The 72,089-nt window shown below is 32.9% G+C and overlaps 4 protein-coding genes across 4 annotated transcripts; 3 read left to right on the plus strand and 1 right to left on the minus strand.

The window, feature by feature from the left end:
• Positions 1-9,104: 9,104 nt before the first annotated feature.
• On the plus strand, positions 9,105-11,233 carry LOC108223845 (BES1/BZR1 homolog protein 2). Its single transcript, XM_017398284.2, has 2 exons — positions 9,105-9,496; positions 10,070-11,233. Exons 1-2 carry the CDS (start codon positions 9,272-9,274, stop codon positions 10,787-10,789), a joined length of 945 nt encoding a protein of 314 aa, XP_017253773.1. The 5' UTR covers positions 9,105-9,271; the 3' UTR covers positions 10,790-11,233.
• A 10,689-nt stretch (positions 11,234-21,922) lies between these two features.
• LOC135152739 (protein FAR1-RELATED SEQUENCE 5-like) lies at positions 21,923-25,204 on the plus strand. The gene is made up of 2 exons (XM_064093827.1): positions 21,923-24,155; positions 24,471-25,204. The coding sequence occupies exons 1-2, from the start codon at positions 21,923-21,925 to the stop codon at positions 25,202-25,204; spliced, it is 2,967 nt and encodes a 988-aa protein (XP_063949897.1).
• A 7,965-nt stretch (positions 25,205-33,169) lies between these two features.
• Positions 33,170-44,257, minus strand: LOC108223345 (aminopeptidase P1). The gene is made up of 16 exons (XM_017397544.2): positions 43,990-44,257; positions 43,639-43,702; positions 41,553-41,692; positions 40,064-40,348; positions 39,759-39,881; positions 39,417-39,656; positions 38,936-39,022; positions 37,954-38,021; positions 37,505-37,571; positions 36,642-36,776; positions 36,438-36,518; positions 35,855-35,909; positions 35,537-35,641; positions 35,388-35,459; positions 34,004-34,128; positions 33,170-33,806 (listed from the first exon to the last, which is right to left on the minus strand). Exons 1-16 carry the CDS (start codon positions 44,080-44,082, stop codon positions 33,645-33,647), a joined length of 1,902 nt encoding a protein of 633 aa, XP_017253033.1. The 5' UTR covers positions 44,083-44,257; the 3' UTR covers positions 33,170-33,644.
• Positions 44,258-65,842: 21,585 nt separating this feature from the next.
• LOC108221954 (homeobox-leucine zipper protein ATHB-40) lies at positions 65,843-67,574 on the plus strand. Its single transcript, XM_017395825.2, has 3 exons — positions 65,843-65,974; positions 66,073-66,383; positions 67,131-67,574. Exons 1-3 carry the CDS (start codon positions 65,890-65,892, stop codon positions 67,362-67,364), a joined length of 630 nt encoding a protein of 209 aa, XP_017251314.1. The 5' UTR covers positions 65,843-65,889; the 3' UTR covers positions 67,365-67,574.
• Positions 67,575-72,089: the final 4,515 nt, after the last annotated feature.

Consider the following 72,089-nt stretch of genomic DNA (forward strand, 5'->3'; position numbering starts at 1 on the left):
TGGATTTTTTTTGCCGCTAAAGTTAGGTTCGGATTTCATTATTAGCATTATATTAATTATTTGTAGTATTATTAAAATATAGCGGTAATCTGTAATATTTTGATGATTTGATATATGTCTATCTTTATATATAGTACTTTTATGTATCAAGATCGTTTATCTTGGGCGATAAGAGTTTGATACGCATTTTACGGTTTCTAAAAGATGTAGTCTCATAAATTATTATTTTTTCTTCCGAAGAAAAATTTAGTGTTTGAATTTGTATACGCAAAAAGAAAATCTCATAAATCATCGAAGATTAATTTTTCTTCTCTATTTATTTATCTTTATCTTGAAAATTATAATAAGATAAAGTTGTTAAAATCCATGCAGATAAATTTAATAGAGATCTTAGGTTGAATTAGTCAGTTGAAACTTTCATAGTGAAAGATGATGCATCGTATCACTCAATTAGACTTTATTTTATCGGGGAGAGGATGAATTATTTGAAGTCATTGATTCCATATTGATGATATAATGAATTTTTAGAATTCTAATTATGTTTTTTCCTGATTTTAATATTTTATTGTCTCATTTTATGTTATTATTGCTATATATAAAGATATAAACATACGTCAAATTATCAAAATATTGTGTATACTATCACTATGTATTAATGATTCTACAAAAAATTATCACAATGCTAATAATCATATCCGAACCTAAGTTATTCACTAAAAACAAATCCAAACCTAAAATTAGTGACTAAAAGGAAAACAAAATATAATTTATGTAGGCTATAGCTCCTTATAAGATATAATTGGGCTTGCTACTTTACTCCGGTTCCCAAGATCATCGGCCCACTACATGCAACTGGGCTTACCAATATCGGTGAAACACGAGATAACAGGGCGTATGGTGGAGAGTCTGGAGACTGGAGAGTCTTCCCGGCATTTATCCTGCCAGCCCGATCCGATCCCCGTCTCGTTCGGAGTCGAGGATTCGGTCAATTTTTCGGGATCGGTGCTGGGAACGGAAAAATTTCTACAAAAAATTCGGAGATCATGACGAGATAGATGATTCGTGTCACCCCGACCACGATTATATATAAATAAAAATAATAATATATTTATATATATATTATACTTAATAAATTATTAAAAAATACCTTTTATAATATTATTAACATTAAAAAATAATCTTTATTTCATTGGTTGATAATAATTATATTGTTATATAATATATTTTATAATTTTTAACTAGTCTTTAATTTATATTATAAATATATTTTAATATGATTTGATGTTGAAAATATGAGATAATATCAATTTATTAGTATATCAGGAGTTAATAGTTTATTTTTTTATTAAAAACTATATTATATACTATAATTATTAGAAAATAGAATTTCCTGAATTTCGCGAGATTCAGGACTGGACAGGATCGGGATGGATATTGAATTGGGATCGGTGGTGAGATAACACTCCCCGACCCCGAAATGCCCGCGCCCGTCGGGCCATCCCTATCTTGCACGGAGTGTTGGGACACTTTTGTGTGTCTTGCATTAAAATACAACAATTTTCTACGTGCGGTGTGTTGCCTGGGTCCATTATTAAACAATCAGATAAGCTGTCAAATTGTTCATTCAACACTCAACAATTATAAACAAGATTATTTTACACACAAAACTCGTGTGTAGTGTCGACCATAACCCGACCCACCCGCCACCGCACACGTGCATGCGCTTACATAAATTGCACCATATTTTGAGCACCATTATTTATTTATGTTATTAAGCACATTTTTATTTGTAAATTATTTTATAAAATTAACAATTCACATTTAATAACAATTTAAAAATAATTAAACGCCGCGGAGGAAGGGGTCCCACCAAGTTTTAAGACACGACAAGATGCCAAGTGAAGCACGTAACAGCAACTTGTATTCCATGTAAGCAAGTTCTTTATTGAAAGAAAGGATAGGTGGGTCCCGTGAAAGACAAACGGGCACGCGTATTCGCACGTGTAAAGACATGGTGTTGTCTTCTTCGGTCTAGATCACATAAGTCACACACGTGCCAGCCTGGCTTTCTTCAAGTCTCTCTCGTTAGCTGTATTTTCATTTTTTGCTCACTTAATCATTTTCTTTTTCATTATTATCAATAATTGAATCTGAAATTTTCTTACTTCGCGGCCGGTTGGCTTGTAACGATCCTGGTTGTAATAGACAGACCGAGATATGGACAGGGATAAAAATGTTCTAACGGATGAATATAAAATATAATAACAACAAAGCTAAAGATGAAAACAGCTATATATGGGTGTTATAAAATGTTACTGGGGCAGCTATAGTTATTTGTTGGTGGCAGTGAATGATATTAGTAACAGTGAAAAAGAATGTTAGAACAAGTATATGAGTTTTGAAAAAAATGAACAAGATATTGGGGGCGTTTGGATTATGGTTGAGAATGAGAATCGGGAATGGGAATGGTATAGTAACTCAAAGGGTGGTAAGGGTATGATTTAACCATCTAATGTTGTGTTTAGTTAGGGAGAATGGAATGGAATGGAATGAAATAAGTAAAAATACATGAAACTAATAGAGATATATAGGAAGAAAGTTTTGAAAAACATTTGAGGAATTGCAAAATTGCTATGTTGAGATTGAGAAGAAATTGAGGATGGGAGAGAATGGAGTATTCAATCTCAAATGGAAGGTGTGATATCTAGCACATGTAAGAAATAGAATGGAGGAAGGATCATTCATCCCAACCAAACACAAATTGAGATTCTCATTCCATAGCACCAAATAACTAATCCAAACACTTGTCATGGGATTAAGTTTCCGATTTCCGTTAACCTGGCTCATTAACCATGAACCAAACACCCCATTGTTGGATAATGCTAGAAAAATTGGATAAATAATAGAACGGAAACATAGCGAAGGATGTTATAGAGATTTTATAAATTTATTAAGGATGCTTTCGCGAAGACGCGGACCTTGATATACAAGACAATTGAGCTTCAAATATTGATAGAAGGGAATAAAGAAGACATCAATTTTTAGTTTGTTTTGTAAACGATGTAATTTTGTAGGGCACTTTTTTTCCTCCTTGAGTTTTTTTCCCACAGGGTTTTACTCTTGAGAGGTTTTAACGAGGCCCTTTTTGGTGGGTTTTCTCTTCTGACTTGAAAGGTAATATTATCTAAACATCCGAAGTAATTACTTACTTTCGGTTAGATGATATACTTTCTTGAATGAAAGAAACTCTGTCCATTCGGATTGTAACTTCTATTCTTGGTATAATACTACCGTCTTATGACAAAAAAAAAAACATAGCGAAGGATATACGTTGCGGCCGTCTGGGCAAATTTAAAATATATATTTCTTGTTTAAAGTGTCTTGTGTGGGAATGCTGCTTCTAATGCCGACTTCTATTTTTCTTAATCCGTTTGTATAAAATGACATAAGCACTTATAAAAAGCCGAGAATGCTAGCTTTTGTTTCCGGACTTCTACTTCTTTCCCGAACAGTTTAATCACTCATAATTTTTAATTTAATTCTCAATTATAGTCTAAGTTAATAAACTATTTAGAAAAGAAGTAGAAACCCTAATAGAATCTAGCATTCTTTACTTTTTAAAAGTACTTATATTTTTTTTATACAAACGGGTCATGAAAAGTAGAAATCAGAAGTAGAAGTTGCTTCTAGGAAACATACAGGCCCATTGTCCTTGGCATCGTGATTATCAATCCCTTCAATTTCAAATCACGAAATTGAGAACTTTTCCGAGTATAAAATGAAAAGTTTTTATCAAAATTTAAAGATTGCATCATGAGAGTGGGATACTAGTCTCCAAACTTCTTTCACTTCTATAATATTAATATTTATATCAAGGGAACCAATAATCACTCCAATGAGATTATCTATATTCATGCTTATGTAAAATTATACCTAAGAGCATCTCCAAGGGTAGAAACATGTTAGCTATATCATCCACTTGACATCTATGTTTCATCTAGTTGGCATGTTTAGAGAATATGTAAAATTTGAAACACTCCAATCATTCACCCATTAACAAAAAAATATAGAAAATCATATTTGATGAGCTATATTTGTTGAATCAAGATACCTTTTATGGATAATTTTACCTAATCACAATTATACATAACCCCCTTGGAGCACATGTCTTCATTGTTAGCAAAAATTTTACATTATGAGGATAGCCAATGATAACAATTTTACAATTGGAGATGCTCAAAATCTTTTTTGGATCGACAAATATAACCAACCTACATTTTTTTGCTAAGGGGATAGAGGATTGGAGTTCTAAATTTTTTGCATAATCTTTAAAAGTGAAACGTAGATGTCATATAGACGCCACCTAGATAATTTTAGTTAAGGACTATTACCATTGGAAATGCTCTAATATCCAATTTAAAAGTTAAGAAATAGAAGAAAGGATGAAGTTTTAGACGAATAATATACATGGCATTTTTTATAAATACCCAAGTCTAAAAGAATTTTTGCGAAAATACTGTCATTTTTTAAAACAAATTGCAAAGATACTATTTTTCAAAAAATATTTACAAAAATTCGGAGGTAACATATGCAACTGTTAGCAACCATATATGCAACCACAAACGCAACTTTCGAAAAATCTGTTGAAAATTACATTTAATTGCATAATATGTTGCAATTGGTTGCAAATGACCGATGAATAATTTGCGGGATCAATATCAATATCACAAAAGGTCTGAGTGGAGAAGCCAAATAGAGTCGTTGATCGGGCTTCCCGTTTTTTCCACCATTATCAGCCCATTCTTCCCGACTGCGAGTTGCAATGCGGGTAGAAAGAGTTACAGTGTTATAACGACGACGAACAAGTGGCGTCTGAGATATGGGATGATGAATACAGTCGGAGTTGACAGTGGTCTGGGAGGCGGTTACAATTGGAGTTACCAATTTGTTGTGATTACAATAATTGGGAATCAAGAAACCATATATCAAAGTTAATATAATGATTGTTTTCATCCCATTTCTCCACTGTGTTTGAGTATAACATCAAGAATTTTTTTTTATCTTTCTTTTGCAATAAAAAATAACATTAACATTTAAAACTTGCCAATTTCAGCTAATATTGATGTAGGAATAGTGTTGCAACTTCTGTAACCTTGTTCACATCTTGTGCAACCATGCATGGTTGCACATATTGCAAACATGGTTGCAACTGTTGTAATTTATCTATATTGTTGATCTGACTATTAACATGGGTGTGAAAGGTTGCAAACAAGGTTGCAAATGCTTAATCCTTCTCCATATATTCAATTCATGTATACACAACAGTTAATCTATACCACAATTCTAAACATATACAAACAAGATAGACATGTATACATACTTTCTCAATTCATAACAAAATATTTCATCTCAATTTGATCCATATCTAAATCACTACCAATTCTTCATATACATACATAAAACACACACACACACACACACACACACACACACACACACACACACACACACACACACACATATATATATATATATATATGCTTAAAAATCTTAGTTTTTGCCGTGAGATCTCGCCGCCACTCCAATTCAATTTAAACCGTCATGAAGCTGCCCCTGTGGGGCCGATAGATTGAAGAAGAAAAAGTAATGTTGAAATCCGAAGCCGATGATTGTGTGTGAAACTCTCGCCGGTTCAAGTCAAAGTCGTCATGAAAGTGCCCCTACTGGACTGATTAACTGAAGGAAAAAAATGAAGACGCCATTAGAGGTCGAAGCTACGTGAAGGAGAGATAGTATGGGAATGATAAATAGTATGTATATGTGTTGAATGAGGAGCGTATTTCAGAAACTAAAAGTATGGATCGTAATTTTAGAACAATTGGAAAGGTTAGAGTATATTTAAAAGCCCAATAGTTAAGTTAGGTAGTTATAAAATAAGCCTTATTTTAAATTATGCTACAAAATTTAGTATTCAATTAAAATTTTAAATTATATTTAAAAATATGATAATATTCAAATTAAATCGTTTAAAATATGATGATGTTTAAATACTAACAAACTTTGTTGGATTTCATAAAATGATTGATAAAAATAGCTAGGTCTTTTTTCATAAATAACCAAGTTTAAAATAATTTTTGCAAAAATACTGTCACTTTTTGAAACAAATTGCAAAAATACTATGTTCCAAAAAATATTTACAAAAATATGGTGGTTGCATATGCAACCATATCTGCAACTACTAGCAACTATATATGCAACTTTGAAAAAATATTTTGAAAATTATATTTATTCGCATAGTAAGTTGCAACTGGTTGCAAAGGCAGAAAAATACCCTTACGAGTAGGGCTGAACATTCAGTCAGTTCGGTCCAGAACCGGACTAAAACCGAAAGAACCTAAAACCGAATGGACCAAACTGGACCGAACCGGAACCGAACCGAATATTTCGGTTTAGTTCTTTTCTTTAGAACTGAAATTTTTTATCAAAAAAATAATAAAACCAAGATCACATATATATATATATATATATATATATATATATATATATATATCTGCTAATCACTTCTAGGCACAGGCTCTAACATAATAATTTTTCAAACTTAAACATTAAGTTCAAATACTACAAGCTACATTAGCCGACTCGGGGATATATATATATATATATATATATATATATATATATATATATATATATATATATATATATAAATATTGGAGTATTGGAGTACAAGATTCATACAATATAATCTAGTCATCCAAAATCTTCATTTTTTGTATTCTACAATATTTGTAAACATCCGACAACCTGCAGATTATGTTCTACAACATAAACATTGTAATCAAAAGATAGAACAAATACTTTTATAAATCGTAGGACATTATGTTTTGCAATATAACTTATAAGCAGAACACCAATCTTAATGCTTGTTAAAGTTGAAAAATATTAATGATTAATTGATAATTATGTTTAATACTACTTATAAATGATAAATTATATATAAATTTGGATAACCAGAGATATTATTAATGATTAAACTAAAAAATTATAATTTGTATTCCAATACTCCAATGTTTATATGTACTCCATAGAACTTATCTCTCTCTCTCTCTCTCTCTCTCTCTATATATATATATATATATATATATATATAGGGGTAGGTTCTGGTACAAACTTACAAACATTATGCGTTCAACATATATTTAATTTGAGTTCAATATTTTTCTAACATATTTTGTTGAACATCGATTAAAACTGTGTTGGAGAAGTACATAAACTAATTTTTCAATATAAGAACTAACTTAAACGTATTATATAACTAATATTTGTGTTTCTAGACCATACCCAAACCCTAAAGGTATAGTTTAAACATCTTTATATATATATATTCAACACAATGATAATTAGTGTTCTACACCCGATGTTGAACCCCAATTACAAATGTGTTGAATGCACGGTTTTTTTATGCGTAATTTTTAAAAATTATGATTTTTGTCAAGAACTTTCAACATGGATACCTTCTATAAATAAGGATTAACACGATGGGAGAATTAAAAAAATTCAAAAAAAAAAAATGTTTGTAAGTTTGTAACTTAAAAAAGTTTTTATTTGATCCTATCCCTATATATATATATATATATATATCTCTGTGTGTGTGTGTGTGTGTGTGTGACTGTGTATAGAGAGAGAGCGGGGGGAGAGTGAGAGAGAGAGAGAAAAGAGAGATTTGTAGAAATAGATCGAAATCCTGGAAAAAAAAAATGAAACAGACCGAATTTACACGGTTCAGTTCTACTCAGCCCTACCTGCGGGGCCAATTCTAATATCAACATTGCAACCTAAAAAGCAACTAAAACAACAAACTTGAAATCAACTCAAAAGCAACCAACTAAAATAAACATAAACACGAGGCTCAATTGCGATACTCCACCTCCTCAACACAAAACACGAGCTCAAACTCCTCCTACTCTGTTTCTATTCCGATCAGGCTAGGTGGCGTCAACACCATAAAAACTCTCCTCTAATTCCTTAATCGACCCATCATTTGCAAACAAAACAACACACATAAAAAGTTTGGATTGTATCCCTTCCCAAAAGCCAACCCCCATCGTCCTAACTTTGCACAACCCCAGTCGGCACCATCGCCGCCGCCGACAGCCCTTACCCGTTGAGTCTATCACCAACTGAAATCGAGAGAGAGGGAGGAATGGGAGAGAGAGATCGCGCGAGGAGATGAAGAAGGGAGATAGATGAGTACGTATCAGAATGATGGAGAATTAGGAAGAGAGATGGTGATGGACAGGATTTGAGGCATCAGGAAATGAAAAGAGTGAGGGAGAGTGTGTGTGAGGTGAGAGAGGAGAAGAGATAAGTAATAAAGAAATGAAAAGATAAATTATAGAATATATTATATTTGCAAAGGGTTAATAATCAAGTGAGTTATCAAAGTGGACTCAATATATCAAGTTAGTCACCATACTCAAAACGGTCTCAAATCGGCCACTTAAGTCCGTTACATATCTCTAAATATGAGTTCAAGATATAAAAATATTATTTATAGAAGTTTACATATTATTCTTGAATGTTACCACAACTAAGTATAAGGTTATAATTTTTAGTATTTATGATAATATATTTAGATTTTATCAAATTTATTTACTATTTATTTTTTATTATATAGTTATTTTTTGTTTTAACAAAACATAAATAGTAAATAAACTTGATAAAGTCTAAATAAATTATCATAAATGTTAGAAATCATAAACTTGTGCTTATGTGATAACATTCAAGAATAATGTCTAAATCTTTATAAATAATATTTTTACACATTGAACTCATATTAAAGATACATGTAGCTGACTTAGGTGACTGATTTGAGACTGTTTTGAATTCTATGACCAACTTAATATATTGAGTCCACTTTTGCAACTTACTTGATTATTATCTATATTTATAAATAAGATTCAAAAATAGTATATTTATAAGATTTTAAAGAATATAATATATTTACAAATGAAATTCAAAAATTAGTATATTTGATAAATCTTCCGATAGGTGTATTCGCACTAAAAACACCTTATAAATAAAGTTGCAAATATATGGTCAGTCCATTTGTTTGATTCACAAAAGCAGAATACAAAAACAAAGAAACAAAGAAAAGTCTGTCAACTCCACACAAAAACACCACTCTTTTCATCTCTCTCTCTCTCTCAAATCTCAAGCCTAAACCAATAATAATACACATATACAAGGAAGGTGGTGTCGCGGGTGAAGCATGACGGCCGGCGGAGCAACAGGGAGACTGCCCACATGGAAAGAGAGAGAAAACAACAAAAGAAGAGAGAGAAGAAGAAGAGCTATCTCTGCTAAGATATATGCTGGTCTTAGAGCTCAAGGCAACTTCAAGCTGCCTAAACATTGTGATAACAATGAAGTCTTGAAAGCTCTTTGTAATGAGGCCGGCTGGATTGTTCAAGAAGATGGCACTACTTATCGCAAGGTTTCATTTTTTTCATTACCCATATTTCTCTTTTCTTGTTTTTCAAATCTGTGATTCTTGATTTTATTATTGAGGTAATTGGTGGATCTTGTGCTTTTTTGTTGTTGGTTTTGGATCTTGATGCAATCTGTTTTGTTTGGAGGTGCTAGATCTACAAAAAGTTTGTGTCTTGTGATGTTGCAGTAGGTTCACATGTGGTACTTCAAATGGGCTGATTTGGTTTCTTTTGATTTTAAATTTTGACTTTTGGGTATTTTAACTGTTTGATTCAAGATCTTGATTTAGATTAGAGGCTTTACAGTGGTCAAGCGATCCTACATCATTAGTTTAATTGCAATGTTAATCCTGTGTGATTTGATGGTTAAATGGAAGTGATAATTGAATTGCTTAGATTGTCTCTTTCAATCTTCAAACTGACTTGGGGATTTATTAGCTGGTGTCAGTTCATTTATGGTCATAGCTTTTATCGGCATTTGCCATGTAATGCTGAACTAACTTGATGTTCAACTGTTGGGGAGCTAGTCAAGAGTTGGATTTGCTTGTTGATAATATTGTTTTGGTCTTTTGTCACAGGGATGCAAGCCACCCCCTGGGGAGATTCTTACGGGTACTCCCACAAATATGAGCGCATGTTCGTCGATGCAACCAAGCCCAATGTCCTCTGCGTTCCCTAGTCCAGCACCTTCTTACCATGCCAGCCCTACATCCTCATCTTTCCCTAGCCCCACTCGTGAGACAAATCCTTCATCCTACATTCTTCCTTTTCTTTGCAACTTAGCTGCCATTCCTTCTTCTCTCCCTCCTCTTCGAATATCCAACAGTGCCCCTGTAACACCGCCCCTTTCTTCCCCAACTGCAAGAGGTTCAAAGAGACCCGAATGGGAATTGCCTACCAATAACTCAATGTTGTTCCGCCACCCGCTTTTTGCTGCCTCTGCGCCTGCTAGCCCTACCCGTCGTCATCACCATCACCATTTCACACCAGCTACAATTCCAGAGTGTGACGAGTCTGATGCCTCCACTGTAGATTCTGGAAGGTGGGTTAGTTTCCAGCCATCGCCGTCCCAGGCTGTGCCAACATCACCTACATTTAATCTTGTGAAACCCGTTGCTCACCAGATTGGTGCAGTTGATACTCATGGAGGATTGGGCTGGGGAGCAGCAGCAAAGAGGGCGCGCGGCCCAGAATTTGAGTTTGAAAGTTGCACAGTAAGGGCCTGGGAGGGAGAGCGGATACACGAGGTCGGGGTGGATGATTTGGAGCTCACTCTTGGTAGCGGAAAGGCTCATTAAAGATTGCATCAAGATGTTTAGTTCGAGGAAAATTTAAAGAGTTTCATATGCCTTATTAATGGGGCATAATATTTGTCAGTGGCAGATAATAATCACTGCTCTGCAGCATTGTTCATTAGTTTCCTCCGAATTCTACCCACCATCCAAGGACTCCATATCCTCTACTCGTAGATTCTCCGTCTCGTCTTTCAAGTGCAGGCTTGAAGCTGTATCAAAGCTGAAAAACTCTGATCATCGATGTGCTTGTGACACCAAAGTCTCCAGCCGAAAAGAAAACAGGATAACTTCCCTGGTAGACATTTTACATTTATTCTTTATATCGGATTAGTCTATTGATCATAATATGTCATAGTTTGATTGTGAATAGAACACTGTTTACTAGTTTGAGTGTTAGAGATTCTAGAATTTGCCGTGATGAATACTTGAATTCTATTTTTCTCGAAAGTCAAACGATACCCTCTACTTGTTTGAGCTATCAAAACATGCAATGTGGTATCTGCCTGTTCGTGTTCGTGTCGAATTATCGTTCGCTTAAAAGTTCAATTTTAGCTCTCAATAATTTGCACAATCAAAAATTCCCTGCAATTTAGATTGATGATGTTGAATATGAAGCTGGCCATTGCCTGCTACTGGAAGAAGTTTGATAGTTATCCAAATGTCAAGAAGCAATGCTCAAGTGGTATGTGTTTTTGTTTGGTCAAGACCAAAGAGCATCTCAACTTGAGTAGTCCTGCGGGTCGGGCCCTTGACCCATGTGATTTTGGTTTTTTATATTTATGGGGCATGTGGTTGTGGCCTATCTTATGCTCCATGCTTGATGTTCTCATCTACCTACTAATTTTAATTCATTGTCTTCTTTCTTTACTTTCCATCTTTGTTCTTTTCTGATGCATTATATATGCATGCTTTGACCATTTATTCGCACCTCATCTCATAAACTATTATTCCCTCCGTCCCACCAGGATGTTTACGTTCACTGTTTGCACGCATTTTGACAGATAGTTCAATAATGATTTTTTTTTTCTTTTTTTGAATAAAAGTTTAAACCTTAAACTTTTTTCCAGGATTTTTTTTAAAAATAAATATATAATGTAAGTATAATTTATAGGAGCCTTAGAATGCGAGCCAAAAAATAACGTAAAGAATCTGATTGGAGAGAGTATTGTTTTTTTCTTAGTTTGTTTATCTCTTACCTTTTTAAAGAGAAATTGCCTAATTTGGAGTTTTTAAAAACCGGAAAATAGGTGTAAAATTGGTTGTTTTTTGTTACGTGAGTAATTAAAAATAATCTTATTTCAAAGGCCGAGAATCTGAGATGTAGCATGAGAGATTTAAAAATGCGAAAGAGATGCGTAAACTAGGATTATTTACTTGGAACGAGGTAGAGGGGCAGATTTTAGGTACCCAAAATCATATTCTCGAGAATGTTTTGAAATAGGTGATGTGTTGGTAAGGCGGATGTAACCGCAAAGGATCCATGTCAATTTAATGACTTGATATTATGACACATAAAATTTTGGGAAAATTTCCTGAAGTACCTAATATTTTCCTTTATAGAATCACCAAGCCGCGCGTTGCGGTGGTTTATAAAAATTATATTAATGATTCAATATTAATATTTGTAGAATAAAATAATTTTGTGGCTGTCTATAAAAATTATATTAGTGTTTCAAAATTAATATTTGTAGGATAAAATCAATATATATTATAAATATCTTGATATAATATCAATACTAATATATAAAATCGCAAATTTGGACTATAATTCATGGTGAAAAAATGAAAATAAATTTATACACGTAATTAACAGTTTAAAGCATGACGAATCTTAATTTTTTTTGTTTTTTTTAAAGTAATCATGTTCTTACATTGTCACCTTTCTCCAATTTTTTTGGATTGATTGTGCACAAAAACATATAACTTAAATCTGTGAGACAACGGTCTATAATTACCATTGCTTGTAACAACCTTTATTTTTTAATACTGTATAAACAACTTTTACTTAAAAGTTGCTTGAACGGAGCAAACCGATAATGCATGAATAATTTTTTCCTTTATACAAAGTAAATCATATAAAAATTAACAACAAAAAACATGTCCGATGAACAAAACAAATATTATAAAATAATAACCAACAAACATACATCACTAATAGTTAATTTATTGATATCAACCATCAATATCATGTCAAGTCTATATTATTTTCCCGTGTTTGGATTTGTCGACTCCAATATAGCGGTCTATAACTACCTTTACTTGCAACAATCTTTGTTTTTTTTTAATACTGTATAAACAGACTTCACTTATCGTTGCAGAAGAACAGCACCTCCGAGTTAGAAATCGAGCAAGAGAAATATCACCATAGAGAGGTAGAGTTGTGGTATCGAGAGAGTGAAGGCTGTGTTTAGATTATCCAAAACCCTACAATCTATAGGGGTGTTTATAGGTGCAGAGAGACATGTGTGCTATTATTTTCCATAATTAAATAATCTGAAACAAAATCAGATTAAAACTTTCAAGCTACTATATTTCATAAATAATTTGAAATTCTGAAACTTGCTTCTAATATACCCGAAACTAAAAAAGATAGTTTTAATTTTTGATATTTTTCATCCAAAAATTCCAAAAAATTAGAAAAATAGAACGGAGCGATGTGAGAGGCCACCTACACGCCCCTCCCCTCGCTTTGTGGTATTGAGAGAGAGGATGTTGTGTTTAGTTGATCCAAAACCCTACAATCTCTAGGGGTATTTATAGGTGCATAGAGACTTATGTGCTACTCTTTCCCATAATTAAATAATCTGAAACAAAATCAGATTAAAACTTTCAAACTGCTATATTCCATAAATAATTTGTCTTTCCCATAATTAAATAATCTGAAACATAATTAGATTAAAACTTTCAAGCTACTATATTCCATAAATAATTTGAAATAAAATCAGATTCTGAAACTTGCTTCTTGCTTCTAATATATCTTAAACTAAAAAAGGTAGTTCTATCTTTTGATATTTTTCATCTAAAAATTCCAGAAAATTAGAAAATAGAACGAAGTGATGTGAGAGGCGACACCTACACGCCCCTCGCTTCTCCTTTATATAATCAGATTAAAACTTTTAAGCTACTATATTCCATAAATAATTTGAAATAAAATCAGATTCTGAAACTTGCTTCTAATATATCTAAAACTAAAAAAGGTAGTTCTAATTTTTGATATTTTTCATCTAAAAATTCCAGAAAATTAGAAAATAGAACGGAGTGATGTGAGAGGCGCCACCTACACGTTGAGAAGCCGCGCGTTGCGGCGGCCTATAAAAATTATATTAATTATTCAATATTAATATTTGTAGAATAAAATAATTTTGTGGCTATCTATAAAAACTATATTAACGTTTCAAAATTAATATTTTTAGGATAAAATAAATTTTATATTATAAAAATCTTGATGTAATATCATACTAATATATAAAATTGTAAAATTGGACTATAATTCATAGTGAAAAAATGTTTAAAATAAATTTATACAGGTAATTAACAATTTAAAGCATGACAAATCTTAATTTTATTTGTGTTTTTTTTTTGAAAAGTAATCATGTTCTTACATTGTCACATTCCGCCAATTTTTTTGGATTGATTGTGCACAAAAACATCTAACTTAAATCAGTGAGGTTGTAGTATTGAGAGAGAGGAGGTTGTGTTTAGATGATCCAAAACCTTACGTTTATAGGGGTATTTAAGGTGTAGAGAGACTTGTGTGCTACTCTTTCTCATAATTAAATAATCTGAAACAAAATCAGATTAAAACTTTCAAGCTACTATATTCCGTAAATAATCTGAAATAAAATCAGATTCTGAAACTTGCTTCCAATATACTCGAAACTAAAAAGGTAGTTCTAATTTTTGATATTTTTCATCCAAAAATTCCAGAAAAATAGAAAAATAGAACGGAGCGATGTGAGAGGCGCCACCTACACGCCCCTCACTTTTCCACCATATTTTCATGTATACAAAGTAAATCATATAAAAATTAACAACAACAAACATGTCCGATGAACAAAACAAATATTATAAAAATAACCAACAAACATACATCACTAATAGTTAATTTATTGATATCATACATCAATATCATGTCAGACTATATTCTTTTCTCCTGTTTCAATTTGTCGACTCCCACATAGTGATCTATAACTACCTTTGCTTGCAACAACCTTTATTTTTTTTAATACTATATAAACAGCTTTCACTTATCGTTGCTGAATAACGGCACCACCGAATTAAAAATCAAGCAAGAGAACTATCACCGGAGAGAGGTAGAGTTGTGGTATTGAGAGAGAGGAGGCTGTGTTTAGATGATCCAAAATCTGACGATCTATAGGGGTATTTATAGGTGCAGAGAGACTTCTGTGCTACTCTTTCCCATAATTAAATAATCTGAAACAAAATCAGATTAAAACTTTCAAGCTACTATATTCCATAAATAATCTGAAACAAAATCAGATTCTGAAACTTGCTTTTAAATACCCGAAACTAAAAAAGGTAGTTCTAATTTTCGATACTTTTCATCCAAAAATTCGAGAAAATTAGAAAAATAGAACGGAACGATGTGAGAGGCGCCACCTATACACCCCTCGCTTCTCCTTTATATAAGTATACTAGTGAATAAAGCCGCGCTTCGCGGCGGCGTTATAAATTTTGTATAAATTTTAATATGAATTAATATTATAATAACATGAAAATTATTTTGAGTCATCTTCCGGTTAAACATATCACTAATAAAAAAAATATTATAATTACTATAAAAATTTATCAAAGTGGCCATCCAGTCAAACACAATACTAATAACAAAATTAGTTTGAACCGCCCTTCCGTCAAAGACAATATTAATCCATAATTAATATTTTTACGATAAAATTAAATATTATAATTTAGATCAAAATTAGTTTGAGCCGCTCTCTTGTCAAACACAATACTAATAACAAAACATTATAATTTGAATATCAGTTTGAGTCTCCTTACTGTCAAACACAATACTAATAAAAATTATTCTAATTATGATAAAATTAAAGACTATAACTGGATAAAAATTATTTTGAATCGTGGTCCGGTTTTAACAAAAAAAAATATTATAACATAGATAAAAAATTATTTCAGCCACTTTTCCGTCAAACACAATACTAATAGAAAAATTATTATTATTTAGATAAAAATTAGGTTAGGCCGCTTCCCGTTCCCGTCAAACACAATACTAATCAAGAATCATTTACATTATCATAAAAACAATATATAATTCCTATTTTATTTTATTCATTATTTTCATTTTATGATTACTATTTATTAATTAAAAATTATTATTCTTTTATGGTTCTAATTTTTTTGCTATTAGTTTTTTTAATGATTATTATCATTACAATCCTTTATTTTCTACTTGAAATTTAACAAAATTATAAGACCAAATCGAAACTAAAATTGTACTTATTACCTTACAAATCTTAAATATAAATTGTATTTTATCTATGATCGTTAGTTTAATAAATATAAAAATTATCCTAATTATGATAAAATTAAATATTATAATTAGATAAAAATTATTTTGAGCCGTGGTCCTGTTTTAACAAAAAAAATATTATAACATAGATAAAAAAATTATTTTAGCGACTTTCACTTCAAACATAATACTAATTGAAAAATTATTATTATTTAGATAATAATTAGTTTGGGCCGCCTCCCGTGCCCGTCAAATACAATACTAATCAAGAATCATTTACATTATCATAAAATCAATATATGATTCCTATTTTATATATCCTATTTTATTTTATTAATTATTTTTATTTTATGATTTCTATTTATTAGTTAAAATTTATTATTTTTTTATGGTTCTAATTTTTTGCTATTAGTTTTTTAATGATTATTATCTTTACAATCCTTATTTCTACTCGAAATTTAAGAAAATTATAAGACTAAATCGAAAATAAAAATTGTACGTATTACTTTCCAAGTATTAAATATAAATTGTATTTTATCTATGATTGTTAATTTATATAAATATAACCCTATTCCTTTTAGGATTCCTAAATAAAAAAAGAATTGTATTACTTTTAGAATCAAAAAAAAAATTGTATTATCTTTTGGAATCCTTGAACTTGATTTTTTAAATTATAATTATATTTTCAATTCAAAATTTAAGAAATTATAAGAAAAAAATTTTATTGTTCAAAATTCAATAAAATTATAAGAATGAGGTTGCGGAGATCTCAAAAGAATGTTTTCATGATAGAGATGTTATCTTTTTAGTCACGATGGAACGACGTGAATTTAGTGCTACAAACATGTTTAGACAATTTAAGATTATGGAAGATGCTGGTTTTTATTTTTAGATATATAATTTGAAAAAAATTAATAAAATAAGATTATAAATTTTATAACTTTTGAAAATAAGAATTGTATTTTTCAATTATATTTGTTCAATAATTGTTATTTTGAATAAATATAATTCTACTTTTTTATGATTCCTAAATAGTTAAAAGAGTTGTACTATCTTTGCAATCTTTTTATCTATACAATACTTGAACATAATTTTTAGATTATAATTTTATTTTCTATTCAAAATTTAAAAAAAAATATAACACCGAATCAAACAATTCTAGAGACACCACGTCACCGCCCTGCATCCTCTATTAAAATTGCGGTAGCATTTAGGTACATGAGTTTTTGTAACATGTACGATGATCTATTTAGTGGATTACTTATAATAAGAATTGTACTTCTTTAATAATTTGTATATTAATTTACAAACAAAAAATTAGGAAAAATTAAATGGATTTCTAGATTTTTTAGAATTGTAATTTTTTAATAAATCCTATATTAATATACAATTAACAATAAGAATTGTATTACCTTATGATTCCTAAATAAGAAAAAGAATTGTATTACGTTTAGAACTCTTTTTCTAGATTCTAGAGTATTACCTTTAGAATTTAATAAGAAAAGAGTCATATTACCTTTAGAATTCTTGAACCTAATTTTCTGAATTATAATTATATTTTTTCTCTGAAATTTAAGAAAAATCAGAAGACTGAATCGAACAATTCTAGAGATGCCCGCATCCTCCTTTATATATATATATTGATTTTATAACTTTTGAAAATAAGAATTGTATTTTTCAATTATATTTGTTCAATAATTGTTATTTTGAATAAATATAATTCTACTTTTTTATGATTCCTAAATAGTTAAAAGAGTTGTACTATCTTTGCAATCTTTTTATCTATACAATACTTGAACATAATTTTTAGATTATAATTTTATTTTCTATTCAAAATTTAAAAAAAAATATAACACCGAATCAAACAATTCTAGAGACACCACGTCACCGCCCTGCATCCTCTATTAAAATTGCGGTAGCATTTAGGTACATGAGTTTTTGTAACATGTACGATGATCTATTTAGTGGATTACTTATAATAAGAATTGTACTTCTTTAATAATTTGTATATTAATTTACAAACAAAAAATTAGGAAAAATTAAATGGATTTCTAGATTTTTTAGAATTGTAATTTTTTAATAAATCCTATATTAATATACAATTAACAATAAGAATTGTATTACCTTATGATTCCTAAATAAGAAAAAGAATTGTATTACGTTTAGAACTCTTTTTCTAGATTCTAGAGTATTACCTTTAGAATTTAATAAGAAAAGAGTCATATTACCTTTAGAATTCTTGAACCTAATTTTCTGAATTATAATTATATTTTTTCTCTGAAATTTAAGAAAAATCAGAAGACTGAATCGAACAATTCTAGAGATGCCCGCATCCTCCTTTATATATATATATTGATGATTGATTGACTAGTCAGGGCTCTATCTCGTATATCAAAAATAAAACATATAGATAGTATGTATAAATTCTATCATTTCGATACGAAATTCTTATTTATGATTGGAGTCAAACTATTAACGATGATCATTAATGAGATTCCACATCATCAATTACTACGTTATTCATAAACTATAGTCAATCAACATATAGTTTATTTGTCAAAGCCAATGTCTCGTAGATTAAACAAATTGTTAATGATATTTTGCATGTACAACACCAATTTTAACAAAGATTATTAGAGATGCTCTATATTCATGAAGTCAAAACTATTCAAATTATACTATATATATATTCTTTGCGCAACGAAAACTATAAAATACAAATAAAACACCAAGAAAAATGAATCTCAAATGGACAATGAAATCATTTGTTGATGAATTTGGTAATACAAAAAGATGATATTCATCAAAACTAGGATGTATCATGGATTCATGGTGGTTCCTAACTTCCTATAGGTTGGGAGGGAGAACCCACTTTATTGGGACACAATCATAAAGCTCAATAACTCATTTTTACTAGACAACTTCACGATCACGGCATTATCCCAGATTATGAGCGGTAACACCAACGGTCCCTAATTATAACAAAAATGCACGGTATAGTCGTGGTACATGGACAGGTTCTTATTCTTGATGATGAGAATAATTTATTAGAGATTTTTCCCGGAATATCAAGACCCATATTTATTCCTATCTCCCGATGAAGACAATCCATCGGATATATATGATCATCTTCACATAATCCACGAACGCGTTCAATAAATGATATTTTCATTTTAAGTCCCCGTACTTGCATAATCCAAGATTAAGGATCAATAATGATATGATCATTTTAAGTCCCGTACCTACATAATACAGGATTAAGGGTTGTTGATCGAGATTCGATAACCATGGTCTACATTATCTTCAGAAATCTTATAATGATGTTTTGCAATACACGCCTTTAAGAGAAAATCCAATACGATGCTATATGATGTGCTATTTCTATAATATAGCATTTAGCAGTCCAATGCAATACTATATGAAATGCTAAAATAGAAAAATGTTATACCTGGTTCTAAATATAGAAACAATTATAGATGTTATAATTGTCACACGGGCAATGCAAGTAGGAAGTAGGAATTTAGAGGGAAATGAATAAAAACAATTTTGATTTAATTTTTTGTACTTCTGTTCATATTTTACATCTCATTGGTTTTAATTTAAAATCATGTATTGGAGTATGAAAATTATTTTAGCATCAAAATGTGTTTTTTGATTTTATATTATAGCAATAACTACATGTCTCTATTTTAACTTTAACATTAGATTTACGATCTGTTGTTAGTAGGCCCTAAATGAGAATGCCCTCTTCTTAGGCTTTCTCCAATATATGGACTTCTTATTCATGCAGCCCATGCACCTAAGCCACTAATCAAAGGATTTAGCCATTACATGACCAAATTTTAGTCCTAGCAAGCTTGTTTGTCTGGGCTTAAAACAACCCCGGTGTTAAAGTCACTGATTTTAAGTTGAAAATGTCTGTTTATGTAATAAATCAGAAATTAGCTTAAAGTCAGAAATAATCAAAAAACTAACTTAAAACAAGATGTTATTTCACGTACTCTTTTCGGTGACTAAATTTTTTTCAAATTTGTTTTAGATAAAAATTACTCGCAAATCATAAATTACTCATAAATCACTTTTATTTTTATATTATATTTTTAATAACTAATAAATTATTAATAAGTCAAAATTATCAAATAGACGTTTTAAACTTTCAGTCTCATAAGTTACGTTAAGTGCCTAGATTCAGCCAAACAGGCTCCATATCACTCCTGAGTCTTGATGCATCGGTTAACATCACGCATTTTCGGATTGTAGCCGGGTCAAAATATCTTATCATAGTTTAAAAGGGGCGTATTTAAGAAAATGACATATTAATGTGCCTGTTTTTTGCATTTTTTTTTTTTTAAAGTTAACTTCTGCTTGTCTTGACCCGTTTATGCAAAGAAATAATTAGCTTTTTTTTTCCGGACTTCTAATTCTGTTTTTTGACCTGTTTGTGTAAAGAAGCAGTTAGCTTTTCTCTCTAGACTTTTTAATTTTTCTAAAACAGTTTAATCACTTATAAGTTTTAATTTACTTGAGCTCTTTCCATTAGTTATCGAAAACAATCAATTGGAGACCAAAAGTGTTGAAACAATCAATATGAGACCAACAATGTTGTTTGCTTTCATTAGGGGTGAGCAGAAAAAACCGAAACCGCAAAAAAAATCTAAAAAAATTGAAAAATCACACCAAAAAAACCAAACCGAAAATAAAACCGAAATAAATAACCGAAACCAATGGTGCGGTTTTATTTTCGGTTTATGCTAAAACCGCACCGAAATTAACCGAACCGAATACATATATATATATATATATATATATATATATATATATATATATATATATATATATATATATATATATATATATATATATATATATATATATATATATATATATATATATATATAGGGAAGTGCTCAAATACAAACTAAGTTAGTGTACAAACTACAAACTCAATATAAGCCCTTGGATGAATCTAATCCAATGGCCCCGCAGGGGCAACCACACACCAGTTAATATACACCCTGTCACACATGATCTGCAGATTCCCCTCCGTTTTTAATTTGAATTTTCCCGTTAATCGGTGAACTTTTTTTGAAATCCGACTTCACTGTATTTTTGTTCATCTCGCAACGATCAATTTCCATACCATATGTGCTATATTTCGATTTGATTTAGAGACTTTTTAATTTTAGTTTGTAGTTTGTACGCTAAGGTGGTTTGTACCAGAGTAAGACCCTATTATATATATATATGGGTCCTGTTCCCTGACAACTGTGTGTCAGGGAACAGTTATCCAACACATTACTCCCCAGCCGTTGGATCGTTGATCCAACGGCTGGGGTAAAAGGAAAAATTTTAAGCGTTCCGCGGTTTTTTTCCGCGGATGGTCTGTTTTGAACATGCGTTCCGCGTATATTTTCCGCGGAACGGCTGGAGTTTTTTAAGCGTTCCGCGGTAAATAACCGCGGAACTATCAGACGGGTGCAGTGTATGATCAACAACCTAGATGTTCCCATTCAACACTTCAATTCCCAAAAATCCCCATTTTCAGCATTTTGAGCAGCAGAGTTTCTTCATTTCTCTCTTCCAAGAACCATCCATCCCTTGGGTAAGCTCCATTTGTAGTTGGATCGTTGTTATTTTGTTGTGTTGTAATGGATAAGATGTTTGCAAGATTTGAAGGTAGAAAAAGTTTAAAAAAAAATGATTATGTTGATGTACATGATGATGATGGTAAATGTGGTAATGATAGAGATAATATTGATTATGTTAATGTTGATAGTGATGGTGAGGAGTTTTTTTGTAGTGAGCAATTAGATGAAGATGAAATTATGCATGAGAATAGAGGTAGTATGCATGAAAGTAGTGATAATTTGCATGATAGTAGTGATAATATTGTGGATGAAGATGAGCCTATTAGTATCCCTTGCTTGAATCAAAAATTTGCTAATTTACAAAGGGCGGAAAATTTATTTAGGGCGTATGCTTTAAACCATGGTTTTGCAATTAAGATACAAAACACGCAGAGGCGAGTCAAGGATAAATCCATATATGGTCGAATGTACGTCTGTAATTTAGCGGGGGAAAATCGCGGGAAAAACCCCGTTGAGGAAGAAGAAATATTGATTGGTAGTGTTGGAAGTGTTAAGGGCAAACGGCGTAGAGATGTGCTGCCTAGAAGTGGTTGCAAAGTTAGAATGTACGTGGTTAATAAGAAAAAATCAACTCATTGGGAGATAACCTCTTTGGAATTAGAACACAATCACGAAGTCGTTACTCCTTCCAAGATGAGTTTGATAAGACGGGAGAGACATGTGACCGCGGCTCAAAGAAATTTAATCAAGACCTTACATGCTTCGGGTGTCCCACCAAGACAACAAATGAATATTTTTGGTCAAATGCATGGGGGAGCGGAACAAGTAGGTTTTAATAGCCAACATTTAAGAAATGTCGTGCGCGATTTTAGAAAGGACAACATGGGAGTAAACGATGCTCAAGCCGGTTTGGATTTGTTGTATCGTTTGAAAGAAGAGAGTGGCGGTAAGTTTTTTATCAAGACTCTCCTTGATGACCAACAAAGATTGAAGTGTCTTGTATGGGTCGATCCCCGCTCTATGATGGCCTATCGAAATTTTGGTGATGTGGTTGCGTTTGACACAACATATCGAACTAATAGATATGCTATGCCGTTTGTGCCTTTCACCGGAGTCAATCATCACTATCAATCAATAGTTTTTGGTTTTGCACTCGTGCGGGATGAATTGAAGACAACTTTTGAGTGGGTTTTGAGTACTTGGCTAGAGGCGATGGAAGGCAAAGAACCCCTAGCTATCATAACCGATCAAGATCAAGCCATGGCCGCGGCTATTGAATCACAACTACCGAATACCTCACATTTGTTATGCTCATGGCACATTAGCAACAAATTCCCCGAGAAACTTGCAAATTATTACTCAAAGGAAGGGTTTAAATTTGATTTCAACAATTGCATCTATCACTCTTTGACTGAAGATGTGTTTGAGGATCGGTGGAAGGCTTTGATTTTGAAATACAATTTGGAAGGCAATACATGGCTTCAAGGGTTATATGCTTTGAAGCATAAGTGGGTGGAGTCTTACACAAGAAACACTTTTTCTGCGGGTCAGAAAACCACATCAAGAAGTGAAGGAATGAATGCCTATTTTGATGCCTATGTTGGTTCTTGCACCGGTTTGAAGGATTTTGTTGAGGGTGCACAAAAAGCTTTGGAGAGGCAATTTATGCGTGAGAAAGATGAGGATTACAATACGTATCATAGAAGTCGTTGCATGCAAATGAAAACCGCCTTGGAGCACCACGCGGCTTCCATTTATACCAAAGAAATGTTTCGAAGATTTCAAGAACAATTGGTTGAAGCAAATAAGTACTTCGTGGAGAAAGATAGAGATCGGTCTTTGGAAGATGTTGAAGACACATTCTACAAATGTTATAGACCGTTGACGGGTGCATCTCAGAGAACAATGTATCTTGTATCATTCAACAAGGTGTCATTACGGGGTTCATGCATTTGTAGAATGTATGACCATGTTGGCATGCCATGCCGTCACATTATTGCCGTGTTGACGAAGAGGTGTGTAGCGGAACTACCGGAACATTTTGTGAAACGGCGTTGGACAAAGGATGCCAATAGAGTTGATGGCGTGTTGCCATATCAAACATCCGAAGTAGAATCACCATCTCATGAGTTGACTCCCACGGAAAGATTTAACCACATGACCTTACTTACCATGGCTTTTAGTCATAGTTGCTCCGCGTCGAAAGAGCGGTATGAATATGCCGTTGGGGTTATTAATCGAGAGACGGAGATTATTGAGAAAATGCCCGTCGACGGGGTAGAACGTGAAGGAGGTGAATTCAATACACAAACAACACAAGGAAGCGGTGAAAAGTTGCATGAGAATATCCTTGACCCCTTGGTGTCGAAAACGAAGGGGCGGAAAAAAGAGCACCGTCATAAAAGTCCACTTGAGGAACTTACAAAAGCAAAAAGAAAATGCCGCTATTGCACTATGTTAGGACATGATGTTAGAACGTGTCCGAAAAAAAAACAAGATACTTTAACAAAAGCTTCAACTGCCCAATTGTAATTACAAATCCCTTATGTTTTACTTGTGCTTTATATGTTCTTCGTAGTAACTAACTTGTTCATTGTTGAATTTGTAGGTAAAATGACCGACGCTTCGGATAATGACTCAGTGTCACACGTAAGCAATTCATTCTCGGACTCGGATGAAATGGTAGATTCACCTACCTTTAGTGAGTTGGAGGAAGCATGGCGTCATCTTGACGAATTAGCAGAAATGTACGAACCACCTCCCCTAGTGGAAGAAGAAGACAATGCGTTGTACCCAGCTGACGAAGAGGCCTACCGGTCAAGATGTTGGACTGAAGCATGTCAGTGGTGTGCAAGCGATAACATGTTCGAAAGGGTGGCGTACAACTTGACCCCATATTTTCTCCCAATTTTGAACTTGGGTCAGGAGTACCCCGGTGGCCCAAACAAAGTCTCCCCGTGGGATGGTGGTTGGATTGTTGAGTGTGATAGGATAGCCGACATTCACAAATTGAGGCCTCGCGCGGGTTGCATGCGTGACCAAATGCGTATTGAATATGTGAAGGGTTGGGTGTCCCATCTAGATGGTGATGATACGGGGAAATGGATTACCGGCAAAGCACCATTTGCAACATTTCGTCTCTATGATGGGTCTAGTAGCATTCGTGTCACAATATGGAATGACCACAATACTCATGCCAATGTGACTGATGGTGTGCTCCGTGAAGGTTGTGTTGTCGTGCTGTATTGGGTGGCATGCTTCGTTAGAGCTGATGCACCGCCCGGAACTTCCACGCACCGATTATCGGGTGGCTTCTCCAACATTTTAGCGATTTTTAGTTAGTTAGCTTCCGACGTACCTGAATCATGTTGAATTTAGGTTTTATATGTATTTTGGTGTAAACGTACTTTACTACACACCATTCGATGTATTATTGACATTAAAATGACAATATTATGCACTAATTATTTTCTCATTGGTAGTTATGTTAAAATTACAGTGGGTGTTCGGACTACCTCAATTATGATGATTCTAGTCCACTCTAATTTTTTTAAAATAGTTGAATGTGGCTAGTAGCGGCAACTTGAATGCAAAGTTCGGAAAAATGGCGGTAATGGTCATTTTCAAATAGATTGGTTTTGAGTATCCAAATATATTTGTATCATACTTTATAAGTCATAACACACTTAAGGACCCCTAATGCTGTCTTAAAACAGGCTTGCCAGTTAAAAGGAAGGTAAAAAAAAAATATTTCTTTCTGGAAGTTCCGCGGAAAATAACCGCGGAACGTCTAGAAGAAAACACACGTTCCGCGGTTATTTTCCGCGGAACTTCCAGAAAGAAATTTTGGAATGTGCAGTCTGTTCCTGCACATTCCCACCTGTTTTGTTCAGCCTGTATAACAATCCCAACACTTTCAACAACATTGCAGTGTAAAAAATCCAAAAAAAATATTTCACAAAATTTAGAAAAGGCCAAATATGTGACCCAAATCGCCAAAATTTTCAAAACTCCAAAAAATGAAGTATCTCCAAAAAATACCAAATTAAATCACAACATATAGAATGAAATTCCAAATGCAACACAGTAAAAGGGGTGGGGAAAAGCACATAACAACCACAAATTCTAAAATAAATAAAAGGGAATCGGGGAAGTGACACGGTCGATGAACGACCGATATAAACGCAAACAAATGTTTCATTCATTAATATTAAACCAATGTTAACTACATGATATCATTGTTCAATTAATTCCCTACAAATCCTCGTAGAATAAGAAAATAAATAAAAGTCCTAAGCTAGCTGCGAGACCCTCTGGCTCATCCGGTGGTTTGGGATGGATCTTGCTTTCCCCTTCTGAAGCTCCTTGGCAATCCTGTAACGGAAGACCTCGAGGTCTGAAGCGTCCCACACCAAGGTAGAGAGGTCATATCCTTGCAAGAGATAATCCATATACTTGCAAATATAAACCCCGCAATCAGTGTAGTTATTCTGCTTCGGCATTGCATCCCAGACCTGGACTAGAGGGTCCTCCTTCGGCACAGTAAGTCGGGGGCCAAGATAACGAAGCATCCTCGCCAACAGTCCAACCTAAAAACACAATCAACAAAATATAGATGAAATGAACGAGACTTCAAATTGATATAAGAAAAAAGAAGGAACGGATCACATACCACGCATTGTTCTTCCTTCGCATGTTCAGCTTTGTTGGTCATAGGATCAAACACCATGACGCCCCATTCCTTCACAGACAATACCATCAAAATCCAGTGATTCCCATTAACATTGGCCGGGACAAATATGTAGTCCACTTCGTTGATTGGTGGACCAATCCCACAACTACCCCACGTAACGAAGAAACGCTTAACCCGCTCCGTGAGAACCGTGTAATCCAGCTCCATAGCCAATGTAATGAAAAATGGATCCATGAAGTAGTAAGATGGCTTTCTCGGATACACTCCTGCAGCGGCAATAGCTTCTTCCCGCTCACGTAACAACCACTGCAAGGAATTAACATAGGTTATTTACAAAATAAATAAAGGCAACACAATTTAAATGTAGACCGGCACCACAAATGAAATAGTACCATGTATCCGTATATGATGCGGTCATCTATCCAAGCACCGGGTGCCAAGCTCTGCATTGAATTCTCCGCCAAATTGAACATGAGATCATGTTTAATTCCACCCCGAAGCCCCACAGGCTGACCTCGTACCCATCCCCAGTCTCTCCTAATGGCGGCCATCTTCTCCTCTGAAAGCTTCTTAGTTATCAGCCACTTCTGTTCAGCAGGCCTACGAACATCCATCTTCTCGGGCCTCGAGGAAGTGGCCTGTGATGCGGGAACAGTAGGGACCTGTGTAGTCTGCTGAGACGGCTGTGTCATATCAATGATGTCATGGGGGGAGACGTCTGCAACAGTTGGCCTCTTTGCCACAGCCGATAGATGGACATGGTCGAAAACAGGAGGGGTGTATGCTGGGCCCTTGAGCTGTTGCATGAAACGGCAGTACGGCTCGACAAATATCGGGGCAATCTCTCTAAATTCCTCGCGATAGCCTTCAGGGATGGTTGAATCAATCGCCTTAAGGCATTCCAAACCCTTCTGAATCTGCAGATAGTTTCATGTCATGAAATTAGATACATACAAAGTACGAATAAAGGAATCTTAACTTTAGTACAATGAAAGGGTAAACAAACTTACAAGTTGAAATGCCTGAAGGTTGTCAAACAACTCCCTGGTGGAATACTGCGGCTGTGGCACAGGCTGTGGCTTCCCAACGCGGCGCCTGGAAATGTGCTCGTACCAGTCCAAGTAACCTGTGTCATCGGTGTCTAGTGAATGCTGAGCCACCACAACCTCGGGGTGATCCACAAAACGCTCCCACTCTCCGATCTCAGCAAACCATACAGCACGCCAATCAGTGTAGTGAAAGGCTTCTTTCTCCTGCCTGTACCGAGTCATGGATACCGGAGGGGGGGGAATAGGCTGCCTCAAACCAAACTGTCTCAACACCCTATCTGAATGCTGATACTCCACTATGTCATAATGAACTAATGGGACCCGAGCAAGGCCAGCATAACGAGCCTCCCAATCCTCGGCAGATATGTCATGATCCCCATCCGAATCCCCTTCCATCTCATGAAATTCGGAATAGGGTGTCCAACTCACTACGTCTGATGCTACTCCATCAAACTCACCCCTGTAATGTGGCAAGCTATGATGAGGCGCCGCTCTACTGTCACGCCTAACCCGTTTCCTCTTCCCACCCACAATCCAGCCCTGCTCCTCCATCTCCTCCTCCTCCTCAATCTCCTCGGGAATATCAGGCTCCTTCCCCTTCCCCTTACCCCTCTTCCCCTTCCCCTTCCCCTCTTCCTTCCCCTTCCCCTTGCCCTTCACCTCTTCCTTCCCCTTCCCCTTCCCCTTGCCCTTGCCCTTCGCCTCTTCCTTCCCCTTCCCCTTACCCTCCACCTTCCCCTTCTTCCCCTTACCCTCGTCCTCCTCATCCTCGTCAGGCATAGCCCAAAACTCAGCTATCGGATAGCTGCCCCTGCTCTCATCGGGAATAGGTCTACCAATCTCGAACCTCTCATAAGACCATAGCATCAACAACCACACACAACCTGATATCTTCTTGGCATCCTTCTGTGTGGCGTGATACAACCCCCTGTACAAGTAAGACAGAACTGCCGAACCCCAAGACCATGTAGGAATCTCCCTCAGTGTGCGAAGATGGCGGAGATACCGGGGATGCACCACATTCCTACTAGTAGTAGGAAAAAGAACAGCACCTACAACAACGAACAAATAGGCCTGCGTGTGGATGAGAATCCGCTCTGGATCAGGACCGGGATCAGCTCCGTACGTCTCAAACAACCATGTGTACCTCACCCCGCCCCTAGTATGAGCCGAATCCACGTCAGCTGTCGACAACTCCTCAAACCAGTTGCTCCGAAAGAAGTCCTTCTGGTTGTCAATAACATCTCCCACTAAAGGCCGACCATGAATGGGCAACCCCAATATGTAACCAACATCCTCCAAGGTCACAGTCATCTCCCCCTGTCTCATGAAGAATGTGTTGGTCTCCGGACGCCACCTCTCAACAAGAGCACTCACTAGCCTCGCGTCAGTCTGAAGTATAAGTCTGGGATTGGCAAACACGCCAAACCCTATAGCATGTAGAATTTCCTTCTGAGCATCAGAAAGAAACCAGCTCCTCATAGACCGGTTGCCACAGAAACACTCCAATGGACCCCGATCAACACCAGCCCAAACAGCAGCACTCACATGATACGAGTTATCTAAGATAACTTCCTGACTAAGTGGCCCTGGTAGAATATCTTCCATCCTGAAAATTCAACATGAAATCAACATCAGACAACATAAAACTAAAAGTTGATGGTTCTATATATGTTCTGAATAGTTTGTAACTGATTTCATTTTGCTCATTCTCTTTTCTTCTTTATCTAGTCAGATAGTATAAATTTATTCTACACAATACATATTCATTCTCTTTTCTTCTTTATCTAGTCAGATAGTATAAATTTACGAACAAACATAACAGATACATGTATATTTGATGAAACCAAGCTGTTATAAATTTATTCTACACAATACATATTTATGACCTAGACAACTAAAATATGTGATCACCATACAACATTTATTCGATACATATGAAATCATACAAATTGCCAATAGCAAACACTTATAACTCTTCATGAAGCCAATAGCAGAATATAGCAACACTCTCGAATCGGGAGGACTGCAGAAATTTTGTTTGTCTGGTTTATAATTTTAAAGTGTCCAAGTCATACTTTTATAACTCTTCATCAAGCCAATAGCAGAATGAGGAAGGGATGACAATAAAATGAGGCACACAATTGCTAATCTAAACACTAACAAAAACTAACAAAAAAAACATGAATTTCTTTGAGGCAATTTACCAAACACTTCGCACTCAGAAAGATATATGAACTAGAATACATGAATTACACAACATGTATCAAGCCTAAATCAAGTAACAATCCAACAATCCATTATACATCCAATCGTAAATAATGTATGCTTAAAACTAAAGCTTGAAGCACCCAACAAAAAAAATCGTAAATAATGTTATGCAAGGATACAAAAAAAACGTAAACTGATTGCAGGGATACATCCATTACCTTGTGATTGCAGGCAAGAGGATCGCAGTTTGTGTTTCAGCGAGGGTTTGTGAACTTGTGATTGCGAGGGTTGCGAGGGTTTGTGAACGTGTATACAACTGATATGTTTGTGTTTCAGCGGTTTGTTTTGTTTTAAACTCGTCTGATAGTTCCGCGGTTATTTACCGCGGAACGCTTAAAAAACTCCAGCCGTTCCGCGGAAAATATACGCGGAACGCATGTTCAAAACAGACCATCCGCGGAAAAAAACCGCGGAACGCTTAAAATTTTTCCTTTTACCCCAGCCGTTGGATCAACGATCCAACGGCTGGGGAGTAATGTGTTGGATAACTGTTCCCTGACACACAGTTGTCAGGGAACAGGACCCTATATATATATATATATATATATATATATAGAGAGAGAGAGAGAGAGTTAAGTTCTATGGAGTACATAAAAACATTCTAGAGAGGGACTCCTTATATGGAGTTACATAGTGCGCCACTATAAATCATTAATTTTATTATAAATTCTGTTATAAAATACATATAAAACGTGATTCTAATATAGAATACTATAATATATATCTATTTTAAGCAATTTAACACTTAAAATTTGATGAAAAATATATTTTCGAAACTGATTCTACAACAGAATAATTCTGGATGATTATTATTCTGTTATAGAATCATGTTGAGATATTGCATAATTTTAAATGATCTTTGAAATAAAAAAATTGTATAATTTCATTTTGGGTTCAATAACCAAAATTTGCAATTATATTTCATAAAAAATATAATAAAATATATATTATGTATATATTTATAATGGTGTGCTATGTAACTCCATATGAGAGGATAGTAATAAAGTACGTTAATCATTTTTAAACTTCAAATCTTATTTTATATGGAGGCTTGCTGGTTTCATCCACACACCCTCACTTGCTGAGTCACTTAAATTAACCAGGCACCCAAATATTTGGAGGAGCACTTAATAGAAGACCAGGACTATTGCAATTTGCAACAAATTTTATTATGAAATCTATTCTACTTCTTTTATTTATGTATTTTTTGAAGACTATTTATTTGAATTTCATGATTAGTTGATTTTGAAGACTTTTTATTGACTTGACATCATCTAATTTCTTATCGAAATACCCATGTTTTAGTTTTTATTGTGTATTAAGTTTTTTTAGATAAAAGTATGTAATGTTTCCTATATCCTCATATAGAAACAGTGGTAACCGAACATACCGTACATGTTTAAAGGAATTTTATATTTTTCTAAAAAATCATTATGTACAGGAGTAGCAAATAATAATGGAAAAACTGAAGAAAAAAAAACCACAACCGACTAAAGGTTAACCGCAACCGAAAAATCATTTTAATTGGTGTGGTTACGGTTAATGATAATTAACCGAACCGAACCACATTCAACGGTTCGATAACGGTTAATATCCGAAACCGCACCATGCACACCCCTAGCTTTCATGAACCGGTGTTATCACATCATTGTTATTTAAGCAAAGTTGTGTCAACTAGATAAATGAAGAATGACATGTTGGGCTAAGTTTTAACTTCAAACCAGTGAGGAGTGCACATGTTCCCGTGCATGTATCATGTACTCATGTCGTTTATACACTACGGTTATATACATTAGCACAGAGACATGGAAATATCAAGGAAACAAGAACTCAGAAAGAACTCAAGACATGGAGAATTGGAGATGGAAGAAGCTACCTTGTTATCGGCAATACTGCCCATACAAATATTAATTTTAGATACCCCCAACTAGGCCCGTAAACGGATCGGATTTGGATCGGATCTAGCTAAATCCATATCTTAATCCATTTATTTTATCGGATTCGGATCAGATCGGATCAGGAGTTGGATATTTGACAAGTCAATCCATATCCGGTCCATTCGGATCATGGATAATCGGATCGAATCTCCAATCCACTAAAATTTACGAAATATATTTTTTCACCGGGACAATGTTTTAACCTTCCACAAAGAAAGAAAGTGATATTTTCTAGCTATATTAATTCATGAGTTTTAACATAACAAGTACAAAAAAGAACTAATAAAGCAGCAAAGTAAATTCTGCAACTTCATGTTATTAAAAAAAATGTAACTGAAAAACTTTGTTGGTTGTTCCTATAAAACCTTTAACATATAATGTATCAATTGAATATAAAAACAATAAATAAGTTGCTTAATATTTTTGGAGGAAGCAAATTATGATCCGCTCCTCTATTCAATAAGGATTAAAATCAATAAATATGACCTAAATACAGAACTAGGTGATTGAGGAGGTGTTAAGTGGAAGAGTTTAGCTCTCATGTGTTTATACTCACTCTACACAAGAAATGAGTGATCTTTAGATTAACATGATAATAAGAGTGAGAGTCGGGTCAAGACTTAGAAGCGACTGATCGGTTATAAGAAAATATGATTTAGAGTTCTGTCTTGAAATTTTTATTTTGTATGTAATATATTAATAAAATATAATATATTATAAGAAAATATAATATAAAATATATAATATAGTTAAACATAAATCGGATCGGATCGTTAACAGATCAAATTTGACCATATCCATATCCATTCTTTATCGGACCGGATTATTATCGGATCAGATTATTAGCAGATCAGATTATATTAATAAGGATCCATATCCATTTATTTATCCACGGATCAGATATCCGATCCATTTACAGCCCCCAACTACATAGACTCGACCATTTTTATTCAAGTGCGCATACCTTTTGTCATTGAGGATTGGAGCCTTAACCGCTTGTATTTCAAATCTATCAAATATAAAAACATGCAATATCCATATTCATCAGCTTTCCTGCATACTTTATCCCAAATAAATAACTATTCATAATTTGTTCAAAGCAAAACATAACCAAGAGTCCAAGACTATGTTGAAGCGCAGTACTGCATGTTCAAGAATGGACTTTGAACTGGGGGTCTTGGGTTATTTGCGGCACAACTGTGGCTAAGAAAGGAGGCGCAAGCCGCAAAGTTAAAACTCTCGGAAACGAGAACACCTAACACAAGCTCTTGAAGCATAGTTGTGAGGCAAGAGCATTTTCACATGATTTTGTGTCAACTATGCAAGTCAAAGTACCAACCGGCAACCGCCAAACCAATTCACATGCAATTGTGGCCAAATTCTTTTCCACAGTAAAGATATAAAACATAAAAGAACCAGACTCCTGTACATATACCCTATCACAAAATATCTTGGGAGGGCAAATCTATGTTCTTCAAGATAATTATAACCCAGTAACCTTGGTAACAAGGTCAGAATGTATGGGTACATACTAAAATAGCAGTATTAAAAAACTGAGGCTGTAAAGCCCCTAACCCTACCATGAGTATCATTGTAATAGTACTCATGGGTTCTATTTCATCTGAATGCATAGTTAAAACTTAGCTGGTCTGTCAGTCTTTTGCAATGCTTGCAGTTTCGTATCGTAATATAGGTGAAATTTGACTTGCCAAGCCGAAAGACTCAGCCATTTTTTAAGACAGAAAACACACAAATGATGCAAACTTACAGTAAACTATTTGAACGCAAGGACTTTTACAGCAACCAGTTTAGATAATACTGATTCCATTTCCTCATGCACCAATGGCTTCAGTAGCCTGCTTTAGCCATGCCATCTCAGATTCATTCAAAAACGGGGTAAGGATATCCCTACATTGGGAATGATAGGCATTTAACCAATTTATTTCTTCAGGCACCAGGGCACCAACATCCAACAACTTCCTTTGGTATGGTGCCTAAACCGAAAAATGATTGAATTAAACTTGGGGAAATAATAGTAACTTGTTGCCGGTTGACAACTTATCTAAATTCTACATAAAGGGTACAACTTCCAGATTAGTAATTAAGGTGTTCCTAAAATGACATCAAAACTTCTTACAGATATTTTTTAAGATATCAGAATATATTGCCCCTGATAATGAATATTACTCACCCATGTTATGTGCTCCATTTCCAAGTAGCCTTTGTTACCGAAGTTAAACTCTGTATCAGCATCCTTGACTATAAGCACATTTTCCAATCTTATACCGAAGTTTCCATCCTCGTAATAACCAGGTTCTTAAATATGAAATGACAAAAAGGTCGGTGAAAATATAGCTCAAGTCAGTCACAATATGATTAATAACAGCAAAAACTCGTATAATTAAAACAAATCCGTCCTTCTAAAACTTGTATATTTTTATGTATGGATTTCTGATTATTAATACCACAGTTGTGTATCATTAATCTGAGGCCAACCACTTAGCGATGAATAGCTATATTTAATAGCTTCTGCTACACTTTCTCGACGCTTCAGCATGAAACATAGTAGATGGCCTTTTCCCTCGCTATCCTCTGTTCTCAGTCACCTTCCGCAATCAAACACCAGGAACGTATACCCTCACGCAATTAAACATTGCGGAATGTAAGTTTCACCTCTAATTACCCCCATTTCCAGTAACCAGCAGTAGAAGATTAGTTGGCTATAATCTAGCCATATGCCATCTTTGTTGTGTACTGGCCCCTTCAAGTACACATAGACTAACATTACAACGACTACTCCCTTCATCTCTCTTCTATTGCCATCCTATCTTAAATGTCCAACAAGACTCCTCTTCTCACTTATTAAGTTTCAAGTCTCTAAACTATATCTGAAGAGTATTCTTTACCACCACTAGGCACTACCTAATGTGCTAGTCACTGGAAGGGAAAAAGATAAAATGTTTTTTGCACCTAAACAATACCTTTGGCAAAAAATGGGTACCAGAACAAACAGCACATTTTTCAATGAGTTGCAGACTACTGCGCCGAGATGGTGATATTTTGATAGAAATCAGTTTATACACATTTTATTTTTAATTTGTCCAGAAATATTTAAAGATTATAATCTTTTTTATTTGTATGGTTTCACATAAATTACAGAACTATAAGAAAATTGATATATGCATTTGACTAAATAATACAATGAGTGAGATTTACATTCTAATCTTTTAATATAGTGACGTGCCAAAAGATATGGTCCCTTGTTTGGAAGTCCTTTACCTAACCAGCCAACAGTTAACTGCAGTCTGATTTGGGGCTACTTGCTATAAACTTTAATGCTTATATGTTCAGGAACAATTTAATCTCATATGTATGGCTTGGCAGAAAGCATGGTCAACTATTCGGAAATTACTCTAATACTTATGATCTCTTTTGCTAATGCGTTCACTTATTGATCATTGAACGGGTAGCATTTTAAATTTCGGGTTGTCAATAAACTGGATACTTAAACATATTATTAGGAAATTGATAACTTAATTTACTAAACGTTGTTAGGTAAGAAATATTATTCTTACCATCGGTGACTGTCATTGAAGCTTGTAAAGGCACATTGCGGGGTGGTGGTCTGTAACTAATGCCATGGGGTCCTGTGTACACAGAGAAGAAACATAAACATAACATCCACGCTCAAAAACTGAATTTAATAGTGCCAGTTGTAACTTGCCTTCATGGACATTCAAAAAAATTCCAACACCGTGACCAGTTCCATGTCTATAGTCAAGGCCGACCTTCCATAGTGGAAGTCGGGCAAGAATGTCAAGGGTAGGACCTGTATAAAGTTATAATGCAGTAAATATAGACTGTTTTAAAATAATCTATCAAGACAGAAAAACAATCATGCATGATAATATTTTCTATACTATATGATTTTAGCAAGAGACTTTATAACATCATCTACACCATGTAGTGGCTACTTTCTGAAAAGATTGCAGAAGTCAAATAACATATTGAGATAAAGTAGACCGATGTAGACTTGTAGTACCCATAGTTCCAGAAGGAAACCGAGCATTTCCCAGAGCAACATGACCCTTGAAAACCTACACAATTCAAAAAAAAAAGTTTTATTGTAATACACATACTTAAGAGGAGGCTAAGAAATATACACACATATTAAGATCTGCGTTTATAATAATAATTAAATGTAGTAGGTTAGCAAACAGTAAACTAAAAGCAAAAACAATTGTACATATTTCCAAATTTTCCATACACCAAGAATTCATGAACCTTGTCTGATATAATTCCTAATGACTAGATTAGATCAGAAAAGATTAAAGTGGAATATTTTCCTTTTTCTAATTGTATTGGAAAAACACCTTCTTTACTTGGTTAAATACGATGTTGAACATACACATTACATATTCAAGTATTTCAAATATGATTAAAACCCCACTTAGGAAAAGGAGTGAAGAAACATTGTCGCTTGCAATAGCAGCCATAGTTTTCTCTAAAAATCTGTTTATTTGCAATATATCAATTCAAAAACTGACATGTTTTATTAGAAAGAGGGAAGAACTTAAGTAACCAAGCAAACATAGAAGTATAGAATTTAAACAAGAACCACGTACTGCAGTGTAACATGCTTTCTCATGTGCTGACGGTTTTCCAAAGTGAACAGTCCTTGTGATGTCGGTAGTTCCATCAAGATACTATCCAATTTTCAAAGATATTTAACATCTTAGAAGTTATGAGCAAGAAAAGATCTTGTATACCAATGATTAGCAATATAACTATATAGACTTTACTAAGACCAATAGTACACGGGTGCAAACCTGCGCTCCAGAGTCACATAGGTACATTTTATTTGGATCAAGCTCAGCACACGTTTTAGCATCAGGTGTGTAGTGGATGATAGCCCCATTTGCACCCACAGATGAGATAGTAGGAAAACTTAAACCTTTAAAATGCTTCAGGCATAATATGTACAAAAAGATTTAAGTAAAAATCAGTATAAACTTTTAAAAATTACCAAAGCTTAGTCATTGTTGGATTAGGCTACCATGCAAGAGGATAATAAAAACAATGCTGATGGCAATTTATCAGTCTTACTTGCTCTAAAACTTGTTTTTTTAGATACAATGAAATACAGGGGGCTACCCCTTGGGCAATATACCTCACTGATTGTTATGTTAATGTTACATATAGATACAACTATAATATTAGGCCTTTCTCTTGAGCATTCCCCTAAACTGAAAAGGAAACTATCATTAGCAAATATCATTAACACCTCGCCATATCAATACACGAACAATAGAAGACACTAGAAACTAATATATTATGCTTCCTAATCTCATGCACTATAATTACAACAAAAATTTAAGCATCGCTACTTTAGTGAGCAACATTTTGAAGGCTGTGTAGCTTAGGTAATTTTATTTATTTATCATATATTTAAAGTAGAAACTACAGTTATCTAATAGTCAAAGCCACAGATATAGTCCATTAATATTCAATAATAACAATTGGAACTCCAACGGCAGGAGACCTGACTGTATGTCACACATGACACATTAAAGATTCAGATTCCCAAAGAAAAAAAAAGACCAAAAACCCACTTGCAACTAGAACTCAAATATCTAACAAATGCTTTCTCTATTGATTGGCATTAAATGAAAATTCAAATCCCGAAAAATACCTCTTTTGAAGCACGGAATTCCTCTAGCTTGTCACTTGCAGAGACTTCTGTCAGCTTCAAGTTATCCCTGCAATAGTTTGCCATTCACAAGACATCAATAATTTGTAGAGGAAGCATATCCAAGTTAACATGGAGCTAAAATAAATGAATTCTAAATCACTCAAGGGATCTTATAGCTAGCACATATCCACAATGGCTCTTAAAGTGTTATTTTCACTAACTGGGCCAGCTATGCTGGAGATCTTAAGAATAAAGATCTGTGAGAAAAGAAAAGAGAACCATATTTCTTGTAAGACTATCATCCACATAAACAGAATGAATAATGATCCTTGTTGAATCAGGAGTTTATATATATAATATATATATAGACACACACACACACATATATACGAAGAAAACTAATGACATACTTCTAGTGAAAGTCAGACACGAGAAAAGTACAAACTTACTTCAAGGGTTTATTACTTGTACTCTCGGCTTCCTTGAAGTAACCAGATGCCCCATAATTATCTTGCATCTGAAATTAGTGGGAAGGAAAGAAACATCTAATCAGCAAATAGAAATATTAGTTCATCAAGAATATAACTTCTCACTTGATATTTTTTTCCTTCCCTTGTGTTTGAGCTTGTGCAGGCAAATTTTAGGGCAAAAATTGACATCAGGAAAGTGTATAAATAGTCTGGATATTTGAATAATAAAATCTATTGAAAAGGATATCAGGCCAATTACTTAAAGGATATCAGGCCAATTACTTGAGACCCAAATGCATTCAAATATTATAATTAATATTTCAATCAGGCTATTGATTACATCTTTAGGTATAGGATTTAGGAAAACATATAGCTAATGGATTTCATTAGACATTGTCAGACTGTGACATCATAAAAGCACAAACTTCACATCTTGGTCAGGCTATCCAATTGATTCATTGTGTATAGGACATATTCAGATAAAAATTTCATGATGTATAGGTCGTGTTCAGATATTGGATTTATTTAACACGATCAACTGTGAATAACAATTAACATTATAAAGCACAAACTTTATATAAAGAATTTTCCTTCCCTACTAGAGTGGGGTGTGGAAGAGAAATTTTATGGATGCAAATAGGTGATGGATACGACATATAGTCTAAAAACAGCTGAAGTGGAGAATTTGTTAAGAACCTAGGGAAAGGCTCCACCCCCTCCCCACATGGCAAAAGGATCTGAATTTGATCCTCATCACTCCCGTATATTTACATCTAATGCATTAAAATGTGCAACATACCATCCGAAAACTGAAATTAAAAGTAATATCACTACATATGCATGGGTGCGATATCTTATTTAAACAATGTTTAATAATTCAAATATGCATACACATGATAAAACTTAAGCACTAAGATCATTTATTCTTCAGCATATAACACTTCTGCAAACCTTAACCAACCTGCTTATCCAGCCATACAAGATATTGCACAACAGCTGCACCATCCCGAATATGCGCCTTTTTTAACCCATCCATCTCAACTGAATTCTAAACAATTAACAAAGTCCTGTCACTCAGTAGAAATACGTGCACATAGCTATAATACACATGTACGACACACACACACAAACACATATAATATATGTATTGCAGATAAGACCAATTTATATAAACGCATATGCTTAGCTTTGAAACAAAACAAATATATTTAGAACTATTTTTACAAGGGAAAACATAGCTAAAGTGGAGAAAAATAAGCAATTTGAGGGCCAAGATCATATAGAGCTTACTGCAAGTAGAAATGTATTAAAAAATTATAAACCTCGAAAGGTACCAATTGATGGTCAGTTCCAACTTTTTAATTATAGATAGCACAGTCACTTGTTTGTTTTGTAATAAATCTAAATGAAATGCATATGACTTGGCAAGCTGTATGCACTACCTTAAGAGCTTTAGGGAGAGCCAGTGGTGAGGGCTGTAGCAGAACTTGGTCTGAATTTAGATTTGAGTACAAAGCAAAGCAACAACGAGGGTCAACCCATATTAAGTTGTGTCCATCTTCTGCTTCATTTTTCTTGGATAAAGAGGATGTGAGCTGATTAGATGCAAGATGGATCACATCTGAACTCACTGCATCATATTCCCTCACCTCAATTTCATTTTCTTTCATATGAGAGTTTACCTGTGATAAAAAAATTAACAGTTTCTTGTAATGTTAAATGTCTCACTAACTAAAGTACAAACAATTGTACATTAGAAGAGTCTAGAAAACGTAAATCCTGACCTCAGACGACAGCTTTCTTTTATCTACATAAAAAAAGGCAGAGGCAGGAGTTACGATGGCAAATGCATGCACAACCGGACAATATGGGACATCACTCCCACGTATGTTATACAACCAAGCAACCTGCGTAGATTTTAAAGAATATTCAGAGAGCAAATTTAGCACCTTAACTTAAAGATGTCAAAGCAAACTCAAAGCAATCGCCATCCTGATCACCATCATCAGAAAATGATTATAAAAATCTTTACTGTAAGGTAGAATAAAATGTATGTTTGGTCAATCTAATTTAATAAGCATACACTTGCCTCATCTAGTGTGGTAATAACTATACCACGAGCTTTCTCTTGTTTCAGATGTTCCCTCAGATCTTTTAACTTGTCTGCAACCGAACGGCCAGAAAATTCTAATTGATGGACGATTACATGATTAAACTCAGGTGAAGGCCGGCTTTTCCAGACCTCATCTACCAAGTTGGTGGACGTCGGCACCAGTTTTTGTTTTTTCTTTGAAAAAGCACGCTCCCATTTTTGCGCAGTATCCACTGATAAACACCAGGTATCGGTACCCACAGTTGCACTAACCGCAAGATTCTGGTATAGCAGATGACAACGCTACGTTAGTCCATGGTCAGCAAAACCACAGATATTTTAAGCATGGTAATAGAATCATAATTAACTCAAAATAAACTCCTACTTTGAGTTAGATATACTTGTCCTCTCAAAAAACATATGAAGAAACAAGGAAGATTAATACAAACAAAAGCTTAAAGGCAAAAGGATAAAATTCAACCCCAGAAATCATTGTTCGCATCATTTACACAAAATAAAATCCAAACAAAATCCTTAGAAAATTCATAAACAAGGCCCTGATTATTCACATTGTACTTCAATTTCCATTAATCCTCATTGCAACTCAAATTCCATTATTAAACAGTTCTCTTCATGCCATCTCCTTACATATGAAAATTAACTAGCTACATCAAGAATCAAATTATCTATAAACAAAAAGCATAGTATTTAAAATTATTCCAAGTACTGCTTGGCTCCAATTAAAACACTTCAGACTCCAAAAAATAACATAACGTTTTTAGAATAAGAAAAATGAATTTTAATGTAGAGGTTTTATGGGACCCTGACAGCATATGGGAACAATAAGTCAGTAACTATTGACAAATCCGAGGAATGTTACTGGACGTATGCATTAATATCATTAACTATATGATGAAGATGGACATTTGGTTTATGCACTGGAACCATGCAAAAAGATGTGTTAGCTCAAACAAGTGAACAACTAGCTAGTATGTTACTCAGGATTGGGCATGGGTTTGGGATCCAGGTGTCCGATTCTTAGATAGGGACATGAAATTGGACACATGTGCAAAGTAACAGAAGCTTGGCATGTCAATTTAATAAACATAACTTTTGTCTACTGCCAGAAAAGATAGACCAGATTTTACATGTACATTATTTAAATAAAATCAAAAGGATAATTATATTTCAAGTTGTTTAGAGCCTTCGATTACAATTTGAACTCTGCTACAAGAGGACAAAGTGACTTCTTTCAACATGAAGGATCCAACTCAGATCCCAAACCCATGACGTGTCTTGTTTGACACAAGTATGATAGCAAAACTTAAGCAGTATTACTTTTGCCCAATAACAACATTTGTGTATATATAAAATTATAAATAACTTTGAGAACTTGCAACTGGATTCAGTGATCTCTCAGAGTTAAAATTCTGACAGACACTAACCATTCTATGATACTACAGTAGATTGTGAACAAAGAACTCACATCTGCCATCCAAACATCTATGTTTGGATCTTCCATCAGACGCATGAGCTTCCATCCATCCTTTAATTGCTGTTCTGCCTGCAAGAAGTATCGCCCATCAGTCCACATCAGTGCTTCATTCATTGTTATAAGTGCCACACCTGAAATAATTTTCAGCATAAATTGAGGATTTTCAGTTTATAGCAATGCTTCATAATAAGACCCCAAACATATCATTATCTTTAGTATAAATCATAATTACATTTGTAGCACGAGTAACTATGAGAAACCAACTGTCCTAGATAGTAAACTATATACTGGAAGAATTTGTAGGAAATGTTACTATAAAATGCTATCTCTAACTGTAAATAGAAGCTTCACGTGCACAGACTAAGATTAGATTAGGAGAGGACCTTTAGTTGATCCACCCAGTCTGGTATTATTTGCGATGAAAGAGGATATAGCCAGAGTGGTCACATTTGAAAATAAAAAAATTAAATAAAGATAAAAAGGGTTTTTCGTAGTCAGAAATATAATGAAATGACCATTATATTCTTTATGGATCCCACCGCTATAAATTAAATTCAATATCTAAAATGACTAATACTTCAGTGCATTCGGAAAGGACCAATTGCAGCAATAAATTAAATTGACGATTAGGTTTCCCATAAAGTTGGCATATGAAATAACAAATTGGTATAGAAAATAAATATTTAATGAAACAGCTGGCAAATTTAGCAAAAGGGACAGCTTCATCATAAAGTAAAGATATAGATTAACCATTCTATAATACATGATAAAGTTTGACATTCTAGATTAAAGTTATTCATTTTCACAAATGAAAGTCATTTCATTAATTGGAAATCAAAAAATAGAAAGATAATAATAATAGCGACTAAAAGTATTTTTTGCTAAATATATAAATATTTGTAATGAATCTCTAGCTGTATAAATACAACACGAGATTACAATTATGTTATGACTCTTAGGATCCACTTGTCTACCGTATTACTTTATAAGATTATGTTTTGGAAAACATTAGGTGTGGAAAATGAGGCATCTATTAACTTATATAACAATTTTTGAGATGTAAATATTATCCTCATTTCCCTTTGACTATAGGCCAAAAAAGTATAAGAAAGTAGAAAATTGGTTTCAAGTGATATATTTTGCGCAAACAATATAACCTTGATCTTCAATTTCACTCCTTTTCCTTGTATTTTGTTTTTACTTTTGTCAATGAGAAGCATCTACATGTATAAATTTGATATGCTTTTGCACAACTAAATTTTGCATAAGTATGCAATACATAGTCTCGACTCTCCAGTACTAGCAAATTAAATAAAACCAGATGAACTAGTATTTTAAAATTAAAAGTCCGTGAAATCTGATCTTGAAAAATAGTAAACAATAATGGAGACCTTTTATGCTCCTCTTCATCTGTAGTATTGAGTAATAAATAATGACTCTGATGATTCGTGGTATAATGTTATTGTAAAAAAGTAATTTACGGGGGTGTATTCGATTGGGATTTTAATAGATTGTTTTTAGTCTATGGATTTTAATGGATTGTATGTGATTTTGATTTTGTGCGGATTGTTGATGAAAATTGATAGGATTTAAGCACAATGCTTCAAAATCTCATTGATTTTAGTGGGATTTCAAAAAACTTAAAATACACTGAAGAATGCCACAAAATCCATCATTTTATGAAATGCAAAAAAATCCATCAGCATTTGAATACCATCATATTTTAGTGGATTTTAAAGAATCCCAATTGAATACCATCGGATTTTAAAGCATAATTTAAAATCCCAATTGAATACCACCGGATTTTGTAGCATAATTTAAAACCCCAATTGAATACCTCAAGATTTTAATGCATTTCAAACAATCCCAATCGAATACCCTCGGATTTCATGAATGCAAAAAAATGTTTTAAAATCCCAATCCAATACACCCCTCTTAATCTCAAGCTAGAGTTTTTAAATAGTAGTAAAAGCATATTAGCGACAACTTTCTTATATATTTAAACATATATACAAATCAATTCATGTAAGTGTAACCAGGTAATGATTCGAAATAGTATATGGAGAAAAAAACTCACCAGCACTTCCTGTAAAACCAGAAACAAATGCGCGCCTCTGGTCCCTTTCGGAAACGTACTCGCTCTGAAACAATACAAAATCAATCAATTCACACACTATATATACACAATCAAACTCAGTACGATTCTAGAAGCTTAAAAATTGAATTAGCTCATTAACAATCACTCGATGAGTGACTATATGACACACACACACACATATACTGATTATATAAACAATTAGTTAAACAGTCTTATATACAATAAATGGATGATATATACATCGAGAGAGAGGGAGGGAGGGAGGGAGAGAGAGAGAGAGAGAGAGAGAGAGAGAGAGAGAGAGAGAGAGAGAGAGAGAGAGAGAGAGACCTGGTGATAATCTTCAGAAGGAACGACAAGAGCATCGAGAGGGGGAGAGTGAGAAGACATTAAAGACCTGAGATCAGCGAGAATGTCCGCCATGGCAGCTAAGAGTGATGAAAGTGATGATCTCTATCTGTTGTGTTGTGAGTTGGGAGAGATTGAGATTATAATGTCAACCGGTGAGAGTTATTGTAGTTTATTACGTTTTGGTTTGTAATTTATGTCGCATATCTTGTTTCCCGAATTGACCTCTCCGGCTCTCCCTGATTACTTTCCCACTCAACGTCAATGCTTGTGTGATTTTATTCCTTAATTTTTTTTTTTTTGCCAAAATTTAGCGCGGATTTCATTAATACGAAAGATTTTCAATCGGGACAAACCCTCGATTAATCATGCAACCAAGTTGAAAAACAAATGAATGAGCTGAATAATTAGCCTCTTTCTTTCCGGATTGCTTAACTAATTGAATACAAATATTCAGAAATTTAAAAATGAAGATGATGGCTTCATGAACAATCCAACTGGCATCTCTCTCGAAAATAGTAACATCACAATTGACCCTCACAGTATTTTCATGGATAGTGTCATGTTCGGAGGACTCAGTTATAAAAACTGAGTTTAAAGGCCTCATATTATGAACATGTATATTCTGTGAGAGGTGAGCACATGCGATTTTCACTACCGTTTCAGATGCACCCCAGCTATCTATTTGCCGAACACCAGCTATAGACATGCCGAAAGTGTTGTTGATGCGCGAGTTCTCCGGATCTCTCAATAAATCGTAAAATTCATTTTCAACGCAAACACATCGCATAAAACGAGACATATCGCACAAGGCGAGACACTCAAACACATAAACAATAACTCAGACAAAAGACAATAGAAAAACCCAAATGGGTTTCTTGAATTTTGTGGAACAAAACTCGATTTTATTGAAGAAGAAACAAACAAAAAGGATTATTGATAGAAATGGAAATGAAAAGAAGAGGTGTTGTGTGGATGAAGAATGGGCGGCTAGAGAATTGAGATAGGAGATAGGGATAGATATGGGTAGAGAAGAGGCGGAGAAGAAGATGGAGGTGGAAAACAAAATTAGTATTTTGGAGAAATTAAAAATTTCTTTTATTTGCAAAAATACGTCTGCATTGTCTTTCTTTCATTTATATCTGCTCAGTTTACTATTTTTTGAACAATGCGGTCTTTTATCATCTTCTTTCTTCTTTTTTATTTCTCTCTTCGTCTTCTCTCCCTCTTTCACTGTCGTCACGACGTAGCGGAGAGAGGTAAGAAGATCGTGAAATCACCGGGAAGACCTAATAGCCAGAGTTTGAGCCATGTGAAACGGACGGTGCGGCAGGTGCAGGTGCTGATGGAGATGAAAGTGTTACCAGAGGAGGGTGATTGATTGGTATCGGCGGAAACGACGGTGTCGAAATTGATGAAGATGACGGAGATGTAGATCATCTTATTTTGAGTACATCTGCTAAATTAAAAAATAGACAATTATTTAATGTATAAAATAGTATAATTTAAAAAGGGTGGTGAATATAATTAATTTTTATATCATAAAATTTACTTCTTTCGTCTCATTTTAACTATTTTTGACTTTTTTACATGTATTTTAAGGTGTTGAAAAAAAATCACATCTAAACATAATAATTTTTAATAAAATATATATCAAATAAAAGTTTAGAATCTAAACTTTTATTTGATATAAGAATCGAATTTTTTTTATTGAGTGTAGATATTGTTTTTTTAAACCTCAATATACGTGTCAAAAAGTCAAACATCAATTAAAATGTGACAGAGAGAGTGCTATTCTTATTAAATTTTGCAATGTCAAATAGTATAAGGGGAAAATTAAAGTGTAAAAAAATGATTGGTGTTAGCGATTTTGCAACCTTAACGCAAATGCACGTATCATAACAAGTGGTATATTAATTCGTTCCCAGGAGGACTAATTTAAGCTGCTAATTATCATTTAATATGTTCTTTTAATTCAAGTTAAATAAACTATGATAAAAAATTATATTATTGTGGTGTGGTTCATATTTCATTTTTCCATGATTAGGTATAATTGTGTACTTGATTCTTTTTGTATGGATTGTTTCGTATCTTATTTTGTCATTTTTTTAAAATCTATTTTTGTCCGAATTTGAGAAGATTGGATATGTGTATTCAATCTTATATTATATGAATAGTTTCAATTCTTAGTTTTTTCGCTAGTGTCCAAGATGAATGTTTGCAATTCTTGGATGGCGATGGTGGTGTAGTGGTGGTGACTTATTGGTGCACGTTGTTGAAGTTAGTTTATTCTGATTGACTTTTTATTGCATGATTTTAAATTTTAGTTTTGTAATTTTGGATATTGTTTGATTTTAACAGTAGTATTTGTTAATCTTAATTTTAGTTTTTTTTTTGAATGACAAGTTGACTATATTAATTTGTTTATCTTTGAAATTTGATTTTTCACTAAATGTTTTAATTTGATTTTTTGTGTACTCATTACAAGATTAATCGATAGAATCGTTATTGCTGATTATTGTACCTGAATATTACATAATTCATGGAAGTCATTTGACATGATTTTATTGTGCCTTTAATGGTTGATTGGTGTATACCAAATTTAAATTGTGCTGATAATAATTATTATCTATAATCTTGATTTATTTATTTCCCAAGATTTTGTCTTGTATATGTGTGTATATATCTTAAATATGTGTAGATATTATTCGTCACTTATTCTCTGGTGAGATTTATATTTTATTATGTATTACGTTATTAGGTATCTAACCAAAGAGATCTCATTATCCCTTTGGTGTAGATAATGATTTGTTTTACTTTAATTTTTTAATTTACTTTCATTAGAGCATCTCCAACCATGGAGACCCCTTAGCTAAAAAGTGAATAATCATACCAAAAATAAAAAATTTAGCCAAACACTTCAAAATTTCACACTCCAACCATAGTGACCTGTTGTCTATAAATTTAGCCAACCTCCTATGGATGGCTAAATTTGTTGAACCTCTACAGACCTGTAAGAAATCTGTAGGATGATTACACATCATTTATTACCATATTAAACTGATATATTCTATTTATAACAACTAAAATATTAATAACATACTCTTTTTAAATTATAGCCAACCAATATAGCCAATACCATTGAAGCAAAATGTCTTACAGGTTCAGCAAATTTTACACAATGTCTTACAGATCCCATTTAGCCAACGATTATAGCCAAAGCCGTTGGAGATGCTCTTATTCTTTCAAAACTATATTATATTCATATCCTTTTTTCTTTTAATTATGAGTTTGTTGACTATTTCTTCTATCGTTTTAAAAAGTTTTATTACTTTGTTGTTTGTATGAACTACTTATATTTTTTTTTGTATTGTATTTTTTCAGGATACGCGAGTGGAAAAAAAATGCGAGCGGGGACCCCTTATAGGTGTTTTCTTATCGAGTATTAAAACTTTATTGCCTAAGTGTACTCAGTCATCTCTGCATGTCCGAGGGTTAGATGGTAAATTTTCTTGAATGAAAGGAACTCTTGGCAGCAACTATCCTATTCTGGAACATCTTTTTATACGAGATTGTGGGGCCGTTTGGGTTAGCTTAAAAGAAGTGACTTCTGGCTTATAATAAAGAAGTGAAGTAGAAGTGAGAAGTAAATAAAATAATAAAGTGTTTGGAAAAGAAGCAGAAGCTGTGAGACAGAAGCTAGCATTCTCAGCTTCTTAAAAGTGCTTCTACTTCTTTACACAAACGGGTCAAGAGAAGCAGAAGCCAGAAGCAGCTTCTGCTTCTCTTGGCCAAACACGCCCTGTATCTTGTGACAAAAAAAACTCAAGAATTCATTACGACCCGGAATAACAATTAGTTCAACATCTCAAATAATGACACAACAATGAAATAAAGATGATTAAAGAAAACTAAACTAGTTGTGATGTGACTTCAATCTTCAATCTTCCAAATATTGTTGTCTTTCTCCAAGTGTCTTCTTGTTTCTACTCCCCGCCTCTGTTACCTGTTGTAACTTCTAGGCCCATCATATTAAAAACTAATTATAACTGAACTATTCTAATCTATATTGTATTTTAAATGTATAACAATAATAATAAAAAGGAGTTTCCTACATAGAATAAGAGTCTAAAGTCGAAAATTCGGACCGTCTGCTTCTGGCCATTTTTCTGGACTGACTTGAATTTCAATAAATTTTGAAACATTACTTGAATTAAAGGTCTTCTCGCAAGCTTTCCGACGACTATTTACAGGTCCAAAACGGACTTGAAGTACTCCGATTATGATCAAAACAATGAACATAACACAATTTATGTCAAAATCCGAATTTTGCTAGAAATGACTTCAAATAATACACTTTTTCTACATTCCTTCTATAACAAAAATTCTTTTTTGCCTACAAGAATATATGAAAATATATATTAAATAAAATCCAATTTCATGCAAAAGTAATTAAAATATGAAGAAAAATATGATTATAAATATCACTCATCAATCGGGGTATACATAGTGTAATTTAATAATTATAATTATTTTTCAGTGACATATTCGAGCAATAACTAATATGAAATTAAATATATTTATAATTTTATTAAAATATTAAGTGTAATTATTAAAGGATTTAGTAAAAATAAGATAATTATTGATTTATAATGTATTTTTTTTAAAAAAAATGCCGTTAAAACCCCTAATTTTCTTTATTCAATAAAGGTGGATCGAAATTTCCATTATATAACGTCAATTATCATTCAAATGAATTTCTTCTCTTTTATTTACCACATATCCATATGCTAATATTTTTCAAGATATATAACAAGTAATTCAATATTTAATGTGATAAGATATTTTATCTAATGATAATTATAATAATTATCTCCAATTTAGAGTGAGGAGATAACTTTGAAAAAGACATGCGAAAAGAGGGTAAAAAATATGAAAAATGAATATTCTATTATTAAAAATGAAATGAGATATAATTGGTCATTATATAAATTACTCCTTCCATCTCAGTCAGTTGTATAATTTGGGGGACGAGAACGCGGCACAGATATTAATGTTTCAATAAAGTATAGTTTTACAACTTTTTTCAGGATTTTCTTTTTTTATATAAAAATATAACATTCATATTTTTATATAAAAAAGAAAAATTTTATAAATAAGTTATAGAACTATATTTTACAAGAGCCTTAAATGCATGTCGAGCATTGAAAAACAAACGTATACAATTGAATGTGACGGAGGGAGTAGTATGTTTGCGCGCTACGCTTAGCAATTATTATTTTTCTATAATAATATTTTCCAGAATATGTTAAAAAATTTGTTTATAATTGATTAATATAAAAATATTATTAATAATCCCTCTTAATACCACTTATAATCTTATAATCTAAAGTTAGTGTGCTATGTTCAAGTTGATATACCAATCATGTTATGAATTGTTTTTCATTTTCATGCATCTTTAGTCCTTATAAAGAATTCTTTTTAGCGATGTGATATTCTCAGTTTGTTGAATTTTTTCGATTTCCATTCATCAATATGAAAGTTTTTACGGAATCATATTAATAAGCAAAAAAGGAATTATATTAATTTATTTAATCAAATGTATATTTAAAAAAATGGTTGAAAGCATGAATTTCTTACTTCTCACGCTAGTTTGAAGGATGTGTAATATGTTTTGAACTTGGTACATATAATGAATAAAATAATATTACAATAATTATTTTTTTTAATATCTCTATCATTGTAAGTAAAAGATGAGCACGGGCACTTCGGGGCAGGTTAATGCTATCCTCGTCCCCGATCCCCGAATTCGATACTCATCTTGAATCCCATCTCGAACTCCGAACGAAGATTTTTTTCCTCTTCACGGGAATTCGGAAAATTTTATTGTTCGACAAAAGATAATATTTTGTAATATATAATGCACTCTTTAATAAAAAAACAAACTACTAATTCATAATTAACTAATAAAATGATATTATCTCGTATTTTTAACTTCAAATCATATTAAAATTGATTTATAATATAAATAAACGACAATTTCAAAGTTATAAAATATATAATATTACAATATGATAATAAGCGAACAACAAAAATTAAGATTATTTTTAAATTTTAATAATATTATAAAAAGTGTCTATTTTTAATAGTTTATTTAATATCATATATATATATATATATATGTATGTATATATGTATATGTATATTAATAATTTTTCCCGGACGGCGCAGGGATCGAATTGGGGTCAAGCTGGACGGGCGAATACGCATCCCTAATTGTCACATAATTAATAATGAATACATATGAAAAATGAATATTGTATTATTAGAAATGAAATGATATATTGCTAGCGTTATATAACAAATAAAAGGACCCCAACTTCTTAGGAAATAATTATAACCAAGTATAACCTCTGTCTTTGTATACGGTTTTTTTATTGTTCATCGGTGCTAAACACACATAAATTTTGTTTAGAGAAAAAATTCTTAAAAGTAGGTTACACAACTATACTTTAGTGGACCATTTAAAACGAATACCGAATGTTCGTCTTCTGATATATATTATCCGGTCAGACGGAGGGGATATTAAATAATCTTTTGGACAAGCTCTCGTAGTCCACCAGCAATCGACTACTGCTGCTCAAAATATACACAGAGACAATTTATACTTCCATTTTTAACATTAACAGATGTTTTTGCACTCATTTTATATCTGTCTATACGAGACCTTTTCTCCAAAAACTACGATCCCGAGGAGGGCAGAAGATGGGCTACATTTTTTTTTTGACAGAAGAAGATGGGCTACATTGAATGAGTAAACAATACTCCCTCCCTCTCCCTCCGTCTCTCTGAAACTTTTTCTCATTATAACATGAGACAAATTATTAATTTACATCTAAAAACTAAATATAATCATAAGTTCAACATGTGTTTCCCTAAGTTTGGGCTCAATGGTCCACAAACTAAGTGTATTTAATGCTAATATGAGATTAATGATAAAATATGTGTATTGACAAACATGATAAAGGTGAACCAGAAAAGTATTAACAAACGGAGGGAATAGTAGGAGTAATAATTTGTCTAAGATAAAGAGATTTAGGTTAATTTAAAAGAAGTTTAACTTCTTCCTTACAATAAAAAAAATGAGAAATAAATTAATAATTATAAGTTGTTAAAATGTTTGAAAAAGAAGTAAAAGTTATAAAGAAAAGTTAGCATTTTTTACTATCAATTTTTTCTCACGACTTCTTAAAAATATTTTTTTTTTTTTACACAAATGGATATAGAAAGATTGAAATTAAAAAACACCACCAACTCCTATGTTCAAAAAAAAAAAAAACCACCACCGACTCCTCTTTTCCGAACACTAAAAAGGGGCTTATATCTGAGCACGGTTGGATAACCCAGTGGTTAAGGGCTTATCCTCTGTCGTCCCAGGTCTTGGGTTCGACCCTGGCTCATCTCGAGAATATCTTAGAACAGATACTTACTTGTAAGGCTATAAGCCATATTTGTCAAAAAAAAAAAAAAAAAAAAAAAAAAAAGAGGGCCTTATATCTCGGTCCAAAAAATGAAGCATCGGGTCGATTGCCCGTCCCAGGGAATGTGACCCATTCAGCGTTATACGCTTAGTTTGTGAACCATTTGAGCCCAAAATTAGTTCAACATATGTTGAACTCGCTTAAACGCAACGTAGCTTAAGATAAAACTCGTAACTTGCAAGCTGAAGGTTTCTTTATTACTATCATTTTATTTACAGTATTGAATAACATTATAAAAGAAACTAAATGTAAAATATTGAAAATTTACCCCTTGATATCTCTACGACTCAACTCATATTCAATTTACTTCTATATTGTAAAGAAAGTTTCAATCTGTGTCTCTGTTAGAGACATTAATATTTTTCACTCCGAGTATATGTTGTACAACTAGATGAGTAGTTGACTTTGACTTGTAATTTAAAGTGTATTAATCACTTATTTTAAAAAAAATTTAAAATTTATTTTGTAAATAAAAGTTTTATATTTGAAAACTGTTTTAAATTTTTTTATATAATTGAATGGTCAGTACATCTTAAATTGTATGCATAAAATCAACGAAATCATCTAATTTATAACTAGCTTATAACCCGTGCAATGCACGGGCGGTTAACATATTTGTTATTTTATTATATATATTTTAAAGTTATCTAATTTTATTGTAAAAATATAATTATGATAGAATAACATGGTTTAATAAATTTTTTACTTAACAGTTGGATAAATTCTTCATAGTTAAGTCCGTCAAATGGCTAATTGAAAATTAGGTCGAACATATATATTTTAATGAGAATGTTAAAATATTTTCTTTTACATGTTATAATTTAAGGTGGCCTATAAACTCAGATATAAACTAACCAATCAACCTTTGATATTTCGTTATTAATAATTAATAATATGGTATAAAACATACGCATGAAACCAAATATCTCCCCATCATACTAACCTAAATTTAATGTTTTGGTTTAATTGATAATAAAAAATATACTATAACATGTTATAAATTCAAGAGCTCCGTGGGTCGAATACCAAACGATTCACCAAACTCAACTAACTGACCAACCAAATGTATTTTTATTTTTGGCTTTAATAGTGTAATAATATATAGTATATGACAGATTTGTAATATTTCTTTTAATATGAGATCATTAGAGTATTTAAAAATAATGTTATTAATGTATTTTGGTTGAATAATATCACATGTTATTTATTAATAATTATATTTAATGATATTATATTTTTATATATATGGCGCCCGTGTTAATTGTAAAAACTCGGTTTTTTTAGTTAGAAAATCTAAAAAAGATAAAGCGTTTTGATTAAAAAGACAATTACTATGTTGCTCGATATTATTTTAGAAGATTGAGTTTTTTTTTTATCTAAAAAATATATAAAAGATAATTTATTTTAGTTAAAAAGAATAATTGGTTATATATATAGATAGGCCCGTACTTCGGCCCAAGTACCGACCGCCCGACCAATATAATAATACTCCCTCTATTTTTTATTATTTGACTTTTAGACTTTTGGCACACATCTTTACGTATAAATATGTCGCCCATGTCCGTATTAATTGTAAAAGATTAATTTTTTAGTTGGAAAATTTATAAAAAGATAATATATTTTAGTTAAAAAAGTAATTACCATGTTTCTCAATGTTATTTTAGAAGATTGAGTTTTTTAGTCAAAAATATAAAAAAGTAATATATTTCAATTAAAAGGATTATCTGGTTATATAGATAGGCCCGTACTATGGCTCAAATTAAAAAGAATAATTGGTTATATAGATAGACCCAGAATAATTGGTTATATAGATAGGCCCAATGTTTCAGTTTTAAAAGGATTATTATTAATTGGTTATATAGATAGACCCGTACTTTGGCCCAAATTAAAAAGAATAATTATTTATATAAATAGGCCCAGAATAATTGGTTATATAGATAGGCCCGTATTTTGGCCCAAGTACCGACCGACCGACCAAACTTTTAATGTTTCGGCTTTAATAGTATAGTATAGATATGTGGAGTAACTCTTTAAAAAAAAAGAGTAGTGAATTTGGGGTAGCTTTTGTTCCGGTTCAACATAAATAGAATCACTGTTAAAGAAGATCAAGAATGAGCCCATTCGCAAGGAGCCCATCAAAGACCTGACAAAAATAAAGTAGCCCATACAAAGAGGAAACAATGAAATTACTATAATAATCACGGTAACTTTTGAAATTTTGTCTATTATCCTTTTAACTGTCTAGAAACCGCGCGTTGCGGCGGCCTATAATTATATTAATGATTCAAAATTAGTATTTCTAAAGATAAAATAAATTTGTGGCAGTCTACAAAAATTGTATTAATGATTCAAAATTAATATTTGTAGAATAAAATAAATTTTATATTACAAACATCCCGATTCAATATCAATATTAATATATAAAATTACAAAATTGGACTATAATTCATGAGTGAAAAAAATGAAAATAAATTTCTGCATATAATTAACGATTTAAAGAATGACGAATCTTAATTTTAGTTGTGTTTTTTAAAAGTAATCATATTTTTCACTAACATTGTCATTAATTTCCATACACTACTTCTTAGAAGTATGCACCATACCCTACATGTAAAAAGCATACGGCTCTTTAACAGAACTGACAGAATTGAGTGATGACATCTAGCCATATACATTGATTGACCAATAAAACAGACAGTAAGTTTTCAAGAACATAAGTGCGTAAAAGTCAAAAAAATATTGAGATGCAACTCTGAAACCATCCCCAGTTCTAATGAGGATAAACATTATGTTCTGGTTATACAAATATTAATCTTGTCGGAACGTATGAATTTCAATCCATGTAGGTGTATATCAGTGACTCCTTCCTCCAATTTCTTTGGATTGGTTGTCCACAAAAATATCAATTTAAATTCATGAGATAGCAATCTACTTCTATATCCGACAAACTCTTACTCTTGTCTATCGTACAATCCATGCAGGTGTATCATGCAGGTGTATATTAGTGACTCCTTCCTCCAGTTTCTTTGGATTGGTTGTCTGCAAAAACATCAATTTAAATTCATGGGATAACAGTCTACTCCCACATCCGACAAACTCTTACTCTTGTCAATCAATCATCTCTATCGTCATTCAAAACATGTATCATAGTGTAACTTATTATTGTATTAGATGGTTGTGTTTAGATGATCCAAAATCCTACGACCTATAGGGGTAGAGAGACTTGTGTGCTACTATTTTCCATAATTAAATAATCTGAAACAGAATCTGATTAAAAAATTTGCAAACCACTATATTCCACAAATAATCTCAAAAAGAATCAGATTAATTTATGCCAAGATATATACCATATCAATTAATCTGAAAAAAAAGTAGTTACTATATTCCATAAATAATATTTTTGATATTTTTCATCCAAAAATTTCAGAAAATTAGAAAAATAGAACAGAGCTATACGAGAGGCGCCACCTACACGCCCCCGCTTCTCTTTTATATAAGTATACTAGTTGATAAACCGCGCGTTGCGGCGGCCTATTAAAATTATATCAATGATTTAATATTAATATTCGTAGAGTATAATAATTTTGTGGCTATTTATAAAGAGTATATTCATGATTTAATATTTGTAGAATAAAATAAATTTTATATTATAAAAATCTTGATGTAATACCAATACTAATATATAAAATTGCGAAATTGGATTATAATTCATGGTGAAAAAATGAAAATAAATTTCTACACGTAATTAACAATTTAAAACACGACGAATCTTAATTTTATTTGTGCTGTTTTTTTTTTTTGAAAAGTAATCATGTTCTTATATTGTCACCTTCCTCCAAGTTTTTGGATTGATTGTGCACAAAAACATCTAACTTAAATCCATGAAATAGCGGTCTATAACTACTCTTGCGTGTAACAACCTTTATTTTATTGATATTGTATAAACAACTTTGACTTAAAAGTTGTTTGAACGGAGTAAACAGATAATGCATGAATAATATTTTCTTGTATACAAAGTAAATCATATGAAAATTAACAACAAACATGTCCGATTAACAAAACAAATATTATAAAAGAATAACCAACAAACATACATTACTAATAGTTAATTTATTGATATCATCCATCAATATCAAGTCAAGGCTATATTCTTCTCCCGTGTTTAGATTTGTCGACTCTCACATAGCGGTCTATACCTTTGCTTGCAACAACCTTTATTTTTTAATACCGTATAAACAACCTTCACTTATCGTTGCAGAAGAACAACATCACCGAGCTAGAAATCGAGCAAGAGAACTATCACCAGAGAGATGTAGGGTTGTGGTATTGAGAGAGAGAGTAGATGGTGTTTAGATGATCCAAAACTCTACAACCTATAGGGGTATTTATAGGTGCGGAGTGACTTGTGTGCTACTCTTTCCCATAATTAAATAATCAGAAACAAAATCAGATTAAAACTTTCAAACTTTTATATTCCATAAATAATTTGAAACAAAATCAGATTTTGAAACTTGCTTCCAATATATCCAAAACTTGCTTCTAATATATCCAAAATTAAAAAAGGTAGTTATATCGTTTCCCTTTTATATAGAAACAAAATCAGATTAAAATTTTCAAGCTACTATATTTCATAAATAATCTGAAATAAAATCAGATTCTGAAATCGAAACGAAAAAAGGTAATTCTAATTTTTGATATTTTTCATCCAAAAATTCCAGAAAATCTTCCAATATATCCGAAACTTGCTTCTAATATATCCGAAATTTAAAAAGGTAGTTATATCGCTTCTCCTTTATATAGAAACAAAATCAGATTAAAATTTTCAAGCTACTATATTACATAAATAATCTGAAATAAAATCAGATTCTGAAACCGAAACTAAAAAAGGTAATTCTAATTTTTAATATTTTCCATCCAAAAATTCCAGAAAATTAGAAAAATAGAACGGAGCGATGTGAGAAGCGCCACCTATACGCCCCTCGCTTCTCCTTTATATAAGTATATTGATTGATGATTGATGATATTGATTTCAATCTGTATTTTATACTTAAATTCTAATTACTACGATATAATTTTACTATAATATGTACTTTAAATTTGTTCACAAAATATAATATTTAAACACTAAAAATCAAAAGCAGTAAAAAATATATAGGAGGATAGGACCCTTAAATTATTTAAGTAAGTGCCACGTATCACCAATTTAGTGATTAATTTAATCGAGATTTTTTCAGGAAAGTAGCAAGTGATGCGCTAACCATGTGCTGCTAGAACTTAATGGAATTAGTTTAGTGAAGGAAATAGCTAATACAGGACAGCTTGCATTAGAAAACAAGCAGAAGGAACAAGAGGATTAAAGATGAAAAGAAAGAACACTAAAAAGAAATAAGGTTACTAATCACATGAATAAGGGGCCGTTTGGGTGAGCTTAAAATAAGTGCTTTTTGCTTAAAATAAAAAAATGGAGTAGAAGTCAGAAGCAAGTTAAGACTTATAAGTGATTAAACTGTTTGGGAAATAAGCAGAAGTCCTGAAACAAAAGCTAGTAATCCTAACTTCTTTTAAGTGCTTCCTGACTTTTTACACAAACGGTACAAATAAGTGCTTATAACTTATAAGCACAGAAGTCGACTTATTTATGTGATGCCAAACACCACCTAAGAGTCCCTTGTCAGTCCACGTCTAGGAAATGGATTAATGGAGTGCTTTGCTTTAATTAACACTATTTTAGGCATTGATTCTTTGATTAGTACTACTACTCTAACGACGCCATTTATATCTAGGGTGTCCAAATATGCTCGACACCTCAGCTAGCTAGGCTGTTGTAGATTTTTAGCCTTAAAGTTGTGGACAGTGATCCTTGGATCAGGCCCGTTGGATGTTCTTAAGTATAATTATACTTTATCGCTAAGCCTTTTCCCTCTTATTTAGAAGCATTTTTTTCGCATACACTTGGACATGTATCGTAATATTAGACTTATCTTATTTTTCAGAAAATATATATAATTTGTTTACGGTAAAAAAGAGTGGGTTAATTAGAACGGACGTTAGCAAATGAGAAAGTCATCACCTAGGTAGGTTGGTTAATACATAATTTAAGGCGTAATTCAAGGATTGTGAGAATCGAAGCCTCTAAAATATACAAGTAGTTATATCGAATAGAATACAGGCCATGCACCGAATAAGAAACAAGCTACATGTAGGCTTTAATTTAAAATAAAGAAGAAAATATTAATAATGAATATGGTAGTGGCTGGTAAGCAAGGAGGGAAACAAGGAAGATTAGTGTCCTTTGGAATAAAATAGTAACATATACTCCCTCCGTTTCTTTTTTCTTTTCCTGTTTGTGATGTCGATACTGTTCATAACATGAGACATATTACTTACATCTAATCTATAAAACTAAATATAGTCATGAGTGATCTTGTTAGATTCGTATTCACGAGTACTTTAATACGGTGAAGTTTTTATATTTAATGCTACTACGAAATGAAAGATGTGAACGATCAAAAGAGTGTGTTGGCAAACGTGAAAAGTACAAACAGGAAAAGTATTTAGAGACGGAGGGAGTATCTAGGATCAATTGAGGGAGTTTTGAGTTTTGACTCTATATTTTGTAATAATTTTAGTTGTTTCGAGATGTAAAAGTGACATTGCTCGCTAACTATCGCGAATCTAAACGCACACACATCCCCATCCATCATCAGTCTTTCTTTCTGGCTAATTTCTATGTCACGTTGATAGATAACTAGCTAGGATTTGTTTTACTTTCAGGTCCTACTCTAATTATTGTATTGATAGATAATCATGCATATTGCATACAGATTTTGGTTCCTAACTAAAGAGTTCACTGGATTGAGGTTAATATTGATTTGGCCTAAATATGATTTATGTGATAAGTTTGGAGTTGAGATAGATAATCTTAATTTATTAATTAATAATTAAAGAATGATTAAAGATATAATCATAAATATAAAATTTGACTTTTGATTTATGGATAATTTTTATAAAAATAATATACTTTTCCCCACCCTTCAAAAATCGACTAGATATGTATTTGTAATTTGTGAGACTCTGAGGATACTAGTTAATATATGGCTTAAATGTAAGAAAGAGACACAGCCTCGCAATTATGTTTCTTCAATCATAAATCATGCGTGTATATGAATGCACAGTGTTGTCTTCTCACAAGAGCATACGATTCAAATGTAAACATCCATGCACATCTCTACAAACACACAAATGTGTTTCATAGCGTGTATATATAATTGGAGAAAACGAAACATGTCAAAATCGAGAGACAAAAATTTGTTAAAGAGTAAAAAGTCAAAAATCTTTTAAAGCCAGTAATACCTCCCTAGCAAAAAGAGGGAAGAAGCGTTAAGTAGCAGTCAAAGATAAGATGAGAACCAATGAGGAAGTTCCGTCAAGGAATGCACAAAATCAACGAGTTAGGCTGAGGATTTGCAGGACCACACTCTTTCTCATCTTTAACATGGCGGCCGAAACTCTCATGCTAACAAATAATATTGGAAACAATGTAGTTAGTTCTCAAGGCCATTTAATTAGTACTAATGTTTTATTCTTAATTTTAGCTTTAGAAAAATTGTCTGCATAACTAAAAGTTCTAAATTCGTAAAATTGTTGAAACTGTTGATATTAAGTATATACCTAATTATTATATTTTATCTCCGGTTAGGACTAGGAGTAGCTAGTGCACCGTTCTAGAAATCTCGGACAACCAATCGCTAAATTCCGAGTCTATTCTGAAAATTTAGTCAGGTCCCGAATTTCGAAACCGAAAATAACTCTAAATATAATGACCCAATTACAACAACTTAGATAATTTATAAGTCCACCACATGCTCTAAAAGGATCATGATTTGTTGGTACAATTTATAATAGTATTTCTGCTTGTAAAGTGAACCAAAGTCTCCACCCTCCTCGATATGGGCTGGGATGTTAGATCTCTACTTATTAAAAAGTTTTATAGAACATTTTATTGACTAGATTTGATAAAAAAAATTATTTATTAAAAAATCTCTTATATAATCTCTCCGTCCCTTTTTAGTTGTCACATTTGGATTTATGCCGGTCAAATTGACCAAACCTTGATAAAATAAAAAAAAAGTCACTTTTAATCTATTTTAATATGTAATTTTCAGTTGTTTAAAACTAAAAAAGGACGGAGTGAGTATTATACATAGGAATATCGACCGTAAATAACAAAAGTTGTATAAATGGGAAACAAGAGGGAGAGCTGTCGGACAAACATGGTAAAGCACACATGCATCGGCCTAAGCACCATGGATAAACTAAGGTTGAGTCAAACAAAGGCACCACGCAGTTAATCTAAACACCACACATATTATACGCAGACAACTCAAAAGCACATGAAGGAATCCTTTACATGCATGCGCGTATCTACTACAATCCATCTTTCCTGACTCATTTACCAAAAACCCCTAAAATGAAGGACACAATTAGCCCTAATTAACCCACTTAGCTTTAAAAGACTCTCATCCTTATCCTCAATCTTTACTACCCTGCACGTTCTGTAATCACTTTAATAGGGTAAGTTGGGAGGAACAAGATTAAAGTAATTAAGCCATCGTTAACCTTATCCTTCTTGCTTAAGAAATGATGGCTAAAGATAGTAAAGTATAAGGGCGGTTCTAGAGAAAGCCATTTGGCCTAGAGAATGAAGAAAGGTAAGGCAAAATTGTCAGCATCCTATAGGCCTGGAGAAACATTAAAGTAGTTGTGGAAATCTGTAGTAGCTTAATAAACAAGTGGAAATACTCAAAGACCAATTGAGTACCCATTTCGGAGTCAAGGAAGTTGCAGGTTCCTTAAATTCAACATTTTATCCTGTCAGAATTTTGAGGACTGCTGTCATTCAGCAATACGCAGTTCCAACTTGGAATGGTAATGAATACTACTCCTGACTTAATTTTTTGAGGTGGCTAAACTCAAGGTTATGAACTTTTGAGTTGGAAGGAAATTATTTATACAGTACTTTGTGTAAAATTTTTGTAAATTAATTTTTTTATTTATAAGTCAGAATATGAGATATTGAAAATTCTAATTTTCTAGTGATCAATTGTTGTTACTCCATCCGTTTTGAAATATAGGTCGTTTGATTTTTTGGCACACAAATCTAAATCCGTTTAGTTAAAATTGTTATTTTTAAATATTTTTTCGGATTATAATATTAATCATATGATTTTATTCAAAAAACTTTTTTGAAAAATAATAATTTTAACGATGTGATCAAAGAAGTTAGAAATGTGTGCCAAAAAATAAACAACTTATATACTATCAAAACTGGGGGAGTATTGAAATTTGGTTTTTCAAAAGTATATAGGACCACTATATAAGATAATTTATAATAATTTTTTATTTATACTAACAATTTTTATACCCGATAAATTATAAATCCCAAAAGAATTATCTAAATTAATCAAAAAAAAGAATTATCTAAATTACAAATATTTTCTATTTATAATTAATTTTTTAAATATAAACAATAAACCTTCTTTTAAACTATCCAGACTGGCCGTTCAATGGTAATTTCCGTATTACTTGTTTCTTTACATTTGATTTTAACATTCAAACTGAAAAAATGTATAAGAGAATGATAAAAATAATGAGTGAGATTAAATATTATAATTTATACATAAAAGTTTATTAAGCTTAGAAAACTAATTTTAAGCACAAAAATTGAATAACATATAAACTTTTTTTATTAAAGAATAGGATAAAATAGTCAAAATATGTTTTTATCTTGACACCATTTCGTAAACAGAAAAAAAGAAAAAATTTACTGCACAAAATAAATCGTGCAAAGGTTTCGAAATAATCAGAAGTACAATAAAAATATCAGCCATGCATGACCTCGTACTCTTTGTTTTAATGTTTTTATTTTAATAATTTTTTCTCAGGTTTCTAAATACTTACCGTGAGAATTGAGATTTTGATGATAATTCCTTAGAGTGGTTGGGCAAGTATGCAGGGACCAGACTGCAGGTTGGCAGTTTGGCATGTTCACTTTCGTCATTAGATTTCTTGTCTTACTTTTTTACGAAGAGTTGAAATCACTTTTAAATTTTAACCAAGCCAACCATGAAATTCAATTTCTATGATACGTACATAAATTTCTTTTGCATAATTTTGCAGATTAAAAAATTATTCACTCACGGAGGATAAAAGATAAACACTTACTCGCTTATCATGCTCTTAATAGCTGACTAAAAGTATCATGTCAATAGCAATTGCAGTAACATGCACATTCCAGCTAAAATTAAAGCAATTTTTGGTTATTTTGCTCGGTGATCTAAAGAACCATACTCCAAGCTTCAAACCTGGCTCAATATTTTGACTCAGTTTGATTAGATATTCAAAGCGATTCGGAATATGACATCTCTTCAGTTCAAATTTGACTCGATTTGAAATATGAACTTATATAAATAAATAGGGGGTTGTTTAGGTTCTCGAATTTTACTAGAGTAGTTTGAAATTTGAGCACGATTCGACCGAGGATAGCGAATTCTGTTGATAACATTTATTTTTATAATATAATCTAATTAAAAATTGTTAGTTGTCTAGGGAGAAAAATATGCATATTTAAGTTACCCAGTCTGGTGTTGTTTGGTTAGTTTAAAAAAGTACTTTCTGCTTAATTAAAAAAGTTGACTAAAAATGATGAAATTATTTAGTAAACAAGTAAAATTTCTGAAACAAAAACTACCCATTTATAAGTGTTATGACTTTTTACATAAACGAGTCAAGAAGAAAAAATACAAGTCGATTTTTTATTATAAAAAGCCATAAGGCCGCTGTCAAACAGGCAACGGCCAGCTAGTATTAATACATAGAAGGAAACAAAATTTGATCACTGATATGACCTAGAATTATATAACACCAACTAGTAACAAGATTGATTACTTCGGTAGTCATATTAAAAACGACTCCTCAAATATCTGAAACAGATAATAGGTTTAAATCATCATACGACTCCAAAAAATATTTATTCCCGCAGTAGAAAGAATACTAAAAAAGAGCTCGGTGAGGCCCCTAGCTTGTTGTCCATCACCATCACACAGCTTTATCTGGAAAACTCACACCTTATCCCAACAGTAGAAAATTAAAAAAAGCGAACAAATGATTATAAAAAAGCAAAAATCACAGGACCAACAAAGGGTTGCAAGTACCGGCGGCTCACCGTGAAACGGTAACCACCCACGGTGGCCATTCTTAAATTCAGACCAGAAGTGAAGAGAAGCTTACACGTAGAAAAATAAGGCAAGGTGGTACCTCTTAGTTTAGTTGCTGGGGTTTTGACGCGTGTCCCGTCTTTATTCTCCCCATGTGCACTCCTTGTCTTCTTAGCTTTATAAAAATTGACGTATCGTGTTTTTGTGCCGTCCCTTTCACCCCAAGTCATCTTGCTTCTTCTTTTGCCTCTTCCACACAAATGCTATTTTGTTTCTTTCTCTTTGTAATTCCGGGAAATTCAGTGTATATTTATTTTTCGTCTTTTGGTGTAAATGGTGAGAATTTTGGGTTTAGTTGGCGAGAGATCTTAGTATTAGATATGGGAGATTATTTTTTATGATCGATTTGATAGGGAAGTTGTCTGAAATTATCTTGCATTAGTTGTCTGAATTATTAGATATAATTGAGTCGATATGGATGTAAAATGTCAAGTTCACAGGAAAAATTTATGGCAAGTTCAATGATATTTTTTTTTACTTTTTATAGTGCATAAAAATAAGATGAATAAAAATAATTTGTGATATATTTCAGCAAATTAAAGAATAAAAAATCTGTTTTACGACGACCTGAATTCATGAGAAGGATTTCCTCTGGTCTTGTGAAATTTAAGTTATAGATCACGGGAACTTGGCCATGCAAAATTGCCGATCGGGCACCGGCAGCGTTTTAATACATTTTGTGTCACTGTGATGAATTATTCCCTCCGTTTCCTGAATTATACATACCGGGATGAGAATGCCGCACACATTTAAATAATTTTATAAAATATAATTCTATGTTCTATGAAGTATATTTAAATCTTTTCTGAATAAAATTTTCATATTTAAACTTTTGCTCTGAAAAAATTTAAAAGTACGTGTTAAGTAGTGAAAATATTATATAAAATTAACTATGACGGAGGAGGAAGTATAAAATAGAGTTTTTTGGGATTACTATTTTTATATAAATTCTAACAATTCCTAATATCCTATATTCATTTTTCATTTTTATTATAATAATATATACAAAGTATAAACTAGAAAATGGGAATCACTTACAATTAAAAAATTAAGATATATAAAATAGTAGAAATCAAGAATGTTATATACTTATAACTTGTAAGATTATCTCCAACCATCGAAAACTCTTGGCTAAAAGATGAGTTGGCATAATAAAAATAAAAAAAAATTAGCCAACGCTCCAAAAACTCAACTCCAACCATACCCAGCTGTTGTTTATAATTTTAACCAACCTCCCGTGGATGGCTAAATTTGTCGAACCTCTACATGTCAGTAAGAAATCTGTAGGAAGATGGCTAGGGGATGCTAGAGCCCCCCTAACCGCAAAAATACAGTGTATATTTTTTTTTCCAGCCTCTGCTGAATTTGTGATGTCAATATAATTTTATTAGCCCCGCTGAATTATAAATGTCATAGAGAAGGACTTATTATAAAAGAAGAAAAGAGAAGACACTTAGTCTAAAGATAGTCTAATTAACAAATACATTCAAACAGATACACTTAGAACAACTAGATCATGCAAAACTGTATGATGCATGCTGAGTACTTTGTACATTAGAAAAATAATATAAAATATAGTTAAGAGGGAAAGTGTGCTACTCATTGTTGAGGAAGCAAATAGAGCTTTTAAGTTCTTGAAGAGATGTTAGGAGCTTGTTGGAGTTCATATCATCACCATATTCTTCAAATTTTGGCTAAAGAGCCCATACGAATAAGGTTTTGGACATGCTCTCATGAGTCATATGCACACATTGACTTTATATTGGCTATTTGGATCCTAGAAATTAATTTTAAAATTTCAATAACTCAAAAATGTCTGCCTTGCACAATTTAATGCAAAGAATTTCCCTTTACTAGACTTGGAGTTGTTGCCAAATCAGTTACACAATTTTATCTATGATATGAGAGTGGTGATTAATCTGTACTTCAAAATATAGGAAATCTTCCTGTCATGATGGTTAAAACACACAGACACACTTCATTGCTACTGTTGAGAGAGTTTTTTTTGCTATAAAAGCAATCAATACTTATCAGCGTAATAGGATGGAAGATGCATGAATGAATGATAGTATGATGATACACATTGAGAAAGCTATTTATGCAAGTATGGATGACGAAAATTTTTTCAGCCCCCTAACTTTTAGTCCTGGTACCGCCATTGCATCTGAGGGAACTGCTGGACTTGCTCGCTTACTTGTCTATACGATCCATGCCTATTCTATTCTCGGATTAACCTTAATCTTGTTTCATAACCCGTGATTAGTTGTATAATTAAGTTTTTGCTCAAAAAAAGTTGTAATTAAGTATGTAACGGCTTACGTGATCAACTTCACCCATCTCGAGCCTCGTTCACATGCGTAAAGCCTAGAATATAAAACCAATCCACAGCAAAGAGCAGAGATTAACAACTAACTCAAAGCATAAATCTTTACTTAAACACCACTTAAACAAAAACATCAAAACTCTATACAAGCTATTGGCATACATACTCACTTTGTTTATTAACTTCGAGGTGGTGGGTTTGAAACTTCAGATCCCAAGACAATTTTAATGCGTGACTTTGTGTTTACACCTATTTTTAAGTCCCCTTATCTTAATCTTCTTTACCCAATCAAGATTAGCCTAACGCCAATTGTATCCACAAGTTACTCTACGAGTAAAATTTAAATGACTCTCGAAAGCTTCCTAAAATATCGTATTTATTTCTTAATTTCCGAATTTGTAGGATAATGGATAAGATTAGAGTTTAACGAGGACACATAATGACAGCATTAGCTAAAACAGGTTAGTTAATGACACATTAAGATTTGGGTTTAGAGTAATGAATTGAGGGCAGCTTTGCTTAGGAGGGAAATGATTCACACTAGCCATGATGTTTTACCCAGTCACGTTTAACTATATCAGACAAAACGCCAGTCCAGTGTAGTCACCAATTGGGCCGGCCCCTACCCACTTCTCCATAATGGCAGTTTCGATATTTTATCGAAAACCGAGGGCAGTTTGGAAAAGCCGAGGTATATATTGGAATGTCTCCCCCGTCATAACATAGTTGAGCTCAAGCAAAAATGAGTAGCAGCAGCTTGAATGATGAAATGGCGATTCTTTCGCAGTACTATCCTGATATATACACTCAGATGACTGCGGAAAAAGGTCGGTACCTACGTTGATTTTTGTCGTATTTTTGAACCAGCACAATTACAAGCGGATTATGAATATGGTTTAAGGTATGTGGTTTGTTTGTGTTGCAGGAGGGGAAGCGAAAGCGCAGAGAAGGCGGAAGAAGAGCAAAGGGGAGGGGAGCTGCAGCATGTTCAGGAAAAGAAAGCTTACGGATGAGCAGGTGAACATGCTGGAGCTGAATTTCGTGAATGAGCACAAGCTGGACTCTGAAAGGAAGGACAGGATTGCTTCGGAGCTGGGACTCGATCCGCGACAGGTTGCGGTGTGGTTTCAGAACAGGAGAGCCAGGTGGAAGAGCAAGAAACTCGAGGATGAGTACACCAAGCTGAAAAATGAGCATGACAACACAGTTGTAGAGAAATGTCAGCTACAAAATGAGGTAAATTTTATGTTCATGCCAGCAAGTCAGTAACAATATAATTTACAGAAATTTGGTTTGTAATTTAATGTGGACTTAGCTTTCTTGTGTAAAGGGCACTCAACAACAAAGGCATACTTCTCTTTTGTTGCTGAAAGTCTGGAACAGCTTTTGTCAGTTTCGAGTTTTTTATATTTAGTCCAAAGAAAATTTGTGTGTTGAGAACATTATTATAATTATCAGTATTCTTTAAGAAATTGTTATAACCTAAGGTGTTAGCCTCTGGTATTTGTTTCATCAAGTTTCAGCAGTTGATTACTTAAAGTTATTGAAGCTATGTCTGAGAGTGATTTTTTTTTTCATGTTCTGTATAATTCCCTGGTAAAATTTTATTATGTAACGATATTAGTAGCATATATAACAGTCTGTTAGGGACATGCATGGTTCATTGATTCTAGACTGGCTTGGTAAAGTAAAAATCATGTTTTGTGTGGCTTTGATAAGAACAGATGATAACAAACTGACCACTGAGAATTTGACAGATTATTTGAGTACTGACACCCCCATTAGACCACAAAAGCGCCGTATACATCTATTTAAGGTTGTTCGTTTTTAATGCCAGTACCCTTTAGTGATGGACCAGCAAATTCCGCACGCATAAAACCATTTCCCCTTTGTGTTCTCTAAGTGTAAATGATAATTCGAGACTAAATTCTCATATCCTAGGTTCTATGATGTGATAATCATTCCCTTGATGATGATCTTCAGGTCTTTAAGCTCAAAAACCAGCTCTCTGAAGCAGAAAAGGAAATGCAGCAACTCGCTGAGCGCTTGGATGGGGTTTCAAGTAACAGTCCTAGCTCGTCGTTCTCAATGGAGGTTATGGATCCACCGTATCTTGGGGAGTTTGGGATGGAAGGATTGGAAAATGTTTTATGCATGCCGGATAATTATTATGGCAGTAATGGATTGGGGATTTGGGCTGACATATATGACATGTAAATAGATTAGCATGATGTGCTTAACGATGGTCTAGCGTAGTAGTGTACATTCCTTAGTGTTCTTGTTCTCTAGCTAATAATCTCAGCGTTATAGACTAGAAGGTTTAACATAACTTGAATGTGACTAGCTATAAGTATCAGCTCTAAGCTTTGTTATATAATGTTAATTTCACCTTGATGTAATATATATACTATTGGTGTACCTTGTATATATCTACATGTTATAGGTATCATCTCCTAATATATACAGTGGCTAACTGCAGTGGATTGTGTGCTGGGGATGAAGCAAGTCCCAGAGCATATCGATCGATGAGATAAATGATTGTCTTTTAAAGCTATAGACATACATATGAACTTTATCAATTCCAGGAGTAAATCATATTCCAACTCCTTTTTAGTCACAATATGGTAGTAGCATATTACTAAGCATGGAAATGCAATGCATTAGTACCCGATGAAAAGACTCTATTGCTAACTTTAAGTAAAGTTGGGATCGCGGAACTTGTACTTCATCTTATCTACAAATTAACTGCCCCTACAACTGAGTTCGACCATTCAAATATTGTACCATCTCGCACCCTATCTTTATCCAAACAGAGCTGTCCTCATCCCAACTAACCATAGAAGTCATGTCTACAACAGCATCCTCTATTCAAAGAGCAAGCAGACAATACTAACAAGAAAGTAGAGGCACTGCAAACATGTGACATTGTTAATAGATCTCCTAAAGTTCACTACAGAAAAAACCTGTATACAGCAAATGTTTCGACTCTTAGAAAAATTGCACGGAATATGAACAAGTTATACAATTATGCAGAACTGTTTTAAATTATGAAATGTTATGTATACAAATGTGTGTGTGAGACATCTGTTAAAATATAAGCATGTTAAAACACAAAATAGAGGTAATATATATAGGATATGTCATAAGCACAAATGTCAGAGCCTAACATGTAACTTCTGATACTATAAAAGCAAATATAACATTCTAGATAGAAAGCTAAAAACACATAACTTGTGCTAATAGGAGATACAAGTGATCTACACTTGTAGCGACTAAAGTAGCTAATGAAGTGGACCAAGGCCAAGGAGCAGTTAGTTTTGACCTTATACTCAAAGTATTATGCTCTTTGATGGAATTCGCATATCAAGTGGGAACATGAACACAACTGAAGCTGGTCCGGTGCCCCCCCTATAAACCCAGAAAACTGCATAAGCAATTGTCCATGTATTGCCATCATAGAGTTGTCGGTGTCCGGACCCTGGTGTGGCTACACATGCCGCCAATTCTGTACTATAAAGTAGAAATGGAAAAATAAGTAAATAAAAGAATGACATCTGGAAGGATTTTTCTTCCTCTAATACACAGATGACATAGTGGCTCCTTTGCAATTGTGGTAGCCGCAAGACAGCCACACATCCAAAGATGTAGGAGCAATTCTGCTATCCCAATGTGACAGCTCTGCCTTGTTAGTGACCTGTCAGTAACTTTTAACATGTCTGCACAATCATTATTAAGAGAAGAATTTGCAAACTATCAACAATTTTAATTTTACGAATCAACTTTCTGTAATTTTACTAAACATACATAGTACAGAAAATATTGAGAACTAGAAATACAACACAAATAAATTATAATTTACCCTAGACTCGTAGCTCTCGCCCTGCACCAATTACCCTGTGATCTCACCCTGCGGCACAAAATGCATTAACTTTGAAATATTTGTCAGAGTCAGTAGGCTAATTATTCTGCTTAAGGATCGATCATGCAATTCTGGTGTAGTAATTCCAGTGCTCCAGAGAATCTAGTCTTTAAACTCTGTTATGTTTGTCAGTTGCTACATTTTCCAAACGAGTTCTGATAAATTGCCCCATCCAAAAAGAGAATCTAGAAAAAAGATTTAACCATAACAGAGTTGTCAAATGTAGTCTAGCTCAAATTTATAAATCATCACTTAGAGGAAGATATCTTCAAACGAATATACACACATTGTACAAATCTTCCGTATCATGGAATTGTTATTTTACATAAGACAACTAAATTCAATCTTTTCTTGACTTCAATCTTGACATCCATGGACGTGTTAAAATTTGAAATCACTGCCCTCATGCAGCTTGAGGCAGTGGTATACAGTTGATAAACAACAAGTACAAAATCTAATAGTAATAAACACCTTAAAATGATCGTATGAATGCATGGCACGTAGAACAGTAAGAACAAAAATAGTACAAGGGCGACCATTTCATCAGATGAATGGGCCCAGACAACCTTTTTATGTGTCACAACAGTGTTGAATGAATCAAATAAGAAGGAACATACATGTTTTGTCGCATTCGAAAATTGGACAAAACTAATCCGTAGAGATATAAGTTGGCTTAGCCTCAAACGTAAAAGCCTTTGCGGAGTCGTTGGTTATGCGTGTATAATAGTAGCATTTCTGCATCTTCTCATCGCTAAACCCTGAATTCGACTGTCCCATGATTGGGCCCGATACTATTAAGATCAAATTTTAGGCAAGAAGAGTATAGTTGCGTCTATTATCAAATTCTTGGGCCGAAGATTATAGTTGGGTCCAGAGGCCGAAGAATTTTAGGATAGATTAGGATTTAGGCCTCCCAATATTCACAACCTTGCAGCTCACGTTCTTTTTTCTCTCGTATGGTATGCCTCTTTATTTTATGACTTCGAGTAAGTCGCTGCTGCGGTTGGGGATGACAGAGAAATCCGATCCGAATGTATACTTGATCTTTTCGATCTGCTTATCGAACCCGATATTTTAGATTTAAATTTGATTTTTAGACTCGAACGAGTTTGGATTTGGATATTAAGTATTCCGTATCGAAACCCGACCCGAAATCCGAATCCGATCCAAACCTGATACCCGAAAAAAAATAATCCAAAAATCCAAATAAATAAATATATGTGTGTGTGGGGAGTATACTAATAAACTTTTTTTCAATTTTAAATATACTAAATTTTGTTTATAATATATATATAGGTATAGTGTGAATGTGTATATTCTTGAGTGATAGTGTTTTTTTTTTGTTTAACAAATGAATTACTTTAAAATTTCATACTCCATATAGTGAAGATTTGTGTTTAGAAATTATTAAATACGATTCAAGATTTTATTAATGTGTAATATTTTATTATTAGTGTAGTTTAATGTTAAATATAATGAAATTCAAGGGCGAAAATATCAAAAATAATACTTTTACAATACTACTGACGTTCCAGGATTCAGTTTTTGGATACACTCGAACAAATCCGAACCCGATCCGAAACCCGTGAATTTGGATTTGGATTTTATACGTGAAACCTTATTGGATTTGGATTTTAAAAATAATTTGGATTTGAATATCTCACATATCCGAACCGATCCGACCTGTTGCCATCCCTAGTCGCTATATCTTGTCATTTATGTGTACTGTGGACAAAACTTAAAATTCATCATTTAGATGATAAATTTAAAAATTGAATTTATATTTAGTCATCATCAGAGTTTCCATCGGTTAAATTTTTTTAATTTATTTTTTTCCGATAATATTTCTCACGGGATCTGTTCTTGGATCTTAGATCTACTATATTTTCAAGATTTTGATTCGGTGTTAAATCAATTTGAATGAGTGAATGACAGGCGACTACAATTTACTTTTAATCATATTCGATATCTATATTTATTTACTTCTATTAAGGTAATGATGGTGTGAATTGACTCTACGATAATGATATATAGTTCAAAATCTTTTGTCTTGATACTTTTTAATGTATTTGTCAAGTCCTTTGCTATTGGTTATATATTTCGTAATTGGATGTTGTGTTTGATTTATAGCTAGATAATTAGGCTTTATATTGCAAATTGTGTTATAGTCTTTATGTATCTTCAATTTTAATTATTGTGTTCCTTTTGAAGGAATGCCATAGTTGATGGCGTTTCGCTCGTATATTGTGATTTTGTTTTGTCATTAAAAAACGACTGTGTCATTTTAATAACTTTATTTCGGTGCATGACATAAACTTTTGTACGTGATTCCTTCTTTTCGTCTTTTTTTTTTTCTCTCTCTCTTTATTTTCTTCCTTTCCGCAGATCTTGTGTCTTTTATCTTGGTTTTCTTTTTAGCCATTAAAGTTTTATTGTCTAAATTTTTGGGGTCATCTGTGCATGATCTTTGGTTAGTCAGTACACTTTTCTGAATGAAAGTTCTCTTTTTCTTCTTATTTCCGTGAATTTTGCTTTTCTTTCAAGTGTTTTTTCAAACATCAAAATTTTATCTAAATTTTTCTGAGACATATCGGCATACTCTCTAATTAGATGAAAGATTTGCATGTATGTAAGAAGATTCCGATCCTTTCAATATTGTATTTCGGTATATTTTCTTGACGTGAAAGTTTTATAATAAAATAAAATAAAATATTCACAGCCTCGCGGTGTAACTGTTGGGTTTGAGGCAGTGTTCTAAAAATCGGTCTAGGCGGCCGCCTAGGCGGTGCCGAAACTCCCCGATTCGGTCCTAGGCGGTGAATTGGGCGTTTTTTTACGAAAATTGGTCCTACGCGGTCAAAATCCCGCCTAGGCGGTCCAGACGGCCAAATACAAAAAAAAATAATATTTTTAATAAATAAAATCTAGAATTATGAATATATTATAAGAAATTAAGTATTTACTTGTACTTGTACTTGTACTTAACTTAATATCCTATGAAAAAAGAAAATGATTAATTTCAT

The sequence above is a fragment of the Daucus carota genome, chromosome 5, assembly GCF_001625215.2.
Source record: "Daucus carota subsp. sativus chromosome 5, DH1 v3.0, whole genome shotgun sequence".
NCBI classification, from domain to species: Eukaryota; Viridiplantae; Streptophyta; class Magnoliopsida; order Apiales; family Apiaceae; genus Daucus; species Daucus carota.

Bases quoted from the DNA above. Each gene is read 5' to 3' on its own strand.
- LOC108223845 (XM_017398284.2), top strand. From the start codon at position 9,272: ATGACGGCCGGCGGAGCAACAGGGAGACTGCCCACATGGAAAGAGAGA. The intron at 9,497-10,069 runs GTTTCATTTTTT...CTTTTGTCACAG, and splicing joins ATGGCACTACTTATCGCAAG to GGATGCAAGCCACCCCCTGG.
- LOC135152739 (XM_064093827.1), top strand. From the start codon at position 21,923: ATGGATAAGATGTTTGCAAGATTTGAAGGTAGAAAAAGTTTAAAAAAA. The intron at 24,156-24,470 runs GTGAATTCAATA...TTGAATTTGTAG, and splicing joins CGGGGTAGAACGTGAAGGAG to GTAAAATGACCGACGCTTCG.
- LOC108223345 (XM_017397544.2), bottom strand. From the start codon at position 44,082: ATGGCGGACATTCTCGCTGATCTCAGGTCTTTAATGTCTTCTCACTCT. The intron at 40,349-41,552 runs GTGAGTTCTTTG...CTGCTATACCAG, and splicing joins TAGATGTTTGGATGGCAGAT to AATCTTGCGGTTAGTGCAAC. The intron at 38,022-38,935 runs GTTGGTTAAGGT...CACTAATTTCAG, and splicing joins TTGTATGGCTGGATAAGCAG to ATGCAAGATAATTATGGGGC.
- LOC108221954 (XM_017395825.2), top strand. From the start codon at position 65,890: ATGAGTAGCAGCAGCTTGAATGATGAAATGGCGATTCTTTCGCAGTAC. The intron at 65,975-66,072 runs GTCGGTACCTAC...TTTGTGTTGCAG, and splicing joins TCAGATGACTGCGGAAAAAG to GAGGGGAAGCGAAAGCGCAG. The intron at 66,384-67,130 runs GTAAATTTTATG...GATGATCTTCAG, and splicing joins AATGTCAGCTACAAAATGAG to GTCTTTAAGCTCAAAAACCA.